Here is a 72,089-nt window from a genome sequence, read left to right on the forward strand (position 1 = left end):
AAATTAAATCAATGTAAATATTTGCATAGAAAATTAGTACATCTAAGCAAGTATCCCCGCTTGCTTCCCCCCAGAAAGTCTTAATATGCAATGTTTCCAATGCATAAGAGAATTGTGGGTAAGATATGCAAATTCTCAGTTTTTTTGCTTTAAAAATACTGTTTTAACACAGCGATCCTTTTAAACAGGAATATGACAGCAAACCAGAAATCACTCACTAGACAAGCCTGTTTCGTTCTTTTTAGAACTCATCAGTAGGAGATAGAACAGGCTTGTCTAGTGAGTGATTTCTGGTTTGCTGTCATATTCCTGTTTAAAAGGATCGCTGTGTTAAAACAGTATTTTTGAAGCAAAAAAACTGAGAATTTGCTTACCTAATTTGCATATCTTACCCACAATTCTCTTGTGCATTGGAAACATTGCATATTAAGAATTTCTGGGGGAAAGCAAGCGGGGATACTTGCTTAGATGTACTAATTTTCTATGCAAATATTTACATTGATTTAATTTTGAGACATGGAGGATTTTAATTTCAGTTTTTTATCTCCCCCCCCCCCATAATTTTAATGAATTTTGGTTTAACCATGAAAATAGCTTTTCCAATGCAGCAATCAGAAATCTATCTCCTACTGATGAGTTCTAAAAAGAACGAAACAGGCTTGTCTTGTGAGTGATTTCTGGTTAAAAGGGTCGCTGTGTTAAAACAGTATTTTTGAAATAAATAAACTGAGAGTTTGCATATCGTACCCACAATTCTCTTGTGCATTGGAAATATAACATATTAAGAATTTCTGGGGGAAAGCAAGCGGGGATACTTGCTTAGATGTACTAATTTCCTATGCAAATATTTACATTACTATAATCTTGGAATAGCACTTACTTGCATCGAATGTCCTACTCTGAAATAAGATTTTGATCAATGTTTCTTTCTTTCATGTAATTAGGAAGAGTCCATGAGCTAGTGACGTATGGGATATACATTCCTACCAGGAGGGGCAAAGTTTCCCAAACCTCAAAATGCCTATAAATACACCCCTCACCACACCCACAATTCAGTTTTACAAACTTTGCCTCCTATGGAGGTGGTGAAGTAAGTTTGTGCTAGATTCTACGTTGATATGCGCTCCGCAGCAAGTTGGAGCCCGGTTTTCCTCTCAGCGTGCAGTGAATGTCAGAGGGATGTGAGGAGAGTATTGCCTATTTTGAATACAGTGATCTCCTTCTACGGGGTCTATTTCATAGGTTCTCTGTTATCGGTCGTAGAGATTCATCTCTTACCTCCCTTTTCAGATCGACGATATACTCTTATTTATATACCATTACCTCTGCTGATTTTCGTTTCAGTACTGGTTTGGCTTTCTACAAACATGTAGATGAGTGTCCTGGGGTAAGTAAATCTTATTTTCTGTGACACTCTAAGCTATGGTTGGGCACTTTTATATAAAGTTCTAAATATATGTATTCAAACATTTATTTGCCTTGACTCAGGATGTTCAACATTCCTTATTTTCAGACAGTCAGTTTCATATTTGGGATAATGCATTTGAATCAATCATTTTTTCTTACCTTAAAAAATTTGACTCTTTTTTCCCTGTGGGCTGTTAGGCTCGCGGGGGCTGAAAATGCTTCATTTTATTGCGTCATTCTTGGCGCAGACTTTTTTGGCGCAAAAAATCTTTTCTGTTTCCGGCGTCATACGTGTCGCCGGAAGTTGCGTCATTTTTGACGTCCTTTTGCGCCAAAAATGTTGGCGTTCCGGATGTGGCGTCATTTTTGGCGCCAAAAAGCATTTAGGCGCCAAATAATGTGGGCGTCTTATTTGGCGCTAAAAAATATGGGCGTCGCTTTTGTCTCCACATTATTTCAGTCTCATTTTTTCTTTGCTTCTGGTTACTAGAAGCTTGTTTATCGGCATTTTTTCCCATTCCTGAAACTGTCATTTAAGGAATTTGATCAATTTTGCTTTATATGTTGTTTTTTCTCTTACATATTGCAAGATGTCTTACGTTGCATCCGAGTCAGAAGATACTTCAGGAAAATCGCTGTCTAGTGCTGGAACTACCAAAGCTAAGTGTATCTGCTGTAAACTTTTGGTAGCTATTCCTCCGGCTGTTGTTTGTATTAATTGTCATGACAAACTTGTTAATGCAGATAATATTTCCTTTAGTAATGTACCATTGCCTGTTGCAGTTCCTTCAACATCTAAGGTGCAGAATGTTCCTGATAACATAAGAGATTTTGTTTCTGAATCCATCAAGAAGGCTATGTCTGTTATTTCTCCTTCTAGTAAACATAAAAAATCTTTTAAAACTTCTCTCTCTACAGATGAATTTTTAAATGAACATCATCATTCTGATTCTGATGACTCTTCTGGTTCAGAGGATTCTGTCTCAGAGATTGATGCTGATAAATCTTCATATTTATTTTGGAATTTATTCGTTCTTTACTTAAAGAAGTACTAATTGCTTTAGAAATCGAGGATTCTGGTCCTCTTGATACTAATTCTAAACGTTTAGATAAGGTCTTTAAATCTCCTGTGGTTATTCCAGAAGTTTTTCCTGTTCCTAATGCTATTTCTGAAGTAATTTCCAGAGAATGGGATAAATTGGGTAATTCATTTACTCCTTCTAAACGTTTTAAGCAATTATATCCTGTGCCGTCTGACAGATTAGAATTTTGGGACAAGATCTCTAAGGTTGATGGGGCTATTTCTACCCTTGCTAAACCTACTACTATTCCTACGTCAGATGGTACTTCGTTTAAGGATCCTTTAGATAGGAAAATTGAATCCTTTCTAAGAAAAGCGTATCTGTATTCAGGTAATCTTCTTAGACCTGCTATATCATTGGCTGATGTTGCTGCAGCTTCAACTTTTTGGTTGGAAACTTTAGCGCAACAAGTAACAGATCATGATTCTCATAATATTATTATTCTTCCTCAACATGCTAATAATTTTATCTGTGATGCCATTTTTGATATTATCAGAGTTGATGTCAGGTTTATGTCTCTAGCTATTTTAGCTAGAAGAGCTTTATGGCTTAAAACTTGGAATGCTGATATGGCTTCTAAATCAACTCTACTTTCCATTTCTTTCCAGAGTAACAAATTATTTGGTTCTCAGTTGGATTCTATTATCTCAACTGTTACTGGTGGGAAAGGAACTTTTTTACCACAAGATAGAAAATCTAAGGGTAAAAACAGGGCTAATAATCGTTTTCGTTCCTTTCGTTTCAACAAAGAACAAAAGCCTGATCCTTCATCCTCAGGAGCAGTTTCAGTTTGGAAACCATCTCCAGTCTGGAATAAATCCAAGCCTTCTAGAAAGGCAAAGCCAGCTTCTAAGTCCACATGAAGGTGCGGCCCTCATTCCAGCTCAGCTGGTAGGGGGCAGGTTACGTTTTTTCAAAGAAATTTGGATCAATTCTGTTCACAATCTTTGGATTCAGAACATTGTTTCAGAAGGGTACAGAATTTGTTTCAAGATGAGACCTCCTGCAAAGAGATTTTTTCTTTCCCGTGTCCCAGTAAATCCAGTGAAAGCTCAAGCATTTCTGAATTGTGTTTCAGATCTAGAGTTGGCTGGAGTAATTATGCCAGTTCCAGTTCTGGAACAGGGGATGGGGTTTTATTCAAATCTCTTCATTGTACCAAAGAAGGAGAATTCCTTCAGACCAGTTCTGGATCTAAAAATATTGAATCGTTATGTAAGGATACCAACGTTCAAAATGGTAACTATAAGGACTATCTTGCCTTTTGTTCAGCAAGGGCATTATATGTCCACAATAGATTTACAGGATGCTTATCTGCATATTCCGATTCATCCAGATCATTATCAGTTCCTGAGATTCTCTTTTCTGGACAAACATTACCAGTTTGTGGCTCTGCCGTTTGGCCTAGCTACAGCTCCAAGAATTTTTACAAAGGTTCTCGGTGCCCTTCTGTCTGTAATCAGAGAACAGGGTATTGTGGTATTTCCTTATTTGGACGATATCTTGGTACTTGCTCAGTCTTTACATTTAGCAGAATCTCATACGAACCGACTTGTGTTGTTTCTTCAAGATCATGGTTGGAGGATCAATTCACCAAAAAGTTCATTGATTCCTCAGACGGGGTTCTGGGTTTCCAGATAGATTCAGTGTCCATGACTCTGTCTTTAACAGACAAGAGACGTCTAAAATTGATTTCAGCTTGTCGAAACCTTCAGTCACAATCATTCCCTTCGGTAGCCTTATGCATGGAAATTCTAGGTCTTATGACTGCTGCATCGGACGCGATCCCCTTTGCTCGTTTTCACATGCGACCTCTTCAGCTCTGTATGCTGAATCAATGGTGCAAGGATTACACAAAGATATCTCAATTAATATCTTTAAAACCGATTGTACGACACTCTCTAACGTGGTGGACAGATCACCATCGTTTAATTCAGGGGGCTTCTTTTGTGCTTCCGACCTGGACTGTAATTTCAACATATGCAAGTCTCACAGGTTGGGGAGCTGTGTGGGGATCTCTGACGGCACAAGGAGTTTGGGAATCTCAGGAGGTGAGATTACCGATCAATATTTTGGAACTCCGTGCAATTTTCAGAGCTCTTCAGTCTTGGCCTCTTCTAAAGAGAGAATCGTTCATTTGTTTTCAGACAGACAATGTCACAACTGTGGCATACATCAATCATCAAGGAGGGACTCACAGTCCTCTGGCTATGAAAGAAGTATCTCGAATTTTGGTTTGGGCGGAATCCAGCTCCTGTCTAATCTCTGCGGTTCATATCCCAGGTATAGACAATTGGGAAGCGGATTATCTCAGTCGCCAAACGTTGCATCCGGGCGAATGGTCTCTTCACCCAGAGGTATTTCTTCAGATTGTTAAAATGTGGGAGCTTCCAGAAATAGATCTGATGGCCTCTCATCTAAACAAGAAACTTCCCAGGTATCTGTCCAGATCCCGGGATCCTCAGGCGGAAGCAGTGGATGCATTATCACTTCCTTGGAAGTATCATCCTGCCTATATCTTTCCGCCTCTAGTTCTTCTTCCAAGAGTAATCTCCAAGATTCTGAAGGAATGCTCGTTTGTTCTGCTGGTAGCTCCGGCATGGCCTCACAGGTTTTGGTATGCGGATCTTGTCCGGATGGCCTCTTGCCATCCGTGGACTCTTCCGCTACGACCAGACCTTCTGTCGCAAGGTCCTTTTTTCCATCAGGATCTCAAATCCTTAAATTTAAAGGTATGGAGATTGAACGCTTGATTCTTGGTCAAAGAGTTTCTCTGACTCTGTGATTAATACTATGTTACAGGCTCGTAAATCTGTATCCAGAGAGATATATTATAGAGTCTGGAAGACTTATATTTCTTGGTGTCTTTCTCATCATTTTTCTTGGCATTCTTTTAGAATTCCGAGAATTTTACAGTTTCTTCAGGATGGTTTAGATAAAGGTTTATCCGCAAGTTCTTTGAAAGGACAAATCTCTGCTCTTTCTGTTCTTTTTCACAGAAAAATTGCTAATCTTCCTGATATTCATTGTTTTGTACAAGCTTTGGTTCGTATAAAACCTGTCATTAAGTCAGTTTCTCCTCCTTGGAGTTTGAATTTGGTTCTGGGGGCTCTTCAAGCTCCTCCGTTTGAACCTATGCATTCTTTGGACATTAAATTACTTTCTTGGAAAGTTTTTTGTTCCTTTTGGCGATCTCTTCTGCCAGAAGAGTCTCTGAATTATCTGCTCTTTCTTGTGAGTCTCCTTTTCTGATTTTTCATCAGGATAAGGCGGTGTTGCGAACTTCTTTTGAATTTTTACCTAAAGTTGTGAATTCCAACAACATTAGTAGAGAAATTGTGGTTCCTTCATTATGTCCTAATCCCAAGAATTCTAAGGAGAAATCGTTGCATTCTTTGGATGTTGTTAGAGCTTTGAAATATTATGTTGAAGCTACTAAGTCTTTCCGAAAGACTTCTAGTTTATTTGTTATCTTTTCCGGTTCTAGAAAAGGCCAGAAAGCTTCTGCCATTTCTTTGGCATCTTGGTTGAAATCTTTGATTCATCTTGCCTATGTTGAGTCGGGTAAAACTCCGCCTCAAAGGATTACAGCTCATTCTACTAGGTCAGTTTCTACTTCCTGGGCGTTTAGGAATGAAGCTTCGATTGATCAGATTTGCAAAGCAGCAACTTGGTCCTCTTTGCATACTTTTACTAAATTCTACCATTTTGATGTATTTTCTTCTTCTGAAGCAGTTTTTGGTAGAAAAGTACTTCAGGCAGCGGTTTCAGTTTGAATCTTCTGCTTATGTTTTTCATTAAACTTTATTTTGGGTGTGGATTATTTTCAGCAGGAATTGGCTGTCTTTATTTTATCCCTCCCTCTCTAGTGACTCTTGCGTGGAAAGATCCACATCTTGGGTAATCATTATCCCATACGTCACTAGCTCATGGACTCTTGCTAATTACATGAAAGAAAACATAATTTATGTAAGAACTTACCTGATAAATTCATTTCTTTCATATTAGCAAGAGTCCATGAGGCCCGCCCTTTTTTGTGGTGGTTATGATTTTTTTTTGTATAAAGCACAATTATTCCAATTCCTTATTTTATATGCTTTCGCACTTTTTTCTTATCACCCCACTTCTTGGCTATTCGTTAAACTGAATTGTGGGTGTGGTGAGGGGTGTATTTATAGGCATTTTGAGGTTTGGGAAACTTTGCCCCTCCTGGTAGGAATGTATATCCCATACGTCACTAGCTCATGGACTCTTGCTAATATGAAAGAAATGAATTTATCAGGTAAGTTCTTACATAAATTATGTTTTTTAAGAAGAAATGTATTTTGTTATTTGTATTAACAAACAACTAGAGAATATGGATAGGAATGTTTGACATATGTATATTTTATTTGTAAAAATCAATAAAAACAATTTCAACATAAAACAAGAGGGCTGTTGGCGGTAAATTGCATGGCAGCGTCTGATTTGCTGCCAACTTGTCACTTGATGATTGGCTAATGTACACCAATGGGGTGTTCACATAGTTATGGATGAATGTAATGCAATACAGGTAAAATTATATACTTGAAAGGCACATACCTGTCTATTGTGGGATGCTATACTGCTATTTACATACATGCAAGTAGTAATAAAAAGCACTGTAAGAATAGAGAAAATATGTAAAAACAATACCGTATACACTGTGAATAGGCTAGACAGATATTGCACAAAGACGCCTCTGATTAGTATACAGCAAGTACTAAACAGAAAATTATGTAAGGGACTGTCGCCAATATGATACAACAGATATTAGAAATAATTATTATACTACAGTAAAGAAAGTATCAGATTACTCCTTTTACCTTCAGTATGGAGAGCTGACATTATTTATAGGTCTCTCTATATAATACATGTTTCTAATTATATTATGAGCAAAGTTGATACTTTCTTTACTGTATTATAATAATTATTTCTAATATCTCTAATGTTTTATCAATTCACTGCCAACAGCCCGCTTGTTTTGAAAGGAAATAAGCGTTTCTTTGCTACTATTCCTCTTGACAAAGTCGGGTCGGACCCCGACGAAACGCCTAGAGGATTTAGAATTTGAGTACACAGACATACTCCCATTTTAGGCTCTAACAACTTTGAGTAGCCCGGTACTCCAAGTCTTCAATGTGTTCCGGTTACGCTCAGACTGTGGGAAGGACCAAGTGGCAGGAGTAATCACTCAGCTTACCTACTACGGAGTCACTGTGGTGATATGCAGTATATGCCTATTTGTTTTTATTTCTTGTATGTATATTTTTTATTTGTGCTTTATTATCTACAATAAATACTTTTACTCTTAGAGAGTGTTTTGCGCTCTTTTCCTGGTTTTGTTTTTCAAGTTTTGCTTGGAAGGAAGATCACAGTCCTCTCAGTTTTATCAGAGCCACATCCACTGACAGCGCTTCCGAAGCCATCCTCTGGAGTTTGTTTTACACCCTTTCTAGGGACTTGGACCGGAATCAACATTTCCACTGCCTTCACCTTACCCAGGATTTCATATACCAACAGGTGTGATAACTTCAAATCTATCGATACCAATATACAGGTTGTTTTGAACTTTGATTTATATTATCAGTGGCAACTGTATAACATACTGTTTATACCACAATAGACCGGTCACACACTCCAGTGTATTTTATTATGGATGACTTTTTTATTGTGTGAAATTTCTCATGCTTTAAAATACAACCCCCCAATAGTGATGTCGCAAACATAAAAATTTGGGTTCGCGAACGGCGAACGCCAACTTCCGCAAATGTTTGCGAACGGGCGAACCGGGCGAACCGCCATAGACTTCAATAAGCAGGGGAATTTTAAAACCCACAGGGACTCTTTCTGGCCACAATAGTGATGGAAAAGTTGTTTCAAGGGGACTAACACCTGGACTGTGACATGCCGGAGGGGGATGCATGGCAATACTCCCATGGAAAATTATATAGTTGATGCAGAGTCTGGTTTTAACCCATAAAGGGCATAAATCACCTAACATTATAAAATATGAGGAAAAAATGGAAAAAAACACACTTTTCTAACTTTGACCCCCAAAATCTGTTACACATCTACAACCACCAAAAAACAACCATGCTAAATAGTTTCTAAATTTTGTCATGAGTTTAGAAATACCCAATGTTAACATGTTCTTTGATTTTTTTGCAAGTTATAGGGAAATAAATACAAGAAGCACTTTGTATGTATATATGTATATATGTATATACACATGTATATATTTTTTTAGAAGACATCCCAAAGTATTGATCTAGGCCCATTTTGGTATATTTCAAGCCACCATTTCACCGCCAAATGCGATCAAATAAAAAAAAATTGTTCACTTTTTCACGAACTTTAGGTTTCTCACAGAAATTATTTACAAACAACTTATGCAATTATGGCATAAATGGTTGTAAATGCTTCTCTGGGATCCCCTTTGTTCAGAAATAGCAGACTTAGGCCTCGCTTCCATTGAGTCGTTAAAAATGGAGCCGTAAGCTACCGAAGCGGACGACAGCTAAAAGTAATTTACGGCTCCATTTTAGTACCATCCAGTTTCCATTGAAAAGATTAGCGTGTTGCGTGCAGTCGCTCTTTTCGGCCGTACGTAAGTTTGCGTTGCCAACCGATGTCGGATTTGTCAAAAAGCGCGCCATAACAAGTGCATTGCCATGGTAACCCGACCTCTGTCTATAAGAATAACGGTTTGCGCCTGCGCTCTTTACCTGTGATCGCCTCTAGAGAGAAAGACACGGGAGCTAGTTGCGTTGGTAGGAGTTTTGGGTTTTTGAGAGTTGTTTGAGAGTTAGTGGAGAGTTTGATATTTGATTTTCATATATTCTTATTGTAGGCCTCATATAATATTAGGAACACACACACACATCCATACATTAGTTAATTAACACACATTAGTTTATACACACAAATACACACACACACACATACACACTTTTATTTGATACAAACACATTCACATTTTTTTTTCTTTTCATTAACCCCCATATCCCCATCTTCCTTTATTACTCATTAATCCCCTTATTCCACTTCCCATCCCCCCTTTGACTACCCTTCCCTTCCTCACTATATAACTTGTTTTTTTATATATACATTTTTCCCATCCTATTTTTTTTTTTTTTTAGATCCCATATTTTTTGGTTCATTTGACTATATAGCTCACCCCTTTCTTCATTTGCATCCCTTATTATTTTTCTATAATTTTGTTCTAATCCTCCTTAGTTTTTCCTTTTTCATTTACATCCCTTTGTTTATTTTCACCCCCACAATTTTTTTTTTTGAGGGATATAGAATAGAGATAGTTAGGGTCTAGATAGGTTAGGTAGTTAGTTTTGGGGCTATTTAATTTAGGGTTTAGTTAGGTGAATTAGTGTAGTTAGGTAAGCTAGGGACTTTAGTGTTAGGTAGAGTTAGGGAGGAAGGAGAAAGGGATGGATAGGCCTAGTGGAGTTGGGAAGGGGGTGGCTAGGGGGAGGGCAGTGGTGAGGGTGGATAGAGGGAGGGGGAGGGGGGAAGAATGGGAGTAGTATGGGCAGGAATAGGGGCCGAGGTTTGGGTGGAGGATTTGTCCTTCCTCAAACCCTGGCAGAGGAGGGAAGGAGAGAGGGTGGAAGAGGAATGGAGGTGGGAGGAGTGAGGAGGAGTCAGCCTCAGCTAGGCACAAAAAGAAAAGGGAAAGTGGGGCAGACTGTGGCAACTGGGGGTGGGGCTGGTGGTAGCCTGTCACAGCCTGCAGGGACAGAGGAGGTAGAGAGGGCTGGTCCCCAGTCACAGGAGGGAGAGTCTGTGTCTGCTGGCCCTTCAGGTGTGAAGGGCAGGCTTAGAGAGGAGAGGTACTCTGAGGAGGAGAAGGAGGCTCTTGTTGAGGCATACTTGGAGAGGGCAGCTCAGCTGGAGAACCCTAACCTGAGGCCGGCTGTCCGGAATAAGCTGTGGGAGGAGATTCGAGTGGCAGTCAGCTGCTTAGGACGTAATCGTTCTACTGCCAGCATTAACCCCTTAACGACCAAGGACGTACGCCACACGTCCTCTAAAAAAATACACTTAATGACCGAGGACGTGTGGCGTACGTCCTTGGTCTGGAAAGCAGCTGGAAGCGATCCTGCTCGCTTCCAGCTGCTTTCCGGTTATTGCAGTGATGCCTCAACATCGAGGCATCCTGCAATAACCCCCCTTGGCCATCCGATGCAGAGAGAGCCACTCTGTGGCCCTCTCTGTACCGGACATCGATGGCCGGTTTCGTTGGTGGGTGGGAGCCAGTCTGGGAGGCAGGTGGGCGGCCATCGATGGGCCGTATGATGTGGCGGGGGGCGGGATCGTGGGCGGGAACGTCGGGTGCGCGCGCGGGTGCGCGCGCGCGCGCGCGGGGGGGGGTAGGAAGCGGGTGGGAACCGCTACACTACAGAACATGTATGGGGGAAAAGTGGCAGTGATTGCCAAAAATATATATATTTATATCGATCTAAGAGATCTGGGAGGGGTGGTGGGTTTGTCTTTTGGGGGGGGGCAAGCTACACTACAGAAAACTATTTTAAAATAATAATAAAACAAGGTTTTACTATAAACTGGGTACTGGCAGACAGCTGCCAGTACCAAAGATGGCTACTAATAAGTTAGAGGGGGATGGGTAAAGAGCTGTTTGGGGGGTATCAGGGAGGTTGGGGGCTAAGGGGGGATCCTCCAGAGCAGCATATGTAAATATGCATTTTTTTTTATTTATGTTTTATCAAGGATAGCTTTTTTTTTTAGTACTGGCAGACTTTCTGCCAGTACTTAACATGGCGGGGACAATTGTGGGGTGGGGGAGGGAAGAGAGCTGTTTGGGAGGGATCAGGGGGTGTAATGTGTCAGGTGGGAGGCTGATCTCTACACTAAAGCTAAAATTAACCCTGCAAGCTCCCTACATGCTACCTAATTAACCCCTTCACTGCTAGCCATAATACACGTGTGATGCGCAGCGGCATTTAGCGGCCTTCTAATTACCAAAAAGCAACGCCAAAGCCATATATGTCTGCTATTTCTCAACAAAGGGGATCCCAGAGAAGCATTTACAACCATTTGTGCCATAATTGCACAAGCTGTTTGTAAATGATTTCAGTGAGAAACCTAAAATTGTGAAAAATTTTACTTTTTTTTTTATTTAATCGCATTTGGCGTTGAAATGGTGACATGAAATATACCAAAATGGGCCTAGATCAATACTTAGGGTTGTCTACTACACTACAATAAAGCTAAAATTAACCCTACAAGCTCCCTACATGCTCCCTAATTAACCCCTTCATTGCTGGGCATAATACACGTGTGGTGCGCAGTGGCATTTAGCGGCCTTCTAATTACCAAAAAGCAACACCAAATCCATATATGTCTGCTATTTATGAAAAAAGGGGATTGCAGAGAAGCATTTACAACCATTTGTGCCATAATTGCACGAGCTGTTTGTAAATAAATTCAGTGAGAAACCTAAAGTTTGTAACAAAATGTGTGAAAAAGTGAACAATTTTTTTTATTTGATCGCATTTGGCGGTGAAATGGTGGCATGAAATATACCAAAATGGGCCTAGATCAATACTTTGGGATGTCTTCTAAAAAAAAATATATACATGTCAAGGGATATTCAGGGATTCCTGGAAGATATCAGTGTTCCAATGTAACTAGCTCTAAGTTTGAAAAAAAGTGGTTTGGAAATAGCAAAGTGCTTCTTGTATTTATTGCCCTATAACTTGCAAAAAAAAGCAAAGAACATGTAAACATTGGGTATTTCTAAACTCAGGACAAAATTTGGAAACTATTTAGCATGAGTGTTTTTTGGTGGTTGCAGATGTGTAACAGATTTTGGGGGTCAAAGTTAGAAAAAGTGTGTTTTTTTCCATTTTTTCCTCATATTTTATATTTTTTTTATAGTAAATTATAAGATATGATGAAAATAATGGTATCTTTAGAAAGTCCATTTAATGGCGAGAAAAACGGTATATAATATGTGTGGGTACAGTAAATGAGTAAGAGGAAAATTACAGCTAAACACAAACACTGCAGAAATGTAAAAATAGCCTTGGTCCCAAACGGACAGAAAATGGAAAAGTGCTCTGGTCACTAAGGGGTTAAACACCGCTATCATGACTGCAGGAGGGAAACCAAAGCTAAGCTGGCACAGCAGGCCAAATATGCACGTGGGACAGGTGGTGGTCCTAGCAAGAGAATACACCTAAGGTCATGGGAGGAGATGATGGCCAATGTCATCTCAGATGAATCTGTCCTAGGATGTAAGGGGACAATGGACACATCAGTGCCAGCTGAAGAGGTCCATGAAGGTGAATATTAAATATCATATGTAATAAATGTTTTATTTCTAACAAATATATGTTAACATCAGAAATATATATCGGCTTTGTTTTTTAAAATATAAATGTAATCATACACATGTGTAATACAGAATATAGAATGTTCATATATTATATATGTTTAGTAATCAATTGTGTTCAAGCATCAGTGGAAAACATACCTAGGTAGGATTAGTACAAGTAATGTTTTACATGGTTCAAAGTCTAATTTGCACAGTAACTTAAAGTGATAGTAAACCCAATTTTTTTATTTCATGATTCAGATAGAGCAGCAATTTTAAGCAACTCTCTAATGTACTACTATTATAAATATTTCTTTGTTCTCTTGGTATCTTTATTTGAAAAAGTAGGAATGTAAGCTATGTAGACTTTGCATTTTTGGTTCAGACCCTGGCTAGCGCTCGTGATTGGTGGCTACATTTAGCCACCCAATAAGCAACAGCAACCCAGGTTCTGAAACAAAAATTGTCTGGCTCTTAAGCTTTACATTCTTGCTTCTCAAATAAAGATACCAAGAGAAGGAAGAAAATATGATAATAGGAGTAAAATATAAAATGTTGACTAAATTTGCATGCTCTGTCTGAATCATGAAAGTTTAATTTGTACTTCATTGCCCCTTTAATGGCATCTTAACATAGTTGTAGTGGATATATTCATCCTGATTTCTGGAGTGGCTATCTGCTCAAACAAGCAAGGGTATAGATTTAAATTCTTTCTATCTATATCATATATATGGACTATGTGTAATACAAAGAGTCGCTTAGAGGCACAATCTTTAAATATACACCTCTGGTTAAATATGTTTAAGTTCATACAGAAATTATATATATATATATATATATATATATATATATATATATATATATATATATATATATATATATATATATATATATATATATATATATATATAAAACTATATCTATATCTATAAAATTGATTTTCAAATGTTAGATGTTTCATCAGATTAATTTATAATTACAATTTATTTTTCAGAATTGGAACATGAGTATGAGTCCTCAACAAGACCGGAGGCTAGTGATGTTCCGGAATTCAGTGAGGAGGAGGAGGGGGATGTTATTGAAGCTGGATACTCCTACCTCAGCATACTTGAAGGAGATGAGCAACAGCCACTGGCCTATGAGGTTGAAAATGTTCCTGACCCATCCCCATAATCATCTGGGAGGACATATCATCAGATGCAGCCTCTACCACCACAGCATTATCAGATGCATCCTCCACCACAGCATTATCAGATGCATCCTCCACCACAGCATTATCAGATGCATCCTCCAATACCACAGCATCGGCAGATGCTTCCTTCATCACCACAGCATCAGCAGATGCATCCTTCATCACCACAGCATCAGCAGATGCATCCTCCACCGCAGCATATGTACTATATGCCACCTCAACAACAGATTCAGCACCCTCCCATGGCACAACAAATGCCGCCACCACTACCACCACAACAACAATCACCCCCCCCCCCCCCACCAATGTCTGTCCTCAATTGGATATTGAGCCACCCACACAGTCCCCAAGACTGAGTGACGACAACCTCACACAGAGCCAGGAATATGTGCCGGAGACACCTATACAGCCACAAGTGCCCCCCATGGAATCCAATATCCCCGCACAGTCCCAGCAGGATGCTCTACTGAGGCTCATTCACAGGGAGCTTAGACTTACTAGGCTCCAGCAGCAGCAGGATTTCAGGAGGCTACAGAGCCAGATGGACATACATAATGCCGCACTCGTCCGCCTGGCAGAGGCAGTGGAGAGGGTTGCAGATAGGCCGCAAACTCCCTCCTCACCCTGCAGGACCCTGAATCGCATGTTTTAGCCTCCCAGTCAGCTGGTGTGCGTCGCCCAAGACGCCACACTTCCATCCCAAGTACCTCTCCTCCAAAGGCCAAATCCCGCCGCAAGTATTTTTCTTTTTAAATTATTTCCAGATATATAATATCTAATTTTTTTTTATGAAGCACTTTCTTAAGTGTGATTTCCATCTCATAAATATGCATATATTTTTCTAATCAAAATTAGAAAATATATTTCAAAATTGTTTTAATAGCTGTTTATTTTCAAAACATTAACAGCTTTATTCATTTTTATTTCACATGATGTCAATTAATATGCAGGTGTACATTGTTGATAAATGTATGTGTCCTTTTATTGAGGATATTATGCCGTTTAAGAATACTTGGGGATACGTGTCTGAAATTTATACAGTATATGCTATCTAACATTGGTCAACGTGACATGTGTAAATGTTATGATTTATATTCCACAAGCATATGTTGTTTGCTCCTTCAGATGAAGCTAATAAGGCTTATACAGTTATAGAAGAGTTGAAAAGTAAATATTCCTTCCTGTTGATATGGCCAAACACCTTGCATTCATTATAGTCCTATGTGGAATGTAATATCTGAAATATATACCTATCATGACTAATACCTATCATGACTAATGCACTCCTTTTTGTCAAGATTATTATTCAATATTTAGAATAATTAGATAAATGTATCTTTATGATATTTAAGCAATGATGTATACACAACATATATGTGATTGCCATGATATAGAGGTGATTAATACATTTTAATTGACATCATATGAACAGACACAGACTCTCCCTGGGACCAATTCACAATGCACTTTTAAATTGTTTCAATAATTCCATGTTAAAGACAATACTTCATATCTCTTGAAGTATGGAATATTAAGCACTTATGTATTTTGGTTAATAGTCTAAATATTGCAAATGTATTATCTGCTTTAGCAGACATGACATTACATATATTTTATAAATATTAGTACTATGACACATAACTTTAATGTGTCATCGTTTTGTATTGAATAAATATGATTTTCACATTGAAAATTACATTTGAATGAGGGTAAATCTGTAATAATAAAACTCATCTTCATGATAAACAACTTATTTCCTTTGAATTATTTTTCTATATGTATTGAGATTATATATAGCATCCCTGGGCAAAGGTTTCATTTTGAATAGGTAGATATTTTATTTATATTTATAATATTTTACCAGGAAAGATACATTGAGATTTCTATAGTTTTCAAGTATGTCCTGGGTACACAAAACATTGCATTGATACAATGGGTACAATAAAAAAAAAAACAATAATAATACACCATATATGCCCAAAAATTTAACATAGAACAGGTAGGAAATATATAATCAACAATGACAGGTGCATTCTGTTTTGAGATATGTAGAGAGGGATCTCTTAAAGGATATTAGGCATGGGGAAGGTTTAAAAGTGTGCGGGAGGTCGTTCCATAATTGTGGTGCTTGCATATATTTTTATATGCACATACATATTGAAATTTCTATGACAACATGGGTGCAAATATTCCTATACATAGGACCAATAAATGTAGCATATATAATGTTATTTGTACATTGAAACATTCATAATTTTTTTTTGATTTGCAATTTCAATGAGAAACAGGCCTCAAAAAGCTCTTTTTTCCTCCTTTACACCTAGTTGAGCTGGGGGTAATATGTCTCAATGTATCGACAGCCTCCGACAGTGTATTAACGGTTAGCGCTTTCAATGGAAACCTGGTATAATTTATCGATTAACGGCTTCTATTACTTTCTATGGGACGCGAAAATCTTTTCGGCAGCCGAAGTCCGGAAGCCGATATAGAGGTATAACGCGACATTGGAAACAGTCGTTAAACGCTATTGCTTTCGACAGCATATTTAACGGTTTGCGAGTGCACGCAAACTGAATTACGACTCAATGGAAGCGAGGCCTTATATGGCTTTGGTGTTGCTTTTTGGTAATTAGAAGGCTGCTAAATGCCACTGCGCACCATACGTGTTTTATGCCCAGCAGTGAAGGGGTTAATTAGGGAGCATGTAGGGAGCTTGTAGAGTTAATTTTAGCTTAAGTGTAGTGTAGAAGACAATCCAAAGTATTGATCTAGGCCCATTTTGGTATATTTAATGCTACCATTTCACCTCCAAATGCGATCAAATTTAAAAAAAACTTAATTTTTTTCGCAATTTTAGGTTTCTCACTGAAATTATTTACAAACAGCTTGTGCAATTATGGCACAAATGGTTGTAAATGCTTCTCTGGGATCCCCTTTGTTCAGAAATAGCAGACATATATGACTTTCTGGTAATTAGAAGGCCACTAAATGCTGCTGCGCATAACACGTGTATTATGGCTAGCATTGAAGGGGTTAATTAGGTAGTTTGTAGGGAGCTTGCAGGGTTACTTTTAGCTTTAGTGTACAGATCAGCCTCCCACCTGACACATCAGACCCCCTGATCCCTCCCAAACAGCTCCCTTCCCTCCCCCATCCCACAATTGTCCCCACCATCTTAAGTACTGGCAGAAAGTCTGCCAGTACTAAAATAAAAGGTTTTTATTTATTTTTTATTTTTTTTAGCATATTTACATATGCTGTGGTGTAGCATCCCCCCTTAGCCCCCAACCTCCCTGATCCCCCCCCCCAAACAGCTCTCTAACCTCCCCATCTGCCTTATTGGCGGCCATCTTGGGTACTGGCAGCTGTCTGCTATTATTTCACAGTCAAAAAAGTGTTGTTTTTTTTAAATGTACACTACTGTTACACCAGATATGAGTGGTGGCACTGGGCAAGTGGGCACAATATACGCTGTGAATCTGACACACACGCTGGCAGGCAGGCAACTGCAATTAGATTACACAGGAAAAAAAAGCAGACTGATGTTCTAGCCCTAAAAAGGGCTTTTTGGGGTGCTGTCCTTACAGCAGAGATCAGATGAGTCCTTCAGGACTGTAGTGGACACTGAATACACTAGCCTAGCTATCGATTTCCCTATTAAATCAGCAGCAGCTACACTGTCCCTCCTCTCACTAAGAATGCAGCTTCCGAATGAATCTAAAATGGATGCTGTCCAGGAGGTGGGAGGGTCTGCTGCTGATTGGCTGGAATGTGCCTGCTGACTGTGAGGTACAGGGTCAAAGTTTACTCAATGATGACGAATAGGAAGCGGATCGAACATCGCATATGTTCGCCCCCCGCGGCGAACGCGAACATGCTATGTTCGCCGGGAACTATTCACCGGCAAACTATTCATGACATCACTACCCCCCAAGCTACAAAAAAATAAAAAATAAAAATAGTGAAAAAAATAAACAAAGCTATCAAAAATAATAAAATTAAACCTAGACTAATACCCCTATAAAAATAAAAAATCCCCCCCCCCAAATAAAAACACCCCCTAATCTAATACTAAACTACCAATAGCCCTTAAAAGGGCTTTTTGTCGGGCATTGCCCTAAGTTAAACAGCTCTTTTACATTAAAAATAAACGAAGTCCCCCCTAACAGTAAAACTCCCACCCACCAAACCCCCCAAAATAAAATAAAAAACTAACACTAATAAACCTAAACTACCCATTGTCCCTAAAGGGACATTTGTATGGACATTGCCCTTAAAAGGACATTGAGCTCCTTTTCACTGCCCTTAAAAGGGCATTCAGCTCTTTTGAAATTTGCCCAAAAAATCCCTAATCTTAAAAAACAACCCAAAAAAAAAAAAAACAAACTATCACTAAAGCCACAAATAGATACTTACAGTTTCAGACGTGCGGCAGAGAAGGTCTTCTTCCAGGCGGGTCCATCATCCTCATCCACAGCGAAGGCGGCGCGGAGCGGAGGTCCGGAGCGGTCTTCACAGATGTGGCAGTCCACGGCGGTGGTCATCTGTGGCTGCGTCGGCGGTCCTCTTACGGTTAGGGTTTTTTTTTTTAAATACTTATTGCGAGCAGTTAGGTGTTTTTTTCATACTTATTGCATGCATTTTTTTTGTTGTTTTTTCAATACTTATTGCAGGCGTTTTTTGTTTTTTTTTGTAATGCTCCGTTTGCCTTCGCTGCATCCCAGTGGATTCCGAAAATGGCAGGGTGGTGAAACACCCTACTATTTTCGGAATCCACCTGGATGCATGCGCAACTGCCAACGGCGACGGGCATTACAAACACAATTATAGTATAGATATACAGTATAGTGATAACAAAGGCTTTAAACCAGTCTTCTAGGGCCAAATGCAGCACAGGATAGTTCAGTTTAGCTTCAAGTGTTTTATTGAGACAGCAACAGCATACAGGTAGTTTAACATTTAGGGCCAGATTAAAGCGATATTTGTGATCCACTGAGTAATGCCAGCACATGCTTATATGCGCTGGTAATAAAAGTTGACAACAATGCGAAGCGAACATAAGCTCGCTTTCGCATTGCTGGGAAGCATTGCACTCATGAGAGTGAACTTCCATAGGCTCCAATGGGAGCCTCGTTTTCATGCCGTCAGAGATGGCACAGAACCTAAGTGCAGCGAAGGGGGTAAGTAGCGCAGTGATGGCAGCAATATTAAATATATATGTATATGAATATATACATTTATATTTATGTGTTTATATGTGTATATACACGTATTAACACATAAATATATATGTATATATTCATATATTTTGTAAAATGCCACCCATCGCTGCACTACTTACCCCCTTCGGTATATAGACCGCAATATAAAGGCACTTTTCAACACCTCACTTCCGCCAACATTTCCCCCAATTTTTATTTTTTAATATAATACACTACACTGTATTTTGGGGGCATACGGGGCACATTTATAAAATTAACCAGAGATCTTATAATGGCTGGTTATTTATCGTGTGCGCGCAAACGGAAACATTTTAATTAGCGCTCCACTTGTAATCTAGTCCTTAAGAGGGTAAATCCTTCCTCTGCAGCACAGCACTTTGCTGAAAAATATACGGCTAGATTACGAGTTTTTGTCGGTAATGGTGTGTGGGGCTAACAAGCCTTCTTTTTCTCACCGCTCACTTAAGACAACGCTGGTATTACGAGTTTTCTTCAAGCCGGCGTTAGCCTCAGAAAAGTGAGCGTTGAGCAAAATTTAGCTCCACATCTCACTGTAATACCAGCGCTGCTTACAGTAGCGGTGAGCTGGCTGAACGTGCTCATGCATGATTTCCCCATAGGAAACAATGGGGCTGAGCTGGGTGAAAAAAAAACCTGCAAAAAAGCAGCGTTCAGCTCCTAACGCAGCCCCATTGTTTCCTATGGGGAAATAAAAGTTATGTCTGCACCTAACACCCTAACATGAACCCCGAGTCTAAACACTCCTAATCGTACACTTATTAACCCCTAATCTGACGCCCCCGTCATCTGCATTATATTAACCCCTAATCTGCCGCTCCGGACACCACCGCCACCTACATTATACTTATGAATCCCTAATCTGCTGCCCCCAACATCGCCGAAACCCTACATTATATTTATTAACCCCTAATCTGCCCCCCCAACTATATTAAATTTATTAACCCCTAATCTGCTGCCGCCAACGTAGCTGCCATTATAATAAATGTATTAACCCCTAAACCTAAGTCTAACCCTAACCCTAATACCCCCTAACTTAAATATAATTTAAATACATCAAAATAAATTTACTACAAATAAATAAATGAATCCTATTTAAAACTAAATACTTACCAATAAAATAAACCATAAGCTAGCTACAATATACCTAATAGTTACATTGTAGCTAGCTTAGGATTTATATTTATTTTACAGGCAACTTTGTATTTATTTTATCTAGGTAGAATAGTTATTAGTTATTAACTATTTAATAACTTCCTAGTTAAAATAAATACAAATTTACCTGTAAAATAAATCCTAACCTAAATTACAATTACACCTAACACTACACTATCATTAAATGAATTTACTAAATTACCTACAATTAACTACAATTAAATTAAATAAACTAAAGTACAAAAAAAAACAAACACTAAATTACAGAAAATAAAAAAAGAATTACAATTTTTTAAAACTAATTACACCTAATCTAATCCCCCTAATAAAATAAAAAGCCCCCCAAAATAATAAAATTCCCTACCCTATACTAAATTACAAATAGCCCTTAAAAGGGCATTTTGTGGGGCATTGCCCCAAAGTAATCAGCTCTTTTACCTGTAAAAAAAAAATACAATACCCCCCAACATTAAAACCCACCACCCACACATCCAACCCTACTCTAAAACCCACCCAATCCCCCCTTAATAAAACCTAACACTACCCCCTTAAGGATCACCCTACCTTGAGCCGTCTTCACCCAGCCGGGCACAAGTGGACGTCCAGAGAGGCAGAAGTCTTCATCCAGGCGGCATCTTCTATCTTCTTCCATCCGGAGCGGAGCGGGTCCATCTTGAAGACATCCGATGCGGAGCATCCTCTTCCATCCGGCGGCGACTGAAGAATGAAGGTTCCTTTAAGTGGCGTCATCCAAGATGGTGTCTCTTCAATTCCGATTGGCTGATAGAATCCTATCAGCCAATCGGAATTAAGGTAGGAAAAATCCTATTGGCAGTAACACATATAAACATATGATGTTTGACCCCCCTTGACTGTCCCTCACTTATTTTTTCTCCATATTTGTAAGGTGTTGTGGCATAGGAGGCTTTTTTACATTTAAGGGACAGTCTAGTCAAAATTAAACTATCATGATTCAGATAGGGCATGGAAATTTAAACAATTTTCCAATTTACTTTTATCATCAAATTTGCTTTGTTCTCTTGGTATTCTTTGTTAAAAGCTAAACCTAGGTAGGCTTAAACTGATTTCTAAACCATTGAAAATAGCCTCTTATCACAGAGCATTTTGACAGTTTTTCACAACAAGACAGCACTAGGTCATATGTGTCAAATAGATAGCATTGTGCCTACTCCCGTGGAGTTATTTAGGAGTAACGGTATTATTGAGATAAATATAATCATATAATGATCGTTCTTTGTCATGCTCAATGTATATATATATATATTTTTTTTTTTTTACATATATATATATATACAGTATATATATATATATATATATATATATATATATAGGTAACATGCATTTGTTTTTATTTAACTTGACACTTCTTCTCGTGCAAGATTAGTAGCTTTAGGCATTTATATTAATGATTGGTAGCTTTGGTGGTAGGTGTGTCACGTGTTTAACCAATAGGAGCATGGAATGTTCTTTTTAATCAAGTATCTAGTGTTTCCTATCAGGCTATAATTATGGCTATGAGCCAAAACGCGTAAGCCGGTTGTGCTGCGCTTTCCACTGTGTTGTATGCTGTGTTCTCCTTTTAAACATTTGGAATAAAATTTGGGATTTTACTGCACCAAGTCGCTTCCTCCTGTTTTCTACTTTTATCCTGGACCAGTGTTTGGACTTGTTTGCATCTACACCACTTTTTCGGAGCAAGTGTTACCCTTTCTTCCCCTATAACCTCAGTACTCACGTGGATGGTATACTGGAAGTGACTGATCAGACAATGGTGATTTTGAGCTGAATTTCAGTTGTCATGTGAGCAGTCCTTGAGACGCCAGAAAATAAGTCTTGGGTATAGTACCGATATCTACAGCCTGGTCTGGAAGGGACCACACTATGCGTTAGCATCATCCTACCAAATAATTGCAAAGTGACTGGTTTTCAAAAGTGGAAACGTAAATAAGTATTTTTGGGTTTGTAGAAATTTGGCATTATCTTGACTGAAGGGTTCACTTTGATAATTAAGGATCATCCATTTAGATTTTGTTGTAGCAGGTGGCTGACATTACTTTTGCTCTCCTTATTTCTTTTGGATATTGGCTGGTCATATCCTGGTCAGCACCTGCTTGGAGTCTCCTTATAGAGGTGTAATTTTGAAGGTAACACAGCAACAAATTTATTCATTGATGCCGGCTATTGCACGAGTCAATACTTCCCAAGATTGTGAGCTAATCTTTTCTGATGATAAAGGTGTTTTACTCTCAGCACCTTGTTTGAGATTATGGAAAATGTACTTCTTAAAGAATCAAACATACAGTGGGACTTTTGAAAGATACGTAAAGGCTAATATGATTCCAAGAGGACTGAGAGTCTACAAATTTCCCACCTTTGAGGTGGACAGTGATGATAGAGAATTGGAATTAAACAAAATGCAGTTCCCATATGGAGTTTGATAAATGTAATAAAATATTGCAAAAATATGTAGCACAGGGCAAAGTGAGTATCATGGACAGCAAACATACTAAATATCTTATTGATAGACAGGATTATTCCTCTAATACAGTATACATTTGGAACAAGAAAATGTGTGGCATGATTAGACACAATCAGACAAGGTCCAATATGAGTGTAAATGATATAAAAAAATATAACCATATAACTGAAGACCCTTTCTTTATACCATTTATAACACAATACAGTTCACAACATCATGAAATTAAAAAGATCCTAACTAAACACTGGCACTACATCAAACAAGATCAAATTTTGGAACATAGAATCAAAAACTGACCAGATATAATTTTTAGTTTAGACTCTGTCAAATATTTCCATTCAATTATAAACAGCTGTGGTAGAATTAACCTTGGTCGGAGAGTGATACTATAGGTTAACACAGAAATGAGTTCCACCAATAGGGATACAATTGAATCCTTTATAAGAAGCACCTTTGGACTTTTTGGGCATCTTGATAAAGGCTATGGCCGAAATGCGTAGATTTGCCCCCTATCACTGACCAGCTCTTTGGATAATATACTCAAAGACCATATAGCTATCAATGAGCTATCGGAACAATAAATTTATGGTTTTTGAAATTTGAGCCATCTAAGCCACACACTATCGGCTCTTGGAGACTGCACACTGGTGTTTTAAATTATCCAGATTGCACAGCAATCCTGCCTGGAAGTTTAACCCTTGGAAAGTCGGAAACAACATCACCAATTGCGGACCTATACTCATCCAGATTGTCTGGATCCTGACACCTTACGAAGGTACAAAGTTGCAGCGCTTTTCTACATTAATCCAGATCGTCTAGACCTCGCCACCTCACAAAGATTTGAGAATTATAGCGCCTTTCACCTGGCTCACTAGTTATTACTATTAGCACTCAGAACGCATCCTGAACTTTACCATCAGTCATAGAGGCTGAGCGGATTTGACCTATCAGATGCTCACTAGCTATTACTAATAACACTCAGAACGCATCCTGAACCTTACCATCAATCATAGAGGTTGAGCGAATTCGACCAATCAGATCTCACATCCGACTCCACTGTCGGTAAGTCACAACATACGTGACCCGGGAAGGATATACCGCACACAATTTGACCTCAAATGTGAGTTAAAGTTAGCTGGAAGCAACAGTGTGAGACACACTACTACAGGTACTATAATTACAGCTTGTTTTTGATGTAAAGTGTATTTTCTAGCACGTTTGGCTACCATCCATAAGTCCTTTATACTAAGGACTGCACTGTGAACTCTATTCAATTACAGGGTATAACGCCACTACAGGTACTTTCTAATATCCATGACGAAAAGTGTTTTCACCAGCTTTCTAGCCCTATGAAGTTTCATTACGGGATCCCAATATCAAAGTCTACTTAATTTTTGACCACACTATTATTATATCCACTGCAGTGAGATAACTTTTATAAAAAAAAGAAACTTTTTAAACTATTTTTTGAGCTCATTCTTACTTTAATATTGCTACTTTGTATTACATATGTATTAAAATCGCCTTTTATTGATACATTGGGGGGTAGTTATCATCGTGTCAACTTTCCTGCCTTCGCCGGCCCAATACGCCCGCCTAAGCTCGCCTACCTTCGCTGCCGCGGACCTGAAAAAATACACCTAAGTTATCAAATAAAGCTGTCAAAAAGCCGCGGGGCGATGAGCAGCGGACTGTGATAGTTATCACTCATCCGATCTCGCTGCTCTTCGGCTTTTTGACAGCTTTATTGCTAGCCTGTCACTAAGCACTCACACTAAACTACACTGTTCTACCCCCTATACTGGCGCCCCCGGAGCCCCCCGCAACTCAATAAAGTTACTAACCCCTAAACCACGGCTCCTAGACACCGCCGCAACTATTATAAATGTATTAACCCCTAAACCGCCGCTCCTAGACCCTGCCGCAACTCTGATAAATGTATTAACCCCTAAACCGCCGCTCCCGGAGCCCACCGCCACCTACATTATACCTAGTAACCCCTATCCTGCCCCCCCTATACCGTCTCCCTCTATAATAAAGTTATTAACCCCTATCTTGCCGATCCCGCACCTCGCCGCAACTAAATAAATAGTTTAACCCCTAAACCGCCGCTCCCTGACCCCGCCGCAACCTATATTAAATTTATTAACCCCTATCCTGCCCCCCCTACACCATCGCCACCTATAATACATTTATTAACCCCTATCCTGCCCCCCACTACACCGCCGCCACTGTGATAAAATTATTAACCCCTAAACCTAAGTCTAACACTAACCCTAACACCCCCCTAACTTAAATATTAATTAAATAAATCTAAATAATATTTCTATTATCAACTAAATTAATCCTATTTAAAAATAAATACTTACCTTTAAAATAAACCCTAATATAGCTACAATATAAATAATAATTATATTGTAGCTATCTTAGGATTTATTTTTATTTTACAGGCATCTTTCAATTTATTTTAACTAGGTACAATAGCTATTAAATAGTTATTAACTATTTAATAGCTTACCTAGCTAAAATAAAGAGAAATTTACCTGTAAAATAAAAACTAACCTAAGTTACAATTACACCTAACACTACACTATACTTTAATAAATTATTCCTATTTAAACTAAATACTTACCTGTGAAATAAACCCTAAGATAGCTACAATATAATTAATAATTACATTGTAGCTATTTTAGGAATTATATTTATTTTACAGGTAACTTTGTATTTATTTTAGCTAGTTAGAATAGTTATTAAATAGTTATTAACTATTTAATAACTACCTAGCTAAAAGAAATACAAAATCACCTGTAAAATAAATCCTAACCTAAGTTACAATTAAACCTAACACTACACTATCATTAAATAAATTAAATAAATTACCTACAAATAACTACAATTAAATACAATTACATAAACTAACTAAAGTACAAAAAATAAAAAAAGCTAAGTTACAAAAAATAAAAAAAATAGGTTACAAACATTTTAAAAATATTACAACAATTTTAAGCTACTTACACCTAATCTAAGCCCCCTAATAAAATAACAAACCCCCCTAAAATAAAAAAAAATACCCTACCCTATTCTAAATTTAAAAAGTTCAAAGCTCTTTTACCTTACCAGCCCTTAAAAGGGCCATTTGTGGGGGCATGCCCCAAAGAATTCAGCTCTTTTGCCTGTAAAAGAAAAATACAAACCCCCCAACATTAAAACCCACCACCCACATACCCCTAATCTAACCCAAACCCCCCTTAAAATAACCTAACATTAATCCCCTGAAGATCATCCTACCTTTAGTCCTCTTCACTCAGCCGAGCCACCGATGGAACTGAAGAGGAGACCCGGACCGGCAGAAGTGATCCTCCAAGCGGCGCTGAAGAAATCTTCCATCCGATGAAGTGATCCTCCAAGCGGCGCTGAAAAAGTCTTCCATCCGGGCGATGTCATCTTCCAAGAGGCGCTGAAGAAGTCTTCTATCCGGGCGATGTCATCTTCCAAGCCGGGTCTTGAATCTTCATCCCGCCGACGCGGAACATCCTTCTTTACTGACGGACTACCGACGAATGAAGGCTCCTTTAAGGGACGTCATCCAAGATGGCGTCCCTTCAATTCCGATTGGCTGATAGGATTCTATCAGACAATCGGAATTAAGGTAGGAAAAATCTGATTGGCTGATTGAATCAGCCAATCAGATTCAAGTTCAATCCAATTGGCTGATCCAAGTGTTAGGTTATTTTAAGGGGGGTTTGGGTTAGATTAGGGGTATGTGGGTGGTGGGTTTTAATGTTGGGGGGGGGTTGTATTTTTCTTTTACAGGCAAAAGAGCTGAATTCTTTGGGGCATGCCCCACAAATGGCCCTTTTAAGGGCTGGTAAGGTAAAAGAGCTTTGAACTTTTTAAATTTAGAATAGGGTAGGGCATTTTTTTATTTTGGGGGGGTTTGTTATTTTATTAGGGGGCTTAGATTAGGTGTAAGTAGCTTAAAATTGTTGTAATATTTTTAAAATGTTTGTAACCTATTTTTTTTATTTTTTGTAACAGCTTTTTTTATTTTTTGTACTTTAGTTAGTTTATGTAATTGTATTTAATTGTAGTTATTTGTAGGTAATTTATTTAATTTATTTAATGATAGTGTAGTGTTAGGTTTAATTGTAACTTAGGTTAGGATTTATTTTACAGGTGATTTTGTATTTCTTTTTGCTAGGTAGTTATTAAATAGTTAATAACTATTTAATAACTATTCTAACTAGCTAAAATAAATACAAAGTTACCTGTAAAATAAATATAATTCCTAAAATAGCTACAATGTAATTATTAATTACATTGTAGCTATCTTAGGGTTTATTTTACAGGTAAGTATTTAGTTTTAAATAGGAATAATTTGTTTAAGTATAGTGCAGTGTTAGGTGTAATTGTAACTTAGGTTAGTTTTTATTTTACAGGTAAATTTCTCTTTATTTTAGCTAGGTAAGCTATTAAATAGTTAATAACTATTTAATAGCTATTGTACCTAGTTAAAATAAATTGAAAGATGCCTGTAAAATAAAAATTAATCCTAACATAGCTACAATATAATTATTATTTATATTGTAGCTATATTCGGGTTTATTTTAAAGGTAAGTATTTAGTTTTAAATAGGATTAATTTAGTTCATAATAGAAATATTATTTAGATGTATTTAATTAATATTTAAGTTAGGGGGGTGTTAGGGTTAGTGTTAGACTTAGGTTTAGGGGTTAATAATTTTATTACAGTGGCGGCGGTGTAGTGGGGGGCAGGATAGGGGTTAATAAATGTATTATAGGTGGCGACGGTGTAGGGGGGGCAGATTAGGGGTTAATAAATTTAATATAGGTTGCGGTGGGCTCCGGGAGCGGCGGTTTAGGGGTTAATATGTATAGAGTAGCTTGCGGTGGGCTCTGGGAGCTGCGGTTTAGGAGGTAATAACTTTATTTAGTTGCGGCGGTGTAGGGGGGACAGATTAGTGGTGTTTAGACTCGGGGTACATGTTAGGGTGTTAGGTGTTGACAGTTCCCATAGGAATGAATGCGATGTCTGGCAGCAGCGAACTTGTACTTTCGCTATGGTCAGACTCCCATTGATTCCTAAGGGATCCGCCGCCTCCAGGGTGGCGGTTTGAAAACCAGGTACGCTGGTCCGGAAAAGTGCCGAGCGTACCTGCTAGTTTTTTGATAACTAGCAAAAGTAGTCAGATTGTGCCGCACTTGTGTGCGGAACATCTGGAGTGACGTAAGAATCGATCTGTGTCAGACTGAGTCAGGCGGATCGAAGTTTACGTCACAAAATTCTACTTTTGCCGGGATCTAGCCTTTGATAACTAAGGCGAATCAGCCTCGCCACAAATACGCTGCGGAATTCCAGCGTATTTGAGGTTGACGGCTTGATAACTACCCCCATAGTATTCTATATCCCTTATTTTTAGTATATTTTGTCTTTAAATATGCCAGAGGTAGTCTAACGTTATAGGTTAAGATCTATTCTCAATATTACAAATTAGTTTTTTACACATACCTCTTATTCTTAGTATTTTATGTCTTTAAACTTGCCAAAGGCAGTCAAGCTTTATAGGTTAAGATTTATTCTCAACACTATTAAAATTTATTTCCATCGCTGATAATCCCTCCCCCATATTTTTTATTTTTTGTTTTTTATTTAGTTTGTTATTGTATATAAAGGTATAAGGCAACTTTTTGTGCTAACCTATTTACACGTTTAAATTGAGATTATTTTCTTGTGTACATATATAACTATATAAAGGTGGTATCAGTATAACCCAATGTGATTTTTAAAAAATACTCCCTGTTTTTGTGCCATAGTGAACATACACATAAATGTAAAACTTTATTTACATTACTAACACACACAGTGTTGTTTTATAACTTAACCCTTTATACATTCATTCTAAAAGCTCCCCTTACTTGTTCACATTTTTACCAATAGGAGGAGAGGTAATCGCAGACATAAGGGTAACAAAACTAAGTCTGTGCCATTCTCTGGCAGTGAAACTGATTATTCGTCAGATGATAGACCATCTGGTAATGATGAGGTGGTTACTCCTCCAGTGGGCATTTTGAGAAATACCAATACCCAGACTGTAAAAAAAAGTGCAAAAGTTGTATGCTGTGTTCTCCTTTCAAACATTTGGAATAAAATTTGGGGTTTTACTGCAACAAGTCGCTTCCTCCTGTTTTCTACTTTTATGTGTTCAATAGCCCTAATTTTATATGCGGACCTTAATGCTTCTAAAATATTGATCTGCGGTCCTTTATGTGATATTAAGTTGGCCATTGATTTAACCAATGAATTTGGTAAAAAAGCCTATGAGTCAGTAATTTGTTGTGGGCAAGAGAATAATATGTCTCCTAGGTTAAAAAGTATAATATTTTCGCATGAGATGACCAGACAGATGAGTTCCAAAAAAACAATAGTGCTGTTGGCTGTGAGGATTGTTTGACTCATTCTTTCCATCTTGAGAAGCTGTGTTATAAGTGAGAATCAAGTATGATAGGCAAACAATGATTTAGGAAATAATATGAACATATTGTGTATGCTCAATTAGTCATGTACAGGATATTTCTTGGGATATTAAGGTTACAGGGTTTCTGTGTCAGACGTGGATATTTATGCAAATGTTTATTTTGTTTGCTTTTTATATATTGCCAAGAAATAGTTCTACTAGTATTTTTATACTACTAGTATATGCTTAATAATTAATTGTTTGTAGATCAAGTACAAAATAACTGTAATTAAGAAAGTATACTTTACTTTCTATTCCTTAAAGGACAACTCAATGCAGTAAAAATTGCATAATTAACACGTGCATAATATAGAGACAAGGCAATAACACCTACTCTGAATTTCAAATAAGCAGTAGATTTTTTTCTGACAAATTTATTTTTTCTCCCATTTTCCGGCCCCCTATTTCGTGTGACAGACATCAGCCAATCACAGACTAGTATACATATACCCTGTGAGCTTGTACACATGCTCAGTAGGATTCTGTTCCCCAGTAAGTGTGAATATAAAAAGGCTGTGCAAAATTTGATAATTGAAGTAAATTGGACAGTGTCATATAAATGCATGCTCTATCTGAATCATAAAAGTTTATTTTAACTTGAGTGTTAAATAAAATATTGTTCTTTGATTTAGAAATTATTTTAATTGCTTGACAAGCTATAGACACTGGACTTTAATCTCCTCTGACATCAGTTCATTCAGCTGCCAAAACTCAGGACTTAGTCAGATATTTTTGTTTGTATTGCTCACAAATATATTTTTATACTTATAAAAACTAAGACATGCTTCATAAAATAAACTTTATATGTACTGTACATGATCTTACAATGAGAGTTGTCAGAATCACTTAAAAAGAACTAATGCACCTAAAGGAATCCACAAAATGCTTAAAATGCTGTCATCTGAATTTTGGAAATCTGGTTTAATGATATTAAAAAAGATTGCAGGAGGATTAGTTTCAAAGGTAAATCACACAGTTGTGGGTATGTAATAGAGATAAATCACAAGTATAGGTCAGAAGCCAATGAGAGGAATTTCTTTTAATCGGAAAATAAGTAAATATTAATATGTATGACCTCAAAGAAATTCACTTCAAGGAGTTATGTATTTATGATTACTGAACAGTAGATACATTTTTTCTGATTTTTTTTTTCTGATCAATGATGTTGAAAGGGAATAGCTATGGTATTTTTATTTAAATGTACTGAAGAACAGTTGCTAGCTTGCTAAATGAAAAGATATAGGTTAGTTGTAATGCTAGTTAAAGGGACACTAGATTTTACTTAGCATAAATGTTTTGTAGGTGATCCATTTATATAGTTCATACAGTTTGTTTTTTTAAAGATTCCTAAACAAGCCCCAAAGTTTTAGGAGAATACTGACGTATACCTACTCCAGCTTACTTATGTTTGTGTAAAGGGTCTTTTCATGTGCAAAGGAAGGGGGGGGGGAGTGTCTGCTATTTCCCACTTGCAGTGGGTGTTCCAGTAACCTTTTATACAGAGCTAAACTGGAAGTTTCTAAGTAAGTTTTTAAACCGTTTTATATTGGATTTTTATATCAGTATCTATGCATATTATTCTTTATAGTAGTGTCTATTACATGCAGTTATATGAAATTTGGTGTATACTGTCCCTTTAAGTTAGCACTGTTTAAAGATAGATTTGTTATAAAACAAGTGTAGCACTAAATATTGCTTGCGTGTGAGCAATATTAGGGCTCCACTTTGTAATACCAGCGCAAGATAATGTGCGCTGGTATTACAAGTAAATCACAATGCGAAACGCAAGCTCGTGTTCACATTTCTAGGAGGCATTGGGGCCTATCTATCAAGCTCCGAACGGAGCTTGACGGCCCGAGTTTCTGGCGAGTCTTCATACTCGCCAGAAACACAAGTTATGGAGCAGCGGTCACAAAGACCGCTACTCCATAACCCTGTGACAGGAATCGCCGGAATTCAACCCGATAGAGTATGATTGGGTTGATTGACACCCCCTGCTGTTGGCCCATTGGCCGCGAGTCTACAAGGGGCGGCATTGCACCAGCAGCTCTTGTGAGCTGCTGGTGCAATGCTGAATACGGAGAGCGTATTGCTCTCCGCATTCAGCGATGTCTTGCGGACCTGATCCGCATCTCGGATCAGGTCCGCAAGACATTTGTTAAATTGGCCTCATTGTGCTCACAAGAGAGTGCTTCCATAGGCTCCTATGGGAGCCTCGTTCTGATGCCTTCAGAGATGGCATCAGAACCTCGCGCAGCAAAGGGGGTAAGTAGCGCAGCGATCTGCAGCATTTTTAAATATATATATATGAATATACATATATATTTATGTGTTAATTTGTGTATATATTAACATATAAATATATATGTATATAAGCTTATACATATATATTTACATTGCTGTCTATGGGAACACACAGTTCCCATAGACCGCAATGTAAAGGCACTTTCCAGTGTCCTTTTTGTCGCCACTCCCACCAACTTTAAAGCCCCAAAATTGCCTAGTGCAGTTATTTTTTATTAATAAAAAAACTATAATTCCCTTTATTTTGCGGGCTATTAGGGCACTTTTCGAAAATTAATTTTGGGACGCTAATTGCTACCGCGAGCTCACAATAGCAATAACCAGCAACTTGTAATGGCTGGTTATTTATTGCGCGCTCGCAATTGAGCAAATTTGCCTGTTTGCGGATGCGCAATAATTTAGCGCTCCAAATTTAGCCCTAAATTGCTTATTTGTATATCCATATAAGATTTGCTATTTGTGGGGCGCTAGCACTGCTTTCCAGTTCCAGCAGACTCAGTAAATAAGGGAATCTAAGAACGTGGCATATAAAAAAAGCATGTTATGTCTTTCGGACAAATGTTCTAGGACAGGGATGGAGAACATTTTTAAAAATGTGCCAAATAATTATAATTTTCTATTAAATATTTGTGTGCCCAACCTGATTTTAAAAAGATCTTTATTCATTATTATTATTTCTAGTATTATTATATTTGAATTTTACAAGTCACAAGAAGAAAAAATTAAATAGTTAGCAATGATACAAATAATGCCTCACTGCAATGGGGCCAGATGATATTTTACAGGAAATAGGGCCTTTAGCCAGGAGCATCAGTGGCTATTTATTTAAAATACGTTAAAATAAAAATCTAAGTTACAAAAATAAAAAAATGAAACCTAAACCGCCACCCCACCCTTCTCTACCTATCACATAACCCCCCCCCTCTAAACTAACCCCCCTAAGTTACAAAAAATAGAAAAAATCTACGTTACAATAAAAAAAGCTAAATTACAAAAATTAATAAACTACAGTATCCAAAATAAAAAACAGCATTATACCTAACACTACTACATGCCCCATAAAATAAAAAACAGTGTTATACCAAACACTACTACATGCCCCATAAAATAAAAAACAGCATTATACCTAACACTACTACATGCCCCATAAAATAAAAAAACTGCGTTATACCTAACACTACTACATGCCCCATAAAATAAAAAACAGCATTATACCTAACACTACTACATGCCCCATAAAATAAAAAACCCACCCAAAAACCCCCCACCTAAACACCTAAGCCCTAACACTAAAATAAATTACAATAGCCCTTGAAATGGCCTTTTTTAGGGCATTGCCCTAAATTGGTAAGCTCTGTTGCAAAAAATAATCAGTTACAAACACCCCCTTCTACAATACAAGTAACCCCCACCCCCCAAAATAACAAAATCTACCTTAAAAAAACTAGCCTAGAAAAGATAAAAAACCCTATTCTTAAAAAATAAAAAACTCACCCGAAAAAAGCCCTAACTTCAAAAGTGATACTCACCATTGGGAAATCTGGCTCCTCTTGACCAGTCATTGAGCGCTCTTTATCCCGGTTTCTTGCGCCGAGGGCCCATCTTCGCGGCGGCAGACTTTGGCGGTCTCCTCCGCTGCATCTGCTCTGCATTTCTTTTCTTGAATCAGCCAATAGCAAGAATGTTTTTAAATTTAAATTCTAAATATCCAATAGAAAATCATCCAATCGGAATTAAGTGGTACCCCTTTATATTGGGGATCTGCGCTTCCGGAATTTCAGTGTGTGGAGGCGACCGCATGAAAAGAAGGGCTCGTAGAAGAGATCCGAAGTAAAGAAGATGCAAAGCAGAAGAGACTGTCGAAGACCGCCACTGGGAAGATGGGCCCCCGTTACCAGGACGAAGAGTGCCCTCGAAGTTGAAGAAGATTGGAGAGTGGAGACGGGGGAAGAGACCGCCTCCGTGAAAATGGGAATTGGTATTAGGGACTTAGCTGGGCTTTCCGGGGGGGTTGTAGGTTAGGCGTGACGTAGGTGTAGGCGGTCAATAGGAGTTAGCTGGGTGGTGCAGGGGGAGTGTAAGTAAGCTGTGATGTAGGTGTAGGCATTCTGTGGGAGGTAGCGAGGCGGAGCAGGGGAGTGTAGGTTAGGCATGATGTGGATATAGGCGTTCAGGGGGAGTTAGTGGGGTGTGCTAGTGAGAGTAGCCTGCACTTTAAATCAGACACATCGACACAAGATCAATATTTTCAAATCAGCGAAGTGCAGGTTGCGAGGAGGGTAGCGGCCATGTTTGTCTTGCCAACTATCAGCTGTCGAAACTATAGTTAGTGTAGGTGTAATTAAACTTAGATCACCACGGCAATATTTGAAATGTGCCTACACAGAAACTAATCAGTAAGCGCACATTCTGCCCTATTAGGCACACATCTCGAATAGGGCAAAATGCAGACGAGCGGCAATATTGGCGATGTGGGTGGTGACGTCACACTCCCATTGACTTCTATGGGAGAGACATCAATGCTCTCTGGTATTGCTCGGACATGCCCCTTTTTTTAGAATATCTTGACAGACCATCGAACTGCGAGGCCGACAAAGCCAGAAAAGCAGTCTGTCTATGCTTTGAATATCAGGGCCTTAGAGAGAAAGTAGATTAAAGGGATATGAAACCCAAAACATTTCTTTCATGATTCAGATAGAACATGATATCTTTTGTTGAAAAAGCAGGGACAAATGCTTAGGAGCCGGACCATTTCCGGAGCACTATATGGCAGCGGTTTTACAAGAATGTTATCCATTTATAAGAGCGCTAGAGGGCAGCACTTTTTCCTGCCATGTAGTGCTTCAGATGCCTACTTAGGTATCTCTTAAACAAAGAATATCATGGGAAATAAGTAAATATGAAATTGGAAACTTTTATTTAAAATGGTTTCACATCTCTGTGTGCTTCAGAAGCTTGATTACTGTATGTGAAAGGTTAAGATGTCTTACAGTTACAAACCAGTGAGAAGCTGTACTACCCCCTACACAAAAAAAACAAATAGCTGTGGGCAAGGGGATACAGAAGGGGGTATGTAAAGCACTCAAAGGGATGTGAAGTGTATGCATAGCTTGATAGGTGCAGGTCAGGAACACACTACACTCTATGCCATGCAATATTGCAATTAAATAAATGCATGGTAGAAATGCATAGTTTTATTGTTGCTTTCATTTCCTACCTACACATGCATAACACTCATGTCAATATTAGTCTTTGAAATTCTCAAATTCTCATCATTTTCAATAAAAGTATATTCAATCTCAATAGAGGCTCTGGATCTTACAAATTCAGCAGCCTGTGAGTGTGACCACTTAAAAAAATCCCCATGTGCACCCACATCAGCAACAAATGGATTGGGCGGATATTTATAAAAGGCCTGTCTGACTGGTTAATTCATGCAACTTAATGATGTCATCAACTGATCAAAGCAACACTATCAGACTGCAAATGGACGTGTAGCTATTGAGTATTTTATGTTAGAATTTAAGTTTTATAGTCAAATAATTTGATGTTGAATACAGCTATATTGACTGTCTTGTATATCTTATTTAGTTAATATACGATGGCTTTTGGAACCAACAGTCAGGATTTTATGAATTAGCAATTACGTTTTTGTGATAACTCGCTGTAGGCTTTAGTGTTGTGAAATGTGAAATATTTACAGTAAATACACACACATATATAAATATATATATATATATATATATATATATATATATATATATATATATATATATATATATATATACAGGTAGCCCTCAGTTTACGCCGGGGTTAGGTTCCAGAAGGAATGGTTGTAAATCGAAACCGTTGTAAATTGAAACCCAGTTTATAATGTAAGTCAATGGGAAGTGAGGGAGTTAGGTTCCAGGCCCCTCTCAAAATTGGAATAAGTAACACCTAATACATTATTTTTAAAGCTTTGAAATGAAGACTTTAAATGTTAAACAGCATTATAAACCTAATAAAATAATAGCACAACACAGAATATATAATTAAACTAAGTTAAATGAACAAAAAAAATTGCTAAACAGCATTATAAACCTAATAAAATAATCACACAACACAGACTTTACTTGCATTTTTCTGCAAACAGTTCTTTCTATGCATTTCTATCTGGACTGATTTATAGACAGGAAGATCTTCTTCCTTTGCAAGCTGCTCGATAGCTCAGGTCTGGTTAAACTGATTAATTTCAGCTTGCTTGGCTTGCATATATTTGCTGCAACACAAGCGGATAGCTCCACCTACTGGCTATTTTAATCAATGCACTGCTTCTCAATGCTTTTCAATAGCAGTCACATGACTTGAAAAAAAGGTTGTTATTCTGAAACGGTGCAAATTGAACCATTGTAAACCGAGGGCAACCTGTACATACATACACATACATATTTAGACATGTATATGTATGTATCTCTATGTTAAAGCCCTTTAAAGACTTTTTCCCCCCTAACACCTGATACCTCATTTCTTTGAGCCCTTATAACTTTTTTCTGCAATATATTTTTTTTTTTTTATTAGATAGTGTTATTCTGAGTGCAACTGTACTTTTAAATGTATTTTTGATGTGTTTTGTGGCATTTTTTTTGTTTTGCAAAACAGCCAGAACTCTGAGGTTGTGCTATCCCAACACGCGTTACATTAAATTGTGCTCTATCGATCGCATTTACTTTAACTTGTAATATGTGTGCAACATCCAATGCGCGCATACAGCCATGACAAACCCAATATCATAAGCTTGTAACTGTTAGCACACCACTCGTAACCTGGCCCTTATAGAGTTTTAGGAGGTGGGTTTCTGCATATGCAACAAGGAACATCTTTTTAGTGCTTGAGTTTTATACACTAAACCAGATGCAGAAAATGTAGTTTATTAAAGTGATATGAAACCCAATTTTTTTTCTTTCATGATTCAGATAGAGTATGCAATTTAAAGCAATTTTCTAATGTACTCCTATTATCAACTTTCTTCGTTCTCTTGGTATCTTTATTTGAAAAGCAGTAATGTAATTTCCATTGCGCAGGTATTACAAATCTAGTGTTTCATGAAACACTTCAAAAATACATTGCAAACTACACTTACACTTATATTAACACTGTCTAATAAAAATTATTTTTAAAAGATATTGCATTAAAAAGGTTATAAGTGATCAAAGATATGCAATCTCGGGTGTTAGAAAAAAAAACGAACAAGGGATTATACATTGACATACATACACATACATAGAGAAACATGGATTGATATGTATACACATATGTTTAACTATAGGAATAATGAAAGGATTTTACATTTCAATCTTATGCCCATTAAACAATATTACAGAGGGTTTTTCAATGAGATATTCACATATAGATCTGAAGATATCTAGATATATATATATATATATATTCATATACATATCTCGCTATAAATAGATATATCTGTCCAAACATCATAACATATATAGAGAAATATTTATTTATAAATAAATAGAACATATTCCGTTATGAAAACATTTTTGCAATATGAAATATTTGCATTTTCATCTACATTTTTTCGAGGAGAATACGTCATGGGCTTTGCGCAACAGGTTTGGGTTTTAGTGGGTTTTTTTTTTCTATTTGTCTTCTCCTTTAACTTCTATGGGGAATACATGAACGCAAACGTGATTTGGCTGTTTGGATTACGTGGCTTAACGCGTACACAAAATAAGTTATTCTGCGACTTGTAATAGCTGCGCAACCCCAAATGTGAAAAAGCCATAACGTGCGTTTTCACAACTGATTTGCCGCATGACTTGTAATCTTGCCCTCAATTTGGTAAATAAAAAGTACAACAGATAATGGGCCAGATTTCCATAAGGTCCAATGGGGGCCTCGTTTTCATGCTGTCAGATACGGCTGATAACCTAGTGCAGCAAATGGGGTAAGTTGCGTGGGGTAAAGTGTAAATATATGTATATATACCTATATATTTATGTGCTTATATGTGTATATATTTACAGGGAACACAGTCCCCATAAACCACAATGTAAAGGCACTTTTCAGTGCCGTTTTTTTTCTAACACTTCACAACCACTCAGTTTAAAGGAACACTCAATCAAAATTAAACTTTCATTATTCAGATAGAGCATGCCATTTTAAACAACTTTCCAATTTACTTCCATTAACTAAATGTGCACAGTCTTGTTATATTTTAACTTTTTGAGTAACCAGCTCCTACTGAGCATGTGCAAGAATAAGTGTGTATGCATTTGTTAATGGCTGATGGCTGTCACATGGTACGTGTATGCATTTGTGGTTGGCTGATGGCTGTCACATGGTACAGGGGGAGTGGAAAAAGACATAACTTTTAAAATTGTCAGAAAAAAAATCTACTACTCATTTGAAGTTCAGACTAAGTGCTATTGCATTGTCTTGTTATCTTGCATTTGTTGGTTATGCAAATCTACTGTGTTGACTGGTCCTTTAAGCCTCATAACTACTTCTTCCAGTTTTTTGTTTTCTTTAAACCAATTAAAATGCTACAATTTTTTTTATTTTAAACAATTTGGGGGGCAATTGGTGACATTTTGAAAATTAACCATAGATCTGATCTCTGGTTAATTTTCTGAGCGCTAATTGCTACTGTTAACTCTCGGTACCAATAACCAGCCTCTTTTAATGCTCGTTTATGGTCGCGTGATAAATTAGCGCTATACTTGTAATCAAGCCCAATATGAGCGAACACATTTTAAATACAAAATTAAAAAGATAAATAAAGAAAAGAGGTAAGGGAGAAAAATAGATCATTTCTTATGCTGTCTCCTGCACACCAAGATGATCAAGAGTTTGTGAAGAAAATGAGGTGCTAGACGCATGTCCATCCTGGGACTCATGCCCAGATGCAAGATCCAATGCTTACTCCATGTTGAGAGCTCTGTAGGTTTTTTGTTTTAGACTTCGTTTTTCTAAATAAAGTTATACAACAAGAAATATAAGTAGTCCTGAGTGTTTGTACATCGTGAACAGCACTCTGTTAAATATGCAGGATTTAATTAACAAAGAAATATGCCTGAGGTTGTCACACATAAATGTGTTAACTTATCTCACAGCACGTTAAGGTGTATAGAGTTAAATGTTGAAGAAGGGAAAAGAGAAAGAGAGAGGGGGGGGAAATTTTTAAAAATGTCAAACTAAGAGGAGAATGGGTAAAAAAGGAACGTGGAGCAAGTAAGGAGTTTGGCGAATCTTGAGTGGTAGTATAGTTGGGCTATGTGCCTCTAAGGGCATGAGTGCTTATGAAGGGTATTACTTCGGAAGCAGACGAGAAGCCAAGCATCATTCTCTACTCAACTGAAAGACCTGACACTCTATGAGTTGGGAGAACCACTATTTGATCCCCACATCTCCAGAATGCATTTGTGAATTTCTATTCTACCATCTCGCAGAAATCAAAATCTCTCTAATTGAAGGAACCTTTCCACCTGTGCCCTCCAGTCATTTATTGTAGGAACTTCCGTGGTTCTCCAGTGTTTGGAGATCAGAGATTTTGCGCTGTTAAGCATAAGATAACGTAGGTTCTTTTTGATTTAGCACAGCATGTAGTTTAACACTAATAGTGCTATAATGCTGTGATTTACCCTAGCAAAGGGGTTAACCACATACTTAAAGTATGGAACTTGCAGAGCACAGCTGGTCCTGAGCGGAAAACTGTCGATGATCTAATCAGCAGCGCTAGCTGCACAACAAAGCTGCTTAACTAGATCGGATCAGCGGCAGTGCTCTATGGGTCCCAAGCAGGACTGTAACTATGTAATTAACCCTTTGCAGGGGTTAAACACATAGAGTTACAGCATCGCTTGTGTTAAAATGACGTTCTAACAGTTTAGAGCATGTAATTTTTTTTTTAACGTTTTATTTGAGGTATAACAAGGCATACATGGCAGATATAATAAAATAGCACAGCATGAATTTTAGAATACAAATAATATAAGACATAGCGTTGTACATTGATGATGTGTATTCCAAAAAGATGTAAAAAAAAAAGAAGAGGGTGCAATATGTAGATAGTATACCAACTATGCTATATACCTCCGGACTAATATATGAGGCCACTTTTGGACCTCAAAACTATATAAACATGTTATTGGAGGTAAATACCAACTAAGGAGACCACTTGTGGATCTCATCTGAATAACCTCATTTTCTGTCAATATAATAACATAAATATAACCAGATATAAATATAATAACATATAAAGAGCAACACCAGGGAGCCTTCCACTTTAGTCAAGTATAACATCTGGTTAGCGCTAGTCTGTACTTTGTTGGAGGGAGCCATCTTGTTAACCTTGCTAAACAACCTAATCATATTGGGTGCTATATAATGTAGAAGTGACTCCTAAAGGAGGAGTAATGTACCCCATAGGGCATATAAAACATATCTACAAACAATCAGGTACTTAAATATGCACAGTAGGGCTCCCCTCAGGGAACTGGTTACATTCTCTGCTGAAATGGCATAGACTTAATATAATGTGAGATTGACAATATATATATTTTATACCTGCATATTAGCCCAAGTTTTATACATATATATTAGCATTGTGATACACAATAAGGCCTATCAATTCTAGCAATCTAACTAAGGCACTATCCACCTATAGTATCAGCACATATACAGATTTAAGTCATAGGTACTAGGATCTTAACCCTGAATGGAATTAATTTGATGGCCAACAATTGCAGTCTATTTAGAAATGTACATAGAAAGTTGACTTCGCCACTTAGCAGAATAGCAGTTTTGGAACTACAATGTTCTAGCGGTTTATATGAGTGCACATATTTATAGTCCCCACAGATACAGTAGTTTGTAAATGCTATAGAAAGTTTTCAGATTGTCACTGAAGCTTAAAAACTTTGACCTCATGGCATCAGTAATCTAACGGTCTGTCTCACCTCCCCAAGGCACTGAAAGCACTTGAACTAAGAAGTCACCTTTTCCATTAATTTCTGTGGTGGGAGTACTCGCTAGCTAGGGTTTAGTAATAAGTAAGAAAAAGAAAAAAAAAAGATATAATAAAAAGCAACAATACCAATAATAACAATAATTGTACTTAGGTCAAACGTGGCTTTGTTAGTTTGAATAAAACAGTCCCAGAAATTAACCCACACAGTGTCCATCGGCTTATGATATGCCTAGATATGGGCCTAAATTCATACCGGTCCCATTATGCACAGCTTACCCAATTCCAAGCTTTACCAGAGTCAAATGATATGAAATGGGAGAGTTCCAGTAATAATGATGGTTCCTTTGGGCAATGGTAGAGCCCTCAGATCGGTGATCTTTACTAGGGTGTGGTACTAGTATCTCAACTTCTCTCCATATCGCAATCCATGCGATGGGAATCCGGGGATCCTTCTTACCAGCGGTTGTGGTCTTAACTGGAGTCCTTTGATTTTTAGTGAAGTTACTCTGATGCCGCTGAGTGTTCCTTTGAGCAGGTTAAGTGTTCTCGGCCCAAGCCTGTTCCTGCACTTGCGATGTTTGTGCCGTAGGTTTAGCGCTCCACACTTCAGAGTGCTCAGCCGATAAATCCAGGGCTTGCTTGTCGGGCATACTTGTAAGACCATCTCCTCTTCCCTTTGTCTCACCTTGCCGGATTTGGATAGCTTGCTGGGAGGTAAATATCAAACTGGTCGCAGCCGGAACTCGGTCTTGGTATGAGGACCCCACTTAATCAGAAAAGCGCTCACGTGTGCTATCTTCTCCGTTTGTTTCCTCACTTTTCACTGTAGGCATATAATGCTTGATATCACTTTGCACTGTAACTGCTCGTAAGTCCTCCCATGCAGTGGACCATGTATGGAGAATATTCGCAAAGTGCTCATCCAGCAATCGGGTCATGACTTCAAGCGTCATAGTGGTATTTGGCGCCATCTGGTCTGCTTACTAAGTGAATGTGATAGAGCTGTGATTTAAGTATGTCTAGTGTACAAATCGCCTGGTGTCATCCCATTTAAGAGTCTTTTGAAGCAGTGTTAAACTCCTGCTTTGTAACCCAGTTTCCTGGGGGAGGTATAATGCGGCAGCCCTGGTCATGCAGACAATCGGCCTTATAAAAGGTAGCGATCACTTTGTGGCACAACTGAAGAGCATAGGCGATCAGCAATCTCGATGCGGATTTGAACTTCCAATTATCCCAGACTGTTGCAGAACCTAAATTTGCTCTGTTTCAAACTGCAATCATGCAATTAAGGCTTTTAAAGATAATTAGTGTCAGGAGCTCCACAGAAATGCGTCCTGCCGCTTCGGCTATAGGCTCCGCCCCCCAGAGCATGTAATTTTAACACTACAATGGCCCTTTAAATGGACACCTTGTAGTCACAAGCTATTTATGTTGTCTTACTGTAGAATAACATATCAGCCAAGTCTAAATATTTTTAAAACAAATCATCATCTTTTTGGCTGCATTTGTTTTTCAATAGTAAAAGATAACTCTACCCACCGCTTGACTTTTTGGAGGAGACAATCTGGGCTGTAGACAACATGGCTAGCTACTGTCATATTGTTTGTATAAAGTGCATTGTTTTATAGTTATTTTCTAGTAAGGGAAAGATATGTAGAAGGGTTAGCCTTGAGAGGTCTGTAGGAGAAAACACAATTCTCAGACGGCTAGATTACAAGTTTTGCGTTCTGAGTGAAAAAGCAGTGTTCTGGCTCTTTTTCACTACCGCTGCTATTAAGAGTCTTGTAGATATAGCTGTACCGCACACTTTTAAAAAAAAAAAAAAAAAAAAATTTCAATGGGACTTCCATAGCGCCAGTATTACTAGTTTGCCTGTCCGGCCAAAAAGTGAGCAGTATAGCCCATAACTACAAGATCAGTACCGTAAACTGAAAGTCAGTAGTTATGGGTTTTACGCTACAAAGCTGTAACATAAAACTCATATCTAAAGTGTTATAAAGTACACTAACACCCATAAACTACCTATTAACCCCTAAACCAAGGCCCTCCCGCATTGCAAACACTAAAATAAAATTATTAACCCCTAATCTGCCACTCCGGACATTGCCGCCACTATAATAAACATATTAACCCCTAAACCGCCTTACTCCCGCATTGTAAACACTAGTTAAATATTATTAACCCCTAATCTGCTGCCCCCAATGTCGCCGCCACTATACTAAAGTTATTAACCCCTAAACCTCTGGCCTCCCACCTCACTAACAATAAATAAATATTTTAACCCCTAACCCTAAGTCTAACCCTAACCCTAACACCCCTAACTTTAATATAATTAAAATAATTCTAAATAAAACCTACTATTATTACCTAAAAAATACCTATTTAAGACTAAATACTTACCTGTAAAATAAACCCTAAGCTAGCTACAATATAAATAATAGTTATATTGTATCTAGCGTATGTTTTATTTTTATTTCACAGGTAAGTTTGTATTTATTTTAACTAGGTAGAATAGTTAGTAAATAGTTATTAACTATTTACTAGCTACCTAGTTAAAATCAATACAAATTTACATGTAAAATAAAACCTAACCCAAGTTACACTAATACCTAACATTACGCTAAAATGAAATAAATTACATTAATTAACCCCTTAATGACGCATGTCGTACAGGGTACGTCTTACACAAGCTGGTCTTTAAAGACCAGAGACGTACCCTGTACGTCGTTAAGGGTTTCAAGGTATTGCAGTGATTGAGGCATCACTGCAATACCTTTTTAGGCACACCGATGCAGAGAGAGCCACTATGTGGCCCTCTCTTCATCGACTAGTGATGGTGCCGATCGTTGGTGGGTGGGAGCTATTGAAGGGGAGGTGGGTGGGCGGCCCATCACTTGGGAACTTCCAGCTGTCCTCTATGCCGGGTGTGCGCGGAAGCACGCGCTGGAGGTGAGGGGCGGGTGCGCGTGTGCGGGTGCGCGCGCACCCGTGATCTAAGGCAGTTGCTGAACTTGTTGCTGGGGATTTTGTTTTTGCTGAGAGAGGGTGGTGGGTGCAGAGGAGGGGTGATCTGGGAATGATCTGGGAGGGGAAGGGTGTAGGGGGGCAGCTACACTACAGAAAAAGTTAGGTTTATAAAATAAAAATAAAGTTATTTTGCAAAGTGGGTACTGGCAGACAGCTGCCAGTACCCAAAATGGTGGCTAATAGTGGGGGGGAGGGTTAGAGAGCTCCTTGGGGGGAATCAGGCAGGTTGGGGGCTAAGGGGGGATCCTACACAGCAGAATATGTTTTTTTTTTTGTTTTTTTTAAATAATGAAAAAAAAAAAAAACCTTTTATTTTAGTACTGGCAGACTTTCTGCCAGTACTTAAGATGGCGGGGACAATTGTGGGGTGGGGGAGGGAAGAGAGCTGATTGGGAGGGATCAGGGGGTGGGATGTGTCAGGTGGGAGACTGATTTCTACACTAAAGCTAAAATTAACCATTCAAGCTCCCTACAAGCTACCTAATTAACCCCATCACTGCTGGGCATAATACAAGTTTGGTGCGCAGCGGCATTTAGCGGCCTTCTGATTACCAAAAAGCAATGCCAAAGCCATATATGTCTGCTATTTATGAACAAAGAGGATCACAGAGAAGCATTTACAACCATTTGTGCCATAATTGCACAAGCTGTTTGTAAATAATTTCAGTGAGAAACCCAAAGTTAGTGAAAAAGTGAACTTTTTTTTTATTTGATCGCATTTGGCGATAAAATGGTGGCATAAAATATATCAAAATTGGCCTAGATCAATACTTTGGGTTGTCTACTACCCTACACTAAAGCTAAAATTAACCCTAAAAGCTCCCTACAAGCGACCTAATTAACCCCTTCACTGCTGGGCCTAATACAAATGTGGTGCACAGCGGCATTTAGCAGCCTTCTAATTACCTAGAAGCAACGCCAAAGCCATATATGTCTGCTATTTCTGAACAAAGGGGATCACAGAGAAGCATTTACAACCATTTGTGCCATAATTGCACAAGTTGTTTGTAAATAATTTCAGTGAGAAACTTAATATTTGTGAAAAAGTTTGTGAAAAAGTGAACAATTTTTTTTTATTTGATCGCATTTGGCGGTGAAATGGTGGCATGAAATATACCAAAATGGGCCTAGATCAATACTTTGGGATGTCTACTAAAAAAAATATATACATGTCAAGGGATATTCAGGGATTCCAGACAGATATCAGTGTTCCAATGTAACTATCGCTAATTTTGAAAAAATTTAGAAAAAGTGTGTTTTTTTCAATTTTTTCATCATATTTTATAATTTTTTTATGGTAAATTATAAGATATGATGAAAATAATGGTATCTTTAGAAAGTCCATTTAATGGCGAGAAAACGGTATATAATATGTGTGGGTACAGTAAATGAGTAAGAGGAAAATTGCAGCTAAACACAAACACAGCAGAAATGTAAAAATAGCCCTGGTCCTTAAGGGAAAGAAATTGAAAAATGGCCTTGTCCTTAAGGGGTTAAATACAATTAACTAAATTAAAAAACAACAACACTGAATTACACAAAATAAAAAAGAAAGAAATCAGCTCTTTTACATGTAAAAAAAATTACAAACAACCCCCCAACAGTAAAACCCACCACCCACACAACTAACCCCCCCAAAAAAAAACTACCTAAAAAAACTAAGCTCCCCATTGCCCTGAAAAGGGCATTTGGAGGGGCATTGCCCTTAAAAGGGCATTTAGCTCTTTACATTGCCCAAAGTCCTTAATCTAAAAATAAAACCCACCTAATAAACCATTAAAAAAAACCTAACACTAACCCCCGAAGATCCACTTACGGTTTTTGAAGACCGGATATCCATCTTCAACGAAGCTGGGAGAAGTCTTCATCCAAGCGGCAAGAAATCCTCAACAAAGCCGGGAGAAGTCTTCATCCAAGCGGCAAGAAGTCGTCCTCCAGGTGGGCAGAAGTCTTCATCCAGACGGCATCTTCTATCTTCATCCTTCCGATATGGAGCAGCTCCATCTTCAAGACATCCGGCACATAGCATACTCTTTTTTCGAATCCTCTTGAAGAATGAAGGTTCCTTTAAATGACGTCATCCAAGATGGCGTCCCTTGAATTCCGATTGGCTGATAGAATTCTAGAAAAGAGGGATCAGCAAATAGGATTGAAGTTCAATCCTATTGGCTGATTGCATCAGCCAATAGGATTTTTTACCCTTTAATTCCGTTTGGCTGATTCTATAAGCCAATTGGAATTCAAGTGACACCATCTTGGATGACGTCATTTAAAGGAACCTTAATTCTTCAAGAGGATTCGAAAGAAGAGGATGCTCTGCTCCGGATGTCTTGAAGATGGAGCCGCTCCTCATCGGAAGGATGAAGATAGAAGATGCCGTCTGGTTGAAGACTTCTGCCCGCCTGGAGGACAACTTCTTGCCGCTTGGATGAAGACTTCTCCCGGCTTCGTTGAGGACTTCTGCCCGCTTGGATGAAGACTTCTCCCAGCTTGATGTGGATGGATGTCCGGTCTTCAAAAACTGTAAGTGGATCTTCAGGGGTTAGTGTTAGGTTTTATTAAGGGTTTATTGGGTGAGTTTTATTTTTAGATTAGGGGTTTGGGCAAAGAAAAAGAGCTAAATGCCATTTTAAGGGCAATGCCCATCCAAATGCCCTTTTCAGGGCAATTGGGAGCTTAGGTTTTTTTAGATAGGATTTTATTTGGGGGGGTTTGGTTGTGTGAGTGGTGGGTTTTACTGTTGGGGCATTGTTTGTATTTTTTTATTTTACAGGTAAAAGAGCTGATTTCTTTGGGGCAATGCCCCGCAAAAGGCCCCTTTAAGGGCCATTGGGAGTTGAGTTTAGGCTAGGGTTTTTTATTTTGGGTGGGCTTTTTTATTTTGATAGGGCTATTAGATTAGGTGTAATTAGTTTAAATATTTGATAATTTCTTTTTTATTTTGTGTAATTTAGTGTTTATTTTTTTGTAATTTAATTAATTGTATTTAATTGATGTAATTTATTTAATTTTAGTGTAATGTTAGGTGTTAGTGTAAGACAGGTTAGGTTTTATTTTACAGGTAAATTTGTATTTATTTTAACTAGATAGTAAATAGTTAATAAGTATTTACTAACTAGTCTACCTAGTTAAAATAAATACAAACTTAGCTGTGAAATAAAAATAAAACCTAAGCTAGCTACAATGTAACTATTAGTTATATTGTAGCAAGCTTAGGGTTTATTTATAGGTATTTAGTTTTAAATATGAATTATTTAGTTAAAGGGACACTGAACCCAATTTTTTTCTTTCGTGATTCAGATAGAGCAGGAAATTTTAAGCAACTTTCTAATTTACTCCTATTATCAAATTTTTTTTCATTCTCTTGGTATCTTTATTTGAAATGGAAGAATGTAAGTTTAGATGCCAGCCCATTTTTGGTGAACAACCTGGGTTGTCCTTGCTTATTGGTGGATATATTCATCCACCAATAAAAAAGTGCTGTCCACAGTTCTGAATAAAAAAAAAAGCTTAGATACCTTCTTTTTCAAATAAAGATAGCAAGAGAACGAAGAACAATTGATAATAGGAGTAAATTAGAAAGTTGCTTAAAATTGCATGCTCTATCTGAATCACGAAAGAAAAAAAATGTGGGTTCAGTGTCCCTTTAATGATAGTAATTTTTATTTAGATTTATTTTAATTATATTAAAGTTAGGGGTGTTAGGGTTAGACTTAGGTTTAGGGGTTAATATATTTATTTAGTGATGTGGGAGGCCAGAGGTTTAGGGGTTAATAACATTAGTATAGTGGCGGCGACTTTGGGGGCGGCAGATTAGGGGTTAAAACATTTTTGTAGGTGGCGGCGACATTGGGGGCGGAAGATTAGGGGTTAATAAGTGTAGGTAGGTGGCGGCGATGTCAGGGGCGGCAGATTAGGGGTTAATAAGTGTAATGTAGGTGTCGGCGATGTCGGGGGCGGCAGATTAGGAGTGTTTAGACTCTGGGTTTATGTTAGGGTGTTAGCTCTAAATATAAATTTTCTTTCCCCATAGGAATCAATGGGGCTGTGTTACGGAGCTTTACGCCCCTTTATTGCAGGTGTTAGGCTTTTTTTTAGCCGGCTCTTCCCATTGATGTCTATGGGGAAATCGTGCACGAGCACGTAAAACCAGCTCAAAGCAGCGCTGGTATTTGTGTGCGGCATGGAGCTCAACGCTGCCATATTGCCCGCTATTGCCGGGTTTTTGAAAACCTGTAATAGCAGCGCTATTAAAGGTGAGCGGTGAACATAACCGAGCCGCTCATAACGCAAAACTGGCCGAGAGCTATTACATAAAAAGGGACCAAAATAAATAATGAAAATGTACTGCAAAGTTGTTTTACTATGCACAACTAAAAATTTTATATTAAAGGGACATAAAACCCAACATTTTTCTTCATGATTCAGAAAGAGCAAACAATGTTAACCCCTTAAGGACAAGGCCATTTTTCAATTTCTTTCCCTTAAAAGGTCACTAAATCCAAAATCTTTCTTTCATGATTCAGATAGAGAATATAAATTTAAACATTACAATTTACTTCTATTATTTATTTTGCTTCATTTTTTAGATATCCTTAGTTGAAGAAAAAGCAATGCACATGGTGAGCCAATCACACAAGGCTTCTATGTGCAGCAACCAATCAGCAGCTACTGAGCATATCTAGATATGCTTTTCAGCAAGGAATGTCAAGAGAATAAAACAAATTAGATAATAGAAGTAAATTAGAAAGATATTTAAAATTGCATTCTCTTTCTAAATCATGAAAGAAAAAATATGGGTTTCATGTCCCGTTAAGGACCAGGGCTATGTTTACATTTCTGCGGTGTTTGTGTTTAGCTGTAATTTTCCTCTTACTCATTTACTGTACCCACACATATTATATACCGTTTTTCTCGCCACTAAATGGACTTTCTAAAGATACCATTATTTTCATCATATCTTATAATTTACTATTAAAAATATTATAAAATATGAGGAAAAAATGGAAAAAAAACACACTTTTTCTAACTTTGACCCCCCAAATCTGTTACACATCTACAACCACCAAAAAACACCAATGCTAAATAGTTTCTAAATTTTGTCCTGAGTTTAGAAATACCCAATATTAAGATTTTCTTTGCTTTTTTTGCAAGGTATAGGGCAATAAATACAAGTAGCACTTTGCTATTTCAAAACCACTTTTTTTCAAAATGAGCGCTAGTTACATTGGAACCCTGATATCTGTCAGAAATACCTGAATATCCCTTGACATGTATATATTTTTTTAGAAGACATCCCAAAGTATTGATCTAGGCCCATTTTGGTATATTTCATGCCACCATTTCACCGCCAAATGCGATCAAATAAAATTTTTTTTTCACTTTTTCACAAATTTCTTCACAAACTTTAGGTTTCTCACAGAAATTATTTACAAACAACTTAGGCAATTATGGCATAAATGGTTGTAAATGCTTCTCTGGGATCCCCTTTGTTCAGAAATAGACTTATATGGCTTTGGCGTTGCTTTTTGGTAATTAGAAGGCTGCTAAATGCCACTGCGCACCACACGTGTTTTATGCCCAGCAGTGAAGGGGTTAATTAGGGAGCATATAGGGAGCTTGTAGAGTTAATTTTAGCTTTAGTGTAGTGTAGTAGACAACACAAAGTATTGATCTAGGCCAATTTTGGTATATTTAATGCCACCATTTTACCGCCAAATGTGATCAAATTTAAAACAAACAACATTTTTCGCAATTTTAGGTTTCTCACTGAAATTATTTACAAACAGCTTGTGCAATTATGGCACAAATGGTTGTAGATGCTTCTCTGGGATCCCCTTTGTTCAGAAATAGCAGACATGTATGGCTTTGGCGATGCTATTTGGTAATTAGAAGGCTGCTAAATGCCGCTGCACATCACACGTGTATTATGTCTAGCAGTGAAGGGATTAATTAGGGATCTTGTAGGGAGCATGCAGGGTTAATTTTAGCCTTAGTGTAGAGATCAGCCTCCCACCTGACACATCAGACCCCCTGATCCCTCCCAAACAGCTCTCTTCCCTCCCCCACCCCACAATTGTCCCCGCCATCTTAAGTACTGGAAGAAAGTCTGCCAGTACTAAAATAAAAGGTATCTTTTATTTTTTTTTATTATATTTTTTAGCATATTTACATATGCTGCTGTGTAGAATCCCCCTTAGCCCCAAACCTCCATGATCCCCCCAACATCTCACTAACCCTCCCTCTCTACATTATTGGGAGCCATCTTGGGTACTGGCAGCTGTCTGCTAGTACCCGGTTTACAAAAAAAAAAATATTTTTTATTTCCCCCCCCACTTTTCTGTAGTGTAGCTTCCCCCCCCAAAGACTAAATCCCCACCCCCTCCCAGATCACTTCAATTATTTATAATAATATTTTTATTCCCCCTCTTTGTCACATTTTTATTCCCCTAAATTTAAACAAACTGTTCCATAGTGTAATGGTTCCCACCTGCTCCCTCCCCGTACGTCTTTAAAGACCAGTTTGTGCAAGACGTACCCTGTACGACGTATGTCGTTAAGGGGTTAAAGAACTTTCGAATTTACTTCCATTATCAAATATTCTTTGTTCTCTTTGTATTTTTTTGTTGAAATGCAGGGACGTAAGCTCAGGAGCATCACTATTTCCTGCCATGTAGTGCTACAGACGCCTACTTAGGTATCTCTTCAACAAAGAATGCCATGAGAATGAACCAAATGCAATAATAAAAGTTATATGCTCTGTCTGAATCACAAGTTGTTTACTGTCCCTTTAAAAGGACATTAAAGTAAACATTTAAAAGAAAAGGGGCATGTCTGAGGGATGTCAGCGATTGGTGATGTCTCTCCCATAGAAGTCAATGTGATTGTGACTTCACCACCCACATCACCAACATTGCACAGAAAGTGCGCTCACTGAAACTAAAATTAGTTTCCGTGTAGGCACACATCAAATATTGCCGTGGTGACCTAAGTTTAATTACACCTACACTAACTAGCTCAGGCGATGTAGTCTCGACAGCTGATATCTGGTGAGACAAACATGGCCACTACCCTCCTCACAACCTGCACTTCGCTGATTTGAACATATCGATCTTGTGTCAATGTGTCAGAATCAAAGTGCAGGCTACTCCCACTAGCACGGCCCGCTAACTACCCCTGAATAATTTACTGTGCACTCTCCCTTTCAGTAAGTTACACACTGAGCCTACAAGGGTAGTGAACATACCTATCATAAGGGATGCATGCTGGTAATTATAAGGGATTAAATGCCCATCAGCTCAATACCAGAGTACAGGGAGAATTGCCCAAGTAATTTACCAAAAAACACAGACACGGAAATAGGAGGAAAAAGACTGTGTATGTGGAGGGAAGGGGAACAGAGGGCTGGGACCCAGTAGGCAGTGCATCAGAGGGTGGGACCCAGTAGGCAGTGCATAAGAGGGCTGGGACCCAGTAGGCAGTGCATCAGATGCTGGTGGGCCAGTAGGCAATGCATCAGATACTGAAGGACCAGTAGGCAGTGCATCAGAGCCTGGGACCCTGTAGACAGTGCATCAGCGCGTGGGACCCAGTAGGCAGTGCATCAGAGGCTGGGACCTAGTAGACAGTGCATAAGAGGCTGTGCATAAGAGGCAGTGCATCAGAGGCTGAGACCCAGTAGGCAGTGCATCAGAGGCTGAGACCCAGTAGGCAGTGCATCAGAGCCTGGGACCCAGTAGACAGTGCATCAGAGGCTGAGACCCAGTAGGCAGTGCATCAGAGGCTGGGACACAGTATACAGTGCATCAGAGGCTGGGAACCAGTAGACAGTGCATCAGAGGCTGGGACCCAGTAGACAGTGCATCAAAGGCTGAGACCCAGTAGGCAGTGCATCAGAGGGCTGGGACCCAGTAGGCAGTGCATCAGAGGTTGGGACCCAGTAGGCAGTGCATCAGAGGCTGGGACCCAGTAGGCAGTGCATCAGAATCTGGGACCCAGTAGGCAGTGCATCAGAGGGCTGGGACCCAGTAGGCAGTGCATCAAAGGCTGGGACCCAGTAGGCAGTGCTTCAGAGGGCTAGGACCCAGTAGGCAGTGCATCAGAGGCTGGTGGGCCAGTAGGCAATGCATCAGAGGCTGATGGACCAGTAGGCAGTGCATCAGAGCCTGGGACCCAGTAGACAGTGCATCAGAGGCTGGGACCCAGTATACAGTGCATCAGAGGCTGGGACCCAGTAGGCAGTGCATCAGAGGCTGGTGGGTCAGTAGGCAGTGCATCATCCCAGCCTCTGATGCACTGCCTATTGGGTCCCAGACTCTGATGCACTGCCTACTGGGTCCCAACCTCTGATGCACTGCCTACTGGCCCACCAGCCTCTGATGCACTGCCTACTGGCCCACCAGCCTCTGATGCACTGCCTACTGGGTCCCAGCCTCTGATGCACTGCCTACTGGGTCCCAGCCTCTGATGCACTGCCTACTGGGTCCCAACCTCTGATGCACTGCCAACTGGGTCCCAGCCTCTGATGCACTGCCTACTGGCCCACCAGCCTCTGATGCACTGCCTACTGGCCCACCAGCCTCTAATGCACTGCCTACTGGGTCCCAGCCGCTGATGCACTGCCTACTGGGTCCCAGACTCTGATGCACTGCCTACTGACCCAAGAAGAGTTATATGTATCAGCACATTTTTTTTAAATCTACAAATGCTTAGCGATGCATGACTTTTAAACTTTAATTTGTTAAAGTATATTTAAAAAAAAGAAATATAATGCATTTTAGATTTTCCACTTTTTTAAATATACATATATTGGGTGCAAATTTCTGATAAAGATGACTATGCAGATTATATCCTTATATATATATATATATATATATATATATATATATATATATATATATATATATATACTAGGCTTAAAGCTTGTGTACACAGGCCAAAATGTGTCCAACTCCCATCCCCCTCCCTGACAGTGTGTATATATACATGTGTGTGTCTCAGGTAACAGTGTGTTCATATATATATATATATATATATATATATATATACTGTATATATATATATATATCTATATATATATATATATATATATATATATTTTTATATACACACACAAACACATGTGTGTCTCAGGTGACAGTGTGTATATATATATTTACATGTGTCTCAGGTGACAGTGTGTATATATGTTTACATGTGTGTCTCAGGTGGCAGTGTGTATATATATTTACATGTGTGTCTCAGGTGACAGTGTGTATATATGTTTACATGTGTGTCTCAGGTGACAGTGTGTATATATGTTTACATGTGTGTCTCAGGTGACAGTGTGTATATATATTTACATGTGTGTCTCAGGTGACAGTGTGTATATATGTTTACATGTGTGTCTCAGGTGACAGTGTGTATATATGTTTACATGTGTGTCTCAGGTGACAGTGTGTATATATATATTTACATGTGTGTCTCAGGTGACAGTGTGTATATATATTTACATGTGTGTCTCAGGTGACAGTGTGTATATATATTTATATGTGTGTCTCAGGTCACAGTGTGCATATATATATATATATATATATATATATATATATTTATATATATATATATATTTGACCAGTAACCCTTAATCATCAGCCTGTTCCATTTCTGCATTTCCATGCTGAACTGTTTACTATTTACTCTTTAAAGGGACATTCCGGTGAAAATTTAAATGCACATAGATGAAAAATCTTTGAATAGAAACATATTTCCAATATATATGTTTTAGTGTTAACATTTTTCTATGCACGTGCATGTGAAGCATAACTAGATATTCTCAGTGCGCCAGCATTTTAAGTGATGCAGCTGCTCAGAGTGCCAGTGGGGATTGTATCATGTCAGCTATTAGCAAATTGAGTCATTACCAGATGGAAGAAGCACCTTAGGCTCTCTGAGCAAGTGCTGTATTTAAAATGCTGGTGCACAGTGCATACTTAGATACACATTTGAAAAAGCTATAGCTTTTATTAGAAGCATTTTTGCTAATACTTGCTGATTTATTTATGGTGCCCCATATGTATTTATTTAGCCAGCTAAGTAACGCTCAAGTTGTTGTGAGGGGCCCATGTGTCTTTGTCTGTGTGGCTTCATGTGTGTAGTCACATATTTGTTTACATACCTGTTAACATATATGTTGAATTTTAAATATTTATGATCACAAATTAATATTTTTTTTGCATATTACCCTAATTGTCTCTCAGCCAGATTACGAGTTTTGCGTTATGAGCAGCTCGGTACTATCTTGCAAGTTATTTCCACCGCTCACCTTTAATAGCGCTTTTATTACAGGTTTGCAAAAACCAGGCGTTAGCGGGCAATATGGCAGCGTTGAGCTCCATACCGCACACAAATACCAGCGCTGCTTTGAGCTTGTTTTACGTGCTCGTGCACGATTTCCACATAGACATCAATGGGGAGAGCCAGCTAAAAAAAGCCTAACACCTGCAATAAAAGAGCGTAAAGCTCCGTAACGCAGCCCCATTGATTCCTATGGGGAAAGAAAAGTTATGTTTACACCTAACACCCTAACATAAACCCCTAGTCTAAACACCCCTAATTTGCCGCCCCCGACACTTTACATTACACTTATTAACCGCTAATCTGCCGCCCCCGACATCGCCGACACCTACATTACACTTATTAACCCCTAATCTGCCGCCCCTGACATTGCCGCCGCCACTATACTAAAGTTATTAACCCCTGAACCTCTGGCCTCCCACATCACTAACACTAAATAAATATATTAACCCCTAACCCTAAGTCTAACCCTAACCCTAACACCCCTAACTTTAATATAATTAAAATAAATCAAAATAAAAAATAATATTACTACCTAAATAATACCTATTTAAGACTAAATACTTACCTGTAAAATAAAACCTAAGCTAGCTACAAAATAACTAACAGTTATATTGTAGCTAGCTTAGGTTTTATTTTTATTTCACAGCTAAGTTTGTATTTATTTTAACTAGTTAGTAAATAGTTATTAACTATTTACTAGCTACCTAGTTAAAATAAATACAAATGTACCTGTAAAATAAAACCTAACCTGTCTTATACTAACACCTAAGATTACACTACAATTAAATAAATTACATTAATTAAATACAACCAACTAAATTACGGAAAAAATAAACACTAAATTACACAAAATAAAAAAGAAATGATCAAATATTTAAACTAATTAGACCTAATCTAATATCCCTATCAAAATAAAAAAAGCCCCCCCAGAATAAAAAAAATCCCTAGCCTAAACTAAACTGCCAATAGCCCTTAAAAGGGCCTTTTTTGCGGGGCATTGCCCCAAAGAAATCAGCTCTTTTACCTGTAAAAAAAAAAATACAAACAACCCCCCCAACAGTAAAACCCACCACCCACACAACCAACCCCCCCAAATAAAATCCTATCTAAAAAACCTAAGCTCTCCATTGCCCTAAAAAAAGCAACAAAAACAGAGGATAGCCGCACCACAAATCTGCAAAAATAATCAGGAATTTATTGAGCCAGACTGCACAAATCAACAATGTTTCGGACAGATGTCCTTAGTCATGTATAGTTAGACAGGCACTGACCACATCCTTAAATACCTAAACAAACCCAACCCCCAAACTCAAGCCACCTGTACACAGTACACCTATACAGAATACTCCCATCTAGTGGTCATTTCAAAATCCATACAGCCAAAGAATCAGGTTTACACATAGTCAATGTATATAAAGTACATGCCCCCATTTACCCAGTACATTATTTTCATTTCATTTTTAATCCCAAGATTACATTTCTAACATAATATCCATTTATATGTTACAGAAAAATTGACCAGTTAAGTTCTTTGTTCATTCCACCTGGAAACAACGTCCCAAGTTCAAAAATAATCCCAAGATTACATTTCTAACATAATATCCATTTATATGTTACAGAAAAATTGACCAGTCAAGTTCTTTGTTCATTCCACCTGGAAACAATGTCCCGAGTTCAAAAATCCAGAACGCCTCACGCATTTTAAGTAATTTGATATGGGGTATTATCTTAGATATGGATAGGATTGATAGGATTATGTTAGATATGGATAGGATTGAAGCTCAATCCTATTGGCTGATTGCATCAGCCAATAGGATTTTTTCACCTTTAATTCCGATTGGCTGATAGAATTCTATCAGCCAATCGGCATTCAAGGGACGCCATCTTGGATGATGTAATTTAAAGGAACCTTCAGTGTACGGCTGGAACCGTATGAAGAGTATGCTCCGTGCCAGATGTCTTGAAGATGGAGGCGCTCCGCGTCGGAAGGATGAAGATAGAAGATGCCGCCTAGATGAAGACTTCTGCCTGCCTGGAGGATGACTTCTTGCCGCTTAGATGAAGACTTCTCCCGGCTTCATTGAGGACTTCTGCCCGCTTGGATGAAGACTTCTCCCGGCTTGATGAGAATTGATATCCAGTCTTCAAAAGGGTTTATTGGGTGGTTTTATTTTTAGATTAGGGGTTTGGGCAAAGAAAAAGAGCTAAATGCCCTTTTAAGGGCAATGCTCATCCAAATACCCTTTTTCAGGGCAATGGGGAGCTTAGGTTTTTTAGATAGGATTTTATTTGGGGGGTTTGGTTGTGTGGCTGGTGAGTTTTACTGTTGGGGGTTGTTAGTATTTTTTTTTACAGGTAAAAGAGCTGATTTCTTGGGGCAATGCAGCGCATAAGGCCCTTTTAAGGGCTATTGGCAATTTAGCTTAGGCTAGGGTTTTTTATTTGGGGGGGCTTTTTTATTTTGATAGGCCTATTAGATTAGGTGTAATTAGTTTAAATATTTGATAATTTCTTTTTTATTTTGTGTAATTTAGTGTTTATTTTTTTTGTAATTTAGTTAATTGTATTTAATTAATGTAATTTATTTAATCGTAATGTAATGTTAGGTGTTAGTGTAAGACAGGTTAGGTTTTTTTTACAGGTAAATTTGTATTTATTTTAACTAGGTAGTTAGTAAATAGTTAATAACTATTTACTACCTAATCTACCTAGTTAAAATAAATACAAACTTAGCTGTGAAATAAAAATAAAACCTAAGATAGCTACAATATAACTATTAGTTATATTGTAGCTAGCTTAGGGTTTATTTTATAGGTAAGAATGTATTTAGTTTTAAATAGAAATTATTTAGTTAATGATATTAATTTTTATTTAGATTTATTTTAATTATATTAAAGTTAGGGGTGTTAGGGTTAGACTTAGGGTTAGGGGTAAATAACTTTAGTATAGTGGCGGTGGTGTCGTTGGGGGTGGCAGATTAGGGGTTAATAAGATTTAACTAGTATTTGCGATGTGGGAGTGCGGCGGTTTAGGGGTTATTATGTTTATTATAGTGGCGGCGATGTCCAGAGCGGCACATTAGGGGTTAATAATTTTATTTTAGTATTTGCAATGCGGGAGGGCCTCGGTTAAGGGGTTAATAGGTAGTTTATGGCCCATATTTATCAAGCTCCATACAGGGCTTGAAGGGCCGTGTTTCTGGCGAGTCTTCAGACTTGCCAGAAACACAAGTTATGAAGCAGCGGTCTAAAGATCGCTGCTCCATAACCCTGTTCGACTGCTCTGAGCAGGTGGACAGGAATCGCCAGAAATCAACCCGATCGAGTACGAGTTCCAATCAGCCAAAAGAATGCAAGCTCAATCCTATTGGCTGATTGGATCAGCCAATAGGATTGAACTTCAATCCTATTGGCTGATTGCATCAGCCAATAGAATTTTTTCTACCTTAATTACGATTGGCTGATAGAATTCTATCAGCCAATCGGAATTGAAGGGACGCCATCTTGGATGACGTCACTTAAAGGTACCGTCATTTAGTGTTAGTCATCGGATGGAAGAGGATGCTCCACGTCGGATGGCTTGAAGATGGATCCGCTCCGCTCCATATGGATGAAGATAGAAGATGCCGTCTGGATGAAGACTTCTGCCCGTCTGGAGGACCACTTCTGCCCGGTTGGGTGAAGACGTCTCAAGGTAGGGTGATCTTCAAGGGGGTAATGTTAGGTTTTATTAAGGGGGGATTGGGTGGGTTTTAGAGTAGGGTTGGGTGTGTGGGTGGTGGGTATTAATGTTGGGTGGGGTATTGTATTTTTTTTTTACAGGTAAAAGAGCTGATTACTTTGGGGCAATGCCCCGCAAAAGGCCCTTTTAAGGGCTATTTGTAATTTAGTATAGGGTAGGGATTTTTATTATTTTGGGGGGCTTTTTTATTTTATTAGGGGGATTAGATTAGGTGTAATTAGTTTAAAATTCTTGTAATTATTTTATTATTTTCTGTAATTTAGTGGGGGGTTTTCATACTTTAGTTTATTTAATGTAATTGTAATTAATTGTAGTTAGTTTAGGTAATTAATTTAATTATAGTGTAGTGTTAGGTGTAATTTTAACTTAGGTTAGGGTTTATTTTACAGGTACATTTATACTTATTTTAACTAGGAAGTTATTAAATAGTTAATAACTATTTAATAATTATTGTACCTAGTTAAAATAAATACAAAGTTGCCTGTAAAATAAAAATAAACCCTAAGCTAGATACAATGTAACTATTAGTTATATTGTAGCTATCTTAGGCCTAGATTTGGAGTTTGGCGGTAGATGGGCTGTTAACGCTCCGCGGGCTTTTTTCTGGCCGCACCATAAATTTAACTCTGGTATCGAGAGTTCAAACAAATGCTGCGTTAGGCTCCAAAAAAGGAGCGTAGAGCATTTTTACCGCAAATGCAACTCTCGATACCAGAGTTGCTTACGGACGCGGCCAGCCTCAAAAACGTGCTCGTGCACGATATCCCCATAGGAAACAATGGGGCTGTTTGAGCTGAAAAAAAACCTAACACCTGCAAAAAAGCAGCGTTCAGCTCCTAACGCAGCCCCATTGTTTCCTATGGGGAAACACTTCCTACGTCTGCACCTAACACTCTAACATGTACCCCGAGTCTAAACACCCCTAACCTTACACTTATTAACCCCTAATCTGCCGCTCCAGCTATCGCTGACCCCTGCATATTTTTTTTAACTCCTAATCTGCCGCTCCGTAAACCGCCGCAACCTACGTTATCCCTATGTACCCCTAATCTGCTGCCCCTAACACCGCCGACCCCTATATTATATTTATTAACCCCTAATCTGCCCCCCACAACGTCGCCGACACCTGCCTACACTTATTAACCCCTAATCTGCCGAGCGGACCTGAGCGCTACTATAATAAAGTTATTAACCCCTAATCCGCCTCACTAACCCTATCATAAATAGTATTAACCCCTAATCTGCCCTCCCTAACATCGCCGACACCTACCTTCAATTATTAACCCCTAATCTGACGACCGGAGCTCATCGCTACTATAATAAATGGATTAACCCCTAAAGCTAAGTCTAACCCTAACACTAACACCCCCCTAATTTAAATATAATTTACATCTAACAAAATTAATTAACTCTTATTAAATAACTTATTCCTATTTAAAGCTAAATACTTACCTGTAAAATACATCCTAATATAGCTACAATATAAATTATAATTATATTATAGCTATTTTAGGATTAATATTTATTTTACAGGCAACTTTGTAATTATTTTAACCAGGTACAATAGCTATTAAATAGTTAAGAACTATTTAATAGTTACCTAGTTAAAATAATAACAAATTTACCTGTAAAATAAATCCTAACCTAAGATATAATTAAACCTAACACTACCCTATCAATAAATTAATTAAATAAACTACCTACAATTACCTACAATTAACCTAACACTACACTATCAATAAATTAATTAAACACAATTCCTACAAATAAATACAATTAAATAAACTAGCTAAAGTACAAAAAATAAAAAAGAACTAAGTTACAAAAAATAAAAAAATATTTACAAACATCAGAAAATTATTACAACAATTTTAAACTAATTACACCTACTCTAAGCCCCCTAATAAAATAACAAAGACCCCCAAAATAAAAAATTCCCTACCCTATTCTAAATTAAAAAAGTTAAAAGCTCTTTTACCTTACCAGCCCTGAACAGGGCCCTTTGCGGGGCATGCCCCAAGAATTTCAGCTCTTTTGCCTGTAAAAAAAACACATACAATACCCCCCCCCCCAACATTACAACCCACCACCCACATACCCCTAATCTAACCCAAACCCCCCTTAAATAAACCTAACACTAAGCCCCTGAAGATCTTCCTACCTTGTCTTCACCATCCAGGTATCACCGATCCGTCCTGGCTCCAACATCTTCATCCAACCCAAGCGGGGGTTGGCGATCCATCATCCGGTGGCTGAAGAGGTCCAGAAGAGGCTCCAAAGTCTTCCTCCTATCCGGCAAGAAGAGGACATCCGGACCGGCAAACATCTTCTCCAAGCGGCATCTTCGATCTTCTTGCATCCGGTGCGGAGCGGGTCCATCTTGAAGCAGGCGACGCGGATCCATCCTCTTCTTCCGTTGTCTCCCGACGAATGACGGTTCCTTTAAGGGACGTCATCCAAGATGGCGTCCCTTGAATTCCGATTGGCTGATAGGATTCTATCAGCCAATCGGAATTAAGGTAGGAATATTCTGATTGGCTGATGGAATCAGCCAATCAGAATCAAGTTCAATCCTATTGGCTGATCCAATCAGCCAATCAGATTGAGCTCGTATTCTATTGGCTGATCGGAACAGCCAATAGAATGCGAGCTCAATCTGATTGGCTGATTGTTATTTTATTAGGGGGCTTAGAGTAGGTGTAATTAGTTTAAAATTGTTGTAATAATTTTCTGATGTTTGTAAATATTTTTTTATTTTTTGTAAATTAGTTCTTTTTTATTTTTTGTACTTTAGCTAGTTTATTTAATTGTATTTATTTGTAGGAATTGTGTTTAATTAATTTATTGATAGTGTAGTGTTAGGTTAATTGTAGGTAATTGTAGGTAGTTTATTTAATTAATTTATTGATAGGGTAGTGTTAGGTTTAATTATATCTTAGGTTAGGATTTATTTTACAGGTAAATTTGTTATTATTTTAACTAGGTAACTATTAAATAGTTCTTAACTATTTAATAGCTATTGTACCTGGTTAAAATAATTACAAAGTTGCCTGTAAAATAAATATTAATCCTAAAATAGCTATAATATAATTATAATTTATATTGTAGCTATATTAGGATTTATTTTACAGGTAAGTATTTAGCTTTAAATAGGAATAAGTTATTTAATAAGAGTTAATTAATTTCGTTAGATGTAAATTATATTTAAGTTAGGGGGGTGTTAGTGTTAGGGTTAGACTTAGCTTTAGGGGTTAATCCATTTATTATAGTAGCGATGAGCTCCGGTCGTCAGATTAGGGGTTAATAATTGAAGGTAGGTGTCGGCAATGTTAGGGAGGGCAGATTAGGGGTTAATACTATTTATGATAGGGTTAGTGAGGCGGATTAGGGGTTAATAACTTTATTATAGTAGCGCTCAGGTCCGCTCGGCAGATTAGGGGTTAATAAGTGTAGGCAGGTGGAGGCGACGTTGTGGGGGGCAGATTAGGGGTTAATAAATATAATATAGGGGTCGGCGGTGTTAGGGGCAGCAGATTAGGGGTACATAAGGATAACGTAGGTGGCGGCGCTTTGCGGTCGGGAGATTAGGGGTTAATTATTGTAAGTAGCTGGCGGCGACGTTGTGGGGGGCAGGTTAGGGGTTAATAAATGTAATACAGGGGTCGGCGGGGTTAGGGGCAGCAGATTAGAGGTACATAAGTATAACGTAGGTGGCGGTCGGCAGATTAGGGGTTAAAAAATTTAAATCGAGTGGCGGCGATGTGGGGGGACCTCGGTTTAGGGGTACATAGGTAGTTTATGGGTGTTAGTGTACTTTAGGGTACAGTAGTTAAGAGCTTTATGAACCGGCGTTAGCCCAGAAAGCTCTTAACTCCTGCTATTTTCCGGCGGCTGGAGTTTTGTCGTTAGAGCTCTAACGCTCACTTCAGAAACAACTCTAAATACCAGCGTTAGAAAGATCCCATTGAAAAGATAGGATACGCAATTGACGTAAGGGGATCTGCGGTATGGAAAAGTCGCGGCTGAAAAGTGAGCGTTAGACCCTTTAATCACTGACTCCAAATACCGGCGGTAGCCTAAAACCAGCGTTAGGAGCCTCTAACGCTGGTTTTCACGGCTAACGCCAAACTCCAAATCTAGGCCTTAGGGTTTATTTTATAGGTAAGTATTTAGTTTTAAATAGGAATAATTTAGTTAATAATAGTAATTTTATTTAGATGTATTTAAATTATATTTAAGTTAGGGGGTGGGGTTAGGGTTAGGGTTAGACTTAGGTTTAGGGGTTAATACATTTAATATAGTGGCAGTGAAGTTGGGGTCGGCAGATTAGGGGTTAATAAATTAGGTAGGTGTCGGCGATGTTAGGGACAGCAGATTAGGGGTTAATAAAATTAAACTAGTGTTTGTGATACGGGAGTGCGGCAGTTTAGGGGTTAATATATTTATTACAGTGGCGGTTAAATTTTTTTATATAACTGTTTGCAATGTGCGGGGGGCCTCGGTTTAGGGGTTAATAGGTAGTTTATGGGTGCTAGTGTACTTTTTAGCACTTTAGTTAAGAGTTTTATGTTACGGCTTTAGCCCATAAAACTCTTAACTACTGACTTTTAAAAGCGGTAGGAGTCTTGACAGGAGAGGCTGTACCGCTCAATTTTTCCAAGACTCGTAATACCGGCGTTAGGCAAATCCCATGGAAAAGATAAGATACGCAATTGAAGTAAGGGGATTTGCGGTATGCTCGAGTCGCAGAAAAATAGTGAGTCGTACACCTGTACCTGCCAAACTCGTAATACCAGCGGGCGTTAAAAAGCAGCGTTGGGACCTCTCAACACTGCTTTTTAACCCTAATGCAAGACTCATAATCTAGGTGATAATTTTTTATCTGAAGAAAATAAAAGATATGTTTTCTTTGTACTGCTGGGAATAATTTTTGAAATTCATCAAAGGTATATAATTTATCAAACTTGTTGTCATAAAAATCTTTCATAACCAACACTCTAGATGGCGACCATCTTTCAAATATATCCACCATATTACCCAAAGGGAAATAACCATTTCCCCTTACCGGTAGCCATTTATAAATATTTGTTTAGATACATTTCTACAGACCCATATTATATCCCTATATAAGGGATGATTAGAAATATTTCCCCCAAATCCTTATTCGACGCATGGATAACAAAGTTCAGGGAGAACAGGGAGCAGACCTGGATCTCTAAACACTCATCTGAGTATCTAAAGGACTGTAACAACCAGTCCATAGGTAAGCGCAAAATGTAAGCATGATTATACCCTTCCAAATTAGGTAAAGCCAGACCTCCTTTACAACATGGTTGATATAGCTTAACAAGTTGCTTTCCTCCAACACCATAAGAAATATCTCAGTGATTGGTTGAAAAGATCTAATTTCTTAATCAGAAAAGGAAGCATCCTCAATGTGTAGAGAATTTTAGGAATAATAAACATCTTAAAAAGAGCTATTTTACCTGTCAAGGAGACTGGGAATGTTGTCCAGCTCTAAACTTATCCCTACTATCACCCAAGATGGTTAAAATGTTATCCATATACCAATTTGCCAAGTTAGCAGAATTTTTTAAACCCAAATATTCCAATATTTTGGTTTCTGTAAATTGGTAAGGCTGGGAATCCTCTAGATTTTTCTTTAACCAAAGTATTTTGGATTTTGTGAAGTTGGTCTTATAACCTGAAACTTCACTTTACTGATCTAAGAGGTTTACAATTTTGTCAGCCTGATTTCTTGGGTTAGCTACAAATAACAAAAGATCATCCGCAAATAAAGCAATTTTAAGTATCACATTACCTATACTAATTCTAATTAGCAGCTCTCTCAATTTAATAGCAAAGGGTTCTATTATTAAGTCAAATAATAAGGAAGACAGGGGACAGCCTGTCGGGTTCTTCTTGTCAAAACAAATTAATATGAAATACCATTATTAATTCAATATAGAAGCTCTAATATTGGAATAAATATTTGCAACAAAATCCCAAAACTACCCTACAAACCCAAACCTCTCCAAAACCTGAATCAAAAAGGACCACTCCACTCTGTCGAAGGCCTTCTCTGCATCCAAAAATAGCAGGAAGGCCTCAGGCAGAGCAGAGCGGTCCTTCCCGTACTGGCAGATTACATGTAAAATTTTCCATGTGTTTACTTCTGACATTCTTCCAGAAATAAACCCTACCTGGTCCTGGTGAATCTTGTGCAGTATGGGTTTTAGCCTCTCTGCCAAAATCTTCATAAAATTTTTATAATCAAGACCAAGCAGGGAAATAGGTCTATATGAGCTAATGTGTGAGGGATCTTTATCATTCTTGGGGATTTGGATAATATTAGCTCTTTTAAAACTTTTAGATGTATTATAATTCATTACAAAATAGGCAAAATAGAGATCAGTCAGAACAGGAACAGTTTCTGAACGAATGATTTGATAGAACTCAGGCAAATTATCCGGACCTGGCGTTTTCCCTTTAGCCACGGACATAATTGTCTTTTGGACCTTGTTCTCGGTTATTGGTTGATTTAATGCTTCACAATCCACGTCTGAAATCTTAGGAAAATTAACATTATCCAACAATGTTTTAATGTTCTCCAAATCCGGGCACTGAGATATATATAAATTAGTGTAAAAACTTTGGAACAAATGCGATATTTGATCTTGTTCCGTATGGATTATATACTGGCTTCCTCCTAGTTTGCCTCTTGAACATTGAGGCCATAATTTTGCCTACTTTATTACCAAATTTGGAAAACTTAGCAGCACTTTTATATAAAGATTCCTGTGCCTCTCCCATAAGAAATAGATCTCTCTCCTTTCTGTTCAAAAAGTAATTCTCTCTGTTAATCTTGCTAGGATGTTTCTGATATAAAATATATGCCTCTCTCACTTTATCTGATAGGTCTTTATCCTTCCTTACCCTCTCCTTTTTTAATCTAGCCATGAACATATTAATTTCTGCCTACATAGATAGAACTTGGCAGTTTCCCAAAATAATTGAACATTCTCTCTGCAATGGTTATTAAACACCGTGAATTCTCCCCAAGTATTACTTAAAAAAAACTCTGAATTTTGCAGAATCTCGTAAATATGTTGGGAAGAAAAAAGAATTGAATGTAAATTCTTTTTTCACTATAAGTGATAAAATCACTGGAGCGTGATCAGACAAGGTATAATCTAGAATGTTACATTTCAAAACTTTTGAAACCAAAGATTCAAAGATAAAAAATAGATCAAACCTCGATAGGGTGTGATATAATTTCGAACAGCACGTATATTCAAGACTATTAGGGTTTAACAACCTCCATATATCAACCAGAATCAATGACTCAAAGAGTAATTTAAAGATCTTATTTTCAAAATTAAGCTGAGAGGTTTTATATTTAATTTTGATTTTGTCAACCCCCATTTTCCTTCTGTCTAAATATGAGTTGGGAGTGGCATTGAAGTCAACTAACAATCGAACCTTAGCTTTAGAAAATTTAAGCATATTTTTTACCAACAAACTCCAGAACTTTTCATTGGGATTATTTGGACCGTAAATATTGACTTCTTCTTCATTCTGAATAATAAGCCTAATAATTAAATATCTTCCTTCTTTATCCTTTAAAACATTAAGATATTTATAGCTAAGTCTTGTATGGAATAAAATCATAACCCCTCTAGAAGGTTTTGTGCAGGATGAGGAGAAAGATTCTCCCAACCACCTAGCCTTGATCTTTCTATGCTCAATATCCGACAGGTGGGTCTCTTGTAGGCACGCTATATCAAAATCTCTTTTACTTAAATAGTTTATAACTGCTTTCCTTTTTATACTTTTATACTTTTACCATTTATTTAACCGAGGGGGGAAGGAGAGAGAGAGAAAAAAGAAAGGCATACTGATTTGATGCTTAAAGTCCTTTGCAGAGGGGTTTAAATACTTAGGACATTTTGAGGTAAAATATCTTTCTTTTTTACATAGAGATGTTCAGGTGATATTTTCTAGTCAGCTTTTTACAGCTATGCTGCATCATTTTCAAGTGTTTCAACATTTGGGTAACATTGCCCTTTAATACTAAACAGAGACTATTGTGAATTATATTTTTTTATTTACCTCTGGACTTTTTGAGTTTGGAATGGCTTATAAATTGTCAGGTGAGCAATGAGATACTGACATAAGTGAAGCTTTTACTATCCAAGAGTGTGCACAAATTGGAGGATATAATAAATTACATAATTTCAGCATTTAAAAGCTATAAGAAAAAATTAACCAAACAAGTAAAAATTAAGTGGGAACAAAGTTTAACCAATTACTTAAAGTTGGATCCAGGCATTAACCATAGAGGTTATAATGCAAATACAGAATTTTTAACAAAATGGAACAAAATACTAACTAAGTGCTACCTGGAATTAATAGCTTTAATGATAGCAGAAGATGAGAAAAAATTGGAAAGTTGTAAGAAAGAGGTAGAGACCATTTATGATTGTTTAACAAAATACGAAACAGATTCCTCGTTTGAAAAATTAAATAAAGAAGTACAAAAACAAATAGAAAAGTTAAAAAGTGAACTAAAATCCCGCAAGAGACGCAAACTTATAAGAGATCAGGAAAACTATAGAAAATATAGAGTATATATTTATAGAAATAGATTTAATACACGTAACTATTACGACTCAGGAACGGACAATTCTGATTTTGACTCAGATGGTGAAAAATCAAATCAGTCCTCTAACAGCACACAGCAGATCCCTTTAGGCATAGGACAAGAAGGGGAGGGAGGAGAAGGAATAAGAAGAGTACAGCAAGACAGGAGAGGTGGGGGGGACAGAGAAGCAACAGGGGCAATACATGATCATTGATGACAAGGAACCAGCTGCGGTACAATTAGGTGAAGAACAGCTGTTCCCATTAGGTAATCCCCCTACCACAAACTGCACAAACATTGTTAATCTTTCCTCTTTTAAATTAAATTTACAACATATTAAACTATTAGAAAAGGGATTAAGTTTTTGCCCCAGTCCTAGTTTAGATTTATTTGAGGTAACTAAGGATTTACACCTCTTTGTCCGGAAACTGGCCTTAAAGAAAATCATGGCACCAAGAACCACTATTGATTTAACCAGTAAAGGGGATAGGGAAGCTGTGAACAATTTAGAGAGTTTACTAAATGACCAAGACAGAAATGGTAGAACTGAAATTAAACCTAAAAGTGGCTTTAAGAAGAGGTCCACGTACATGCCTACCTTTTCCTCCATACCAAATATTTCAATATTTGTGCAAAACGTCTCTGAAGAGATTAGACAAATTCAAATGACAGGTAGTGTTAATGATAATCTTACTCCTAAGGAACGTACTGCCCTAAATTGATCAGTCACAAAGAGTTGGTGATCAAGCTGGCCGATAAGGGGGGAAACATGGTCATATTAGACCAGAAGTATTATATTGAAGAGGCCATTCACCAATTATCTGTAATTGAACAGTATCAAAAAGTTAGTAAAGATGATTTTTTACAATCTCATAATGAACTGCTTTTCCTCTTAAATGATGCAAAGAGGGAAGGCTTAATAACTGGACATGAAATTTGGCTTCCTGTATAATGATAAACCAAAGATCCCTGTGTTTTATTGGATACCAAAACTCCATTAACCCCTTAACGACCGAGGACGTGCAGGGTACGTCCTCTAAAGGATGTCAGTTAACGACCAAGGACGTACCCTGCATGTCCTCGGTCTGGAAAGCAGCTGGAAGCGATCCTGACCACTTCCAGCTGCTTTCCGGTTATTGCAGGATGCCTCGATATCGAGGCATCCTGCAATAACATTTTTTACACCTCCGGTGCAGAGAGAGCCACTCTGTGGCCCTCTCTGCACCGGACATCGATGGCCGCATTCGTTGGTGGGTGGGAGCTGAAGTGGGAGGCGGGTGGGCGGCCATTGATGGCTTCTAAGTCTGAGAGGGGGCGGGATCGGGGACGGAATCGCCGGGGCGTGCACGGGAGGTGGCGGGCGGTCGCGTGCACGGGGAGGGAGTGGGTGGGAACAGCTACACTACAGAAACATTTTTTTGGTATACATGCCCATAAAACATTTAAAAAAACATAAATCTAAGGGATCTGGGAGGGAGTGGGGGATTGGTCTGGGGGGGGGAAGCTACACTACAGAAAAAACAAAAACATTTAAGAAAAAAAAACCAAAATGTTTTTTTATTTGCAAACTGGGTACTGACAGTGCCAGTACCCAATATGGCCCCAATAAGGCAGAAGGGGAGGGTTAGAGAGCTGTTTTGGGGGGATCAGGGAGGTTGGGGGCTAAGGGGGGATCCTACAGCAGCATATGTAAATATTCTTAAAAAAAAAAAAAAGATACCTTTTATTTTAGTACTGGCAGACTTTCTGCCAGTACTTAAGATGGCGGGGACAATTGTGGGGTGGGGGAGGGAAGAGAGCTCTTTAGGAGGGATCAGGGGGTCTGATGTGTCAGGTGGGAAGCTGATCTCTACACTAAAGCTAAAATTAACCCTGCAAGCTCCCTACAAGCTACCTAATTAACCCATTCACTGCTGGGCATAATTCACGTGTTGTGCGCAGTGGCATTTAGCGGCCTTCTAATTACCAAAAAGCAACACCAAAACCATATATGTCTGCTATTTCTGAACAAAAGGGATCCCAGAGAAGCATTTACAACCATTTGTGCCATAATTGCACAAAATGTTTGTAAATGATTTTAGTGAGAAACCTAAAATTTGGAAAAAAGTAACTTTTTTTTATTTGATCGCATTTGGCGGTGAAATGGTGGCATGAAATATACCAAAATGGGCCTAGATCAATACTTTGGGTTGTCAACTACACTACACTAAAGCTAAAATTACCCCAAAAAGCTCCCTACATGCTCCCTAATTAACCCCTTCACTGCTGGGCATAGTACACGTGTGGTGCGCAGTGGCATTTAGCGGCCTTCTAATTACCAAAAAGTAACGTCAAAGCCATATATGTCTGCTATTTCTGAACAAAGGGGATCCCAGAGAAAAATTTACAACCATTTATGCCATAATTGCACAAGCTGTTTGTAAATAATTTCAGTGAGAAACCTAAAGTTTGTGAAAAAATGTGTGAAAAAGTGAACTTTTTTTTTTATGTGATCGCATTTGGTGGTGAAATGGTGGCATGAAATATACCAAATATACCAAAATGGGCCTAGATCAATTCCAAACCACCCGGCCGCCCCATTATATCAGGGATAGGTGGACCTACTGAGGGCATTAGCAAGTACTTGGACTCCTTCTTAAAGCCATTTGTATCTAAATTGCGAACTTTTACTCAAGACTCTACTGATGTAATTAAAAAAACTTGATGGTATATCCATCTCTCAATGATACTTTATTAGTCACCTTGGATGTTGAGTCATTAAATTAATCAATCCCTCATAATATAGGCATTGAAGCCTGTAAACCATTCCTGCAAACAAGTGGTTCTGATTATGACACGCACACTAAATTCGTCATCAAATTGTTAGACTTTGTCTTAAAAAATAATATTTTCATGTTCGATGGAAAATATTATAAACAAGTTTGGGGTACTGCCATGGGGGCTACGTGTGCACCCACATACGCTTGCCTACACCTTGGCCTTTGAGAAAACCAGGTGGTTTTTGGAGATCTGACTGTGTGGGTGGATGCACACGTGTCCCTATGGCTACGGTACGTGAATGATATCCTCATTTTGTGGGAAGGTACTAGTGTTCAATTGCAGGAATTTGTATCTACGGTCAATTCCTTCGACTACGTAGGATATGCTCAAACCAATATACGTTCAATAAACAGGCTAAAAAGATGGCCGAAAGATTTCATAATAGAGGATACTCTAAATGATCTATAAAAAAGAGCACTGTATACGGCTAGTACTCAAGATAGACCAGATTTGTTATATGGTCAGAGACATCAATGTATAGAAGACAACAAAATAATATTTATTACCAAGTACAATTTGCATTGGCAAAATTTAAAGACTATTTTAAATAAAAATTAGTATCTGTTGTCTAATGACGATGTTCTCACGGATTTTGTAGGAAATTATCTCGAAATGACTGCATGCAGAGCAAACAACCTTAAGGACCTGTTGGTTCAAAGTGAGTTTACTAAAACTCCACCAAAAAAATTGGTTGACAGACCATGCACAGAATATAGTTGGATGTTCTCCATGCAATCACTGTGTAGCATGTTCTTTTGTAAAAAGGACAAAAAAAATTGAAACCACTACAGGAAAGATCCACAAAATCAAATCTTTTATTAACTGATCTACAACTGGAGTTATCTATCTTCTCTCATGCTCTTGCCCACGTTTTTACGTGGGGAAAACCTATAGGGATTTTAGATCACGCATCTATGAACATAGAGATGACATCAAATATCTAAACATTGTTAGTCCTATTGCAAGGCACTTTGCACAATGTCATGAGTCAAAACTAGACAGTTTGGAATTTACTGGCATAGAACAGGTTAAACAGCACAGAAGAGGAGGTAATATAGATACTATATTACTTCAAAAAGAAACAAGATGGATTTTTAACTTACAAACATTCGACTAGATTACGAGTCTTGCGTTAGGCTTAAAAAGCAGCGTTGGCCGGTCCCAACGCTGCTTTTTAATGCCTGCTGGTATTACGAGTCTTGCAGGTACAGGTGTACCACTCACTTTTTTGGCCAGACTCGGAAATACTGCAAATTCACTTACGTCAATTGCGTATCCTATATTTTCAATGGGACTTGCATAGCGCCGGTATTACGAGTCTGACAAAAAGTGAGCGGTAGACCCTCTCCTGTCAAGACTGGTACTGCATTAAAAAGTCAGTAGTTAAGAGTTTTACACTACAACGCCGTAGCATAAAACTCTTAACTAAAATGCTAAAAAGTACACTAACACCCATAAACTACCTATTAACCCCTAAACTGAGGCCCTCCCGCATCGCAAACACTAAAATAAATATTTTAACCCCTAATCTGCCGAACCGGACATCGCTGCCACTATAATAAATATATTAACTCCTAAACCGCTGCACTCCCGCATCGCAAACACTAGTTAAATATTATTAACCCCTAATCTGCTGGCCCTAACATCGCCGACACCTACCTACATTTATTAACCCCTAATCTGCCGCCTCCAACGTCGCTGCCACTATAATAAAGTTATTCACCCCTAAACCTAAGTCTAACCCTAACCCCACCTAACTTAAATTTAATTTAAATAAATCTAAATAAAATTACTACAATTAACTAAATAATTCCTATTTAAAACTAAATACTTACCTATAAAATAAACCCTAAGCTAGCTACAATATAACTAATAGTTACATTGTAGCTAGCTTAGGGTTTATTTTTATTTTACAGGCAACTTTGTATTTATTTTAACTAGGTACAATAGTTATTAAATAGTTATTAACTATTTAATAACTACCTAGCTAAAATAAATACAAATTTACCTGTAAAATAAAACCTAACCTAAGTTACAATTACACCTAACACTACACTACAATTAAATTAATTACCTAAATTAAATACAATTAATTACAATTAAATAAAATTATCTAAAGTACAAAAAAACAAACACTAAATTACAGAAAATAATAAACAAATTACAAGATTTTTAAACTAATTACAGCTAATCTAAATAAAAAAGCCCCCCCAAATAAAAATGTCCTACCCTACACTAAATTACAAATAGCCCTTAAAAGGGCTTTTTGCGGGGCATTGCCCCAAAGTAATCAGCTATTTTACCTGAAAAAAATGACAATTCCCCCTGCAACATTAACCCTTTGAGTGCTAATGACGGCTTTGAGCCGTCACAGAGTTTCCCACTCTGCTGCTAATGATGGCTCAGAGCCATCATTAGCACTCTCCCACCTTGAGGGAGATATGGGGTCTCCCACCCGCTCCTACCCCTGCCTGTAGAGTGATAGGCTTCCCGTTTTGCGTGGTGACATCACGAGCAATAACATGATGAAATCACCGCGCAACTTTATTTATACTTAACAATGTTAAGTATAGGAGCAGGGGGCATGCTGCTTAGAAGCCTGTATCTCAGGTATCTAAGCAGCTACAGACCCCCAAGACCCACCTTTGGAAAGGTAATCGCATGACCTTTCCAACAGTGTAAGTCTTGGGGGTCTGAAAAAAGAAAAATAAAAGTTAAAAACATTTTGTTCAAAAAATAAAAAAATAAAACAAACCTTAAAAAA

This window comes from Bombina bombina, chromosome 1, assembly GCF_027579735.1.
Source record: "Bombina bombina isolate aBomBom1 chromosome 1, aBomBom1.pri, whole genome shotgun sequence".
Taxonomy (NCBI): Eukaryota; Metazoa; Chordata; class Amphibia; order Anura; family Bombinatoridae; genus Bombina; species Bombina bombina.